The sequence below is a fragment of the Papaver somniferum genome, chromosome 9 (genome assembly GCF_003573695.1).
Source record: "Papaver somniferum cultivar HN1 chromosome 9, ASM357369v1, whole genome shotgun sequence".
Lineage (NCBI taxonomy): Eukaryota > Viridiplantae > Streptophyta > Magnoliopsida > Ranunculales > Papaveraceae > Papaver > Papaver somniferum.
This window is the reverse complement of record NC_039366.1, coordinates 32,122,345-32,194,433: the sequence shown is the minus strand read 5'-3', so window position 1 is coordinate 32,194,433 and position 72,089 is coordinate 32,122,345. Positions and strand designations below refer to the sequence as shown.

Genomic DNA, 72,089 nt, shown 5'->3' with positions numbered 1-72,089 from the left:
TGTCTAACTTTAATTTGAAGTTTTGGCACGGGTTGATTCTGGTTTTTGTCATCTAGGAATGTGTTGAGTTTGAAGTGGTCCTTGTACTTGCAGTTGTGGCGGATAGAGAAAGAGTTGTTGACTCTTGCCAGCAGTTTTAGTGGTACAGTTAGCCATGACCTGATCATAGCAATCCAAACCAGTAAGACCTTACCTTGGGCTGTTGATGTGGTTTCAGCTCCCCGGTAGGCCCTTTGTATTTTATGGGATCCTATAAGGAGAAAGATTGAAATCCACCAGACCTTAGTTGGCCTTTTGGGGTATGACTGTGTTTGCATATGGGTGGTAGAAGTTATCTGAGTCAGATTGAGAAAATGAGTCAGCCCTGACAGACTGGGAGGTGTATCCGAGTCGGTTTTGGTGGGTATGCTCCGTATTCGTTCATTCGTGGGTTGACCCGATGCAGTGTGGAGAAGGATCTTCTTGCCAAGTGTTGATTGCCGCTTCTCATGAGTAAATGTGTCTCATTGCTTGTACTAGGCCAAATAATGATGCCAGTAGACTTGAATATACACGTCAAGTTGCAAGACCAATCTTTAATGTTGTGAGTCTGGTTTCCCCCAGAAGATTTTGACGGTTGAGATTGTGCAACTGTTACTCTTCTTTGCCCAATTAAAACCGCTGAGAGAGTAAAACTTTTCAGTTTCTCAGTCATTCTTCTTGGAGAAAATACAGTAGTTACTGAAATTTCCCCCTGTCTAAAGAGATTTCCGTAAGAGAGTTTTCTTTGAGAGTTCAAGGTATGGACAAAGGTCAGAATTCCCAAGAGCGTGTACAAGGTGAACCACAGAAAAAAGCCCGAGTCGGAGAATCCGTGGAACAGGTTAGTTTTTCTGTACTTCAATTTGGTGTTGAGTATGGTTTGACATTTAAAGTATGTGGTCAATTTGGAGATGCTTGGAGATTCGACAATTGAAATTTGTAGGTTGCTACTGCAATTGTATGTGAAGGTTTTTCTAGGTATAATGAGAATCAATTGCACTCTCTTCCTGGTGCAATGCATGAAAGAGCAGGTTTTGGAGTTGAAAGTGCAAGCACTAAAGGTGGAAAAGAGTGTGCTGAGGGAATGGTTGTGCATGCATCCACCAGAGTTGGGAGACCACCACAGAGGCTTGAACAAGGCCGAATTGAGAATGGGGAGCTTGTGGGTGTTAAAGATGGATGGGTTATGTTTGTTGTTCATCCCACGAAGGGACGATGAGTGGTAAGGGAAGGAATTGTACTGGTGGATGATGAGAGGATCTTATGTGGTGGAACTCAGCAGGGATTCTTTACTGCACCTCTTCCTGACGCAGCCAAGGATCAAATTCGAATTAATGCTACTCGTCCTCCTACTCCTGACAAGATCTTTTTCCCAAATTTGTTCATGCTTGCACCCACACTTAGGAAGATGGCTCAGGATGTGGTCGAAGTATCCCAGACTGGAATTGGAGAAGTTACATATCCACTTGAAGTTCCTAGAGACGAGCCTGTGATCCCTGGTGTTGATTCTAGAATTTTGGGACAGATATACAGATCTGCAAAGGCCAGTGCATTGCGTGGAGAGGAGCCTCAACTTCCTGAATTGCCAGCTGAAGATACATTGCCACCAGGTGCTGATGCAAGGGCTGTAGCACAGGTGTACAGAAATGTAATGGCTCGAGCTATAAGGAATGCTGCCAGTGCAATTGGAGAATAAAAAGAGATCTAGCCAGGTGGTTTTCAAAATGATGCACATAGTGAAATTAGTAGTAACAAACAGACATGAAGTTTCATTTTTTGTTTGAGACCAAGCTTCAAGAATGGGAACCAATGAAAGAATGGGTCTTAGAATTTTTTTAATTTTGGTTAAATCAAAATGTATATTATTACTTTTAATGCTTGAAATTAATGGGCAGTGCAGATCATCTATAGGAATTAAATTGAGATAGTCAGTGTAGATCCCCCATAAGGGCAAGCCCTGAGAGATAGCCAGGTTCAGATTATGAACAAGGCTAGAAGTAAGAGCAGGACTAGTATACCTTGTGGTAAGAAAGCATATGGAATTGAGTGAAAAGAAAAACAAATGACTAGGATGGGAGAGATATATGATTAAATGACTAAAAGAGATTAGAGTTAAAATCTTACCTTCAGGCAGAGCAGCCAAATTAGAGAAAAGATACATACCAGAATTCAAGCTAACATGTTTCCAGCAGATGCTCAAAGAGTCATAGAAGGCTGGATACCTCAGCCTATGATTTTGAAAGAAGTAGTCCAATATTGAGCCTGATCTTGAGATTGACATGCCTAGCTTAAAGCTTTTGATTGGTAGTTTGAGGGAGCTTAAAATGTAGGTAAACTTCCCCAGATTGACAGAATGACATGGAGTTGGTTTAGTATGATAAAAGTACTCATAGAGAAAGATTATCCCAGGGGGAAGGAAATTTTTAATTGAAAAGTAGATTGCGGTGATGTTTTCAGTAGCAATAGATGATAAATCAGGTGAGGTTATATTGATTTGAGTGTTACTTCTTGAAAATGTGATTTGAATGACATGGGTGAGTTTTGTGATTTGAGTGAGATGAGAGAGTCTTGTAATTTGTGTGGTTTGAGCGATTCCTGTGATTTGAGTAATGCAATTGCAGTTGTAGTCGTGATTTCTGTGAGTAGTGTTCATAATTGAGTATTGAAATTAAGAGTAGAGACCATTAAACAGTTTAGAGATGGATACACCGTTGGGTAGAAGGTTTCCGGCGGCGAGAACTAGCCGTTGCAAGAGACGTTGAGAGAAAAAGAGAGAAAGAAACTGGCCAGAACTAGCCGTTATAGGGAAGAGGGAGGAAATTTGAGGAGAAGGGTGGTGAGGAGAGAAGGGAGAGCATTTTTAACGATTAGAGATTAGGGCTTCTGCCTTTTAAAGGAGGTATTATTTACTTTTCTTATAAAAAAATAACTCTATTATTGGGTCTTAAAAATGGTGGGTTTTTCGGGGTTTAATGGGGCCATGAAATAACAACCCATATAACCCCATATCTATCTTTTTTTGTAATGTATGATCTACCCTTAATTTGATTAGTGTTAATTAAACTAATTAAGATAACTAATCAGTATTAGTGAATCAATTAGACTAATCAAATCATTAATCTTTTGCAAATCAAAACTTGACTTTTTTGAGTTTTGAAGAAGAAAAAATCACCATTTTGGTGAATATTTTGGAAAACTTTGAAGAAAAATGATGAAACCCTTCATCACAAAACTCAAGATAACCTTATAATCAACTCCCGACATCAATTTTATCAATTCAAATCCGTCAAAAATCTGGAAAAAAATATGAAATTTTTTTCGATTACGGCTAGGTAAATGTGTCGACCCAGCCGTAATACGACTCAACGATTGGGATATTAGGGACTCCCAGTCGTGACCACATGAAACAGATGGGAAGTTAAGAAATTTTGGCCGTTATGCTTCCCAGAATAACCTGAGTCTGTATTACGTCTGGGTTTACATAATTTTCCCGTTCGTAATTCAATTTGAAAGTTGAGAAATTTTTTGTTTCAACATGAATTCTTAATACGATTGAAAATTACTAATACTTTCATTAACTAAACCACAATAAAACTCATTATATGCTTAATATATCCCCATTACAAAGTTGGTTTTAATAACATCCCTTTCGATGTATCAAGAAATTTTTGATGATGGTCATTTGAGCTTCGAAGTTGAAATTATAACTTTTCCATTTTCTCCATTCCTTGTTAACTTAAGCTACGACTTCTTCATCAGTCTCACCTCTAAGTCGAACTTGCTTGCGCATATGAAGTAAAGCCATATACTCTTCCACTTTTTTGCGCATGTTTGAGAATCGAAGATACAATTCAATCCAATCGCGGTTGTTAGTGTTACCTGTTTCACTACAAAAAATTTCAAAAATCCTACTCCAATAAAATTGACTTGGTACACCACAATTCCTTCATTCTTCTCCCTTCTTTGGATAGCATAGCACAAAATTTTGGCAAAGAGATAAGTCTTCATACAAAGTAAAGTCGGGTTTATCCTTTGAATACATTGCATTGAGTTTGTAGGAGTTTTAGTAGAGATTATTAGTGTAGAAGGTGTGATTTTGATTTGGAATGGGTGGTTATATAGAGATGGAGTTATTTCAAGTTTAAATAAGTGGTTGAACAGCTAAAACCTTCTATAGATCAGTCTTCAAACGAATCTATTTTTCAAAATTCAAAAAACTATCCGATATTATGTGGTACAAAAGGAAAATATAGGTAGCTACGTCTAGGAACTCGCTAGGTTGACCAAGCCGTAATTTTGTATAACCTGTAGATTTTGTGGTCTGTCAGATTCACAGCTGGGATTATTGGCCGTAAATAAGAGAAAATACTTTCTGTTATAATCATGGATGGGACTCCAAACCGTGAAAGCATATTACGACCTGGATATGTAGTCGTAACTAGGAGCCCTTTTTTCTTGGGTTACCAGAGTTCTATGCGGCTAGGAAATTTCCAACCGTAACAGGGTAACGGATGGGTTTCCAAACCGTTGAGTGAATTACGGTCAGGAACTAGAAAGGTCGACCAAGCCGTAAAATAGTTTACGGTTTGTATTCCTAACCGTAAGCTCGATACACGGCCAGGATATATAACCGTAAATAGGACTCATTTAATTTTGTGTGACCAGAGTTCAGAACGTCTAGGTTTTTCGTAACCGTGAAGCAATCACGGATGCTTTTCCCAACGGTTACTATATTTACGGTCGGGAGTTTCTGACCGCAAACGTGTTTACGGCTGTGAAATTTTATTTGACAAAAAATATATGCATTTTCGGCTAGATTCTGTGAAGCATCGACCTAGCCGAAAGTGCATAAAAAACTCAACAATGTTGATCTTTTCCTCGTTTTTCTTATATTAGACAAACGGAAATACTAACATTCATTCATACATATGCAAAGTTATAAAAATCCAAACTTCCAAATCCATAACCAAACAACGAAAACAGTAAATATCTAAAGTCTTATATAATAAAAAATCCACGAAATAAAATCCTTAAAATAGAGTAAATAGTCATTCATTCACTTGATTCCTCCTTCTCTGAAGATGTGCGCAAAAAAGTATCCAAATCGTCGTCCTCTTTCTCATGTTCAACAACTTGTTCTACCATTCTAGCCTTTTTACCTCCTTTTCCCCTGCCAACTTCAGTTGGAGTCTTTTTACCTCCACCACGTCCACCTCGAGCACTTGTTCCACCTCGAGCACTTTTTTCACCTCGAATACTTGTTCCAACACGACTGCCATTTTCACCTCGACCATGACCAACTTTTTCTCCTCCACCTCGACTGCCTAGACTGCCTCGAGCGCCTTGACCGGAGGGAGTATCCGAGTCGTCGCTAGGAGAATGAGACCTAGCCCTCTTATCTCTCCTTGATCGGTCCTTTTCATAAGCATATAAACCTTCTTTCTCAGGAATTATTATGTCTTTAACTCGATTCCGAAGTAATCTTTGTTCAGGACCGTCAACTTCTCACCCGAATTAACCACACGGGTGATGTCCTTGACTACCCAATTAACTCGTTCAACCTATTTTTTCATATCAAATACACACATTGTAATTATTCATAGATAATTAACAGAAACAAACATATACAGACATAATTAGTCGTATACGTACCACCATATTCTCCCAATCATCTTCTTCATTCATTGACTCCTTTGATTTTAAACTCTCTTTCTCTGCCTTCTTCAAATGTCTTTGCTCCTACAGATCCAAATTTTCCACATAAGGATGAGCCCATTCTTGATACCATTCCATGTAATTCGCATCCGCTTCAGATGTCCCATGAGAAGCTTCAAGCGCTCTTCTACTCATTTTGTTTGTTGCATTGGAATGATCATTCTAATCATCGATCGACGATGCTGGTACATAGTTCAATTTGACATTGTTGTCCTTAAACATGGAGTTGGCTACGCTCAGTATAAAACGAGACTCTTCAGGTATAATTTTCTGGAATACCAATTTGGCGGAGAGTTCTACGAGGATCCAGATTGACGAACCCGGTTGAATGAAACTAAGGTCCCACATAAGTCGCCACATTAGAAATTTCTCTACCACCAACTTCCTCATCTCCATCCTCATCATTTTTCAAATATGGATCAAACACCACATCATCAATTGTCAAAGCATCCAACGTTTTCCTCATTTCGACCATTTTCATCTCTTTAGCCTTGTATTGGGTCCCTCTAAAGGGGTATCTTCCTCCTATAGGTTTCTCTAGAGGCCATTTTGTATCCTGAGTAGGCCTCAAGGAAAATGGTCGTAAACCCATGACTACGAAAAGAAAATATCGATTATAAATAAGATATTAAACACAAACCAATATATAAAAGTAAAATAAATAAACATTTGTTAAATTAACACAAAAAGATACCTAGATAAGAGCAACACATCCCGTAATTTGTGTTTCGTTCCACCTAGTAGCTTTGCAAAAACTTTCCATCACACTAGTAAGGAGGGCGGTGCCCCACGAGTACCTAAGTACCTCGTTTGTTTGCGGATCGAGACTGAGAGTCTTCAACCACTGCAAATAACAAGTGTTTACCTTATTTCCTGAGAAATCCGAAAAGAAGACGGTACCAAGAGCATGCAACAAGTAAGCTATAGCCGTATGTCTAGCTCTTTCTGCGTCCATCACGATCTTGCGAGTACATTCCTGAAACTTACCCCTTATATGACCAAGGTTAATCTTCCTTGACATATTAACTATTTCACGACATTCACTCGGTATAGTAAATTCCCTTTTATCTCTGGGAGGGGCTCCGTACCCTATCTCAAACTCTTCTTCCGCTTCATCTTTGCCCCACCCAAGACAGTCTTTAGCCGGGATATAAAGCTCATCAAAAGGAAGAAAATTGTTGAAACCCTCAAACACAACCTTTCCTTCCAAAGAAAGACCGGTGATTTTCTTTGCATCATCAGGAATCACAGTCATCTCGCTGAACGGGAGTAGAAAAGTCATGGTTTCGGGCCAGAATCTTTCTCTAAAACCACAAACTGTCTCAATATCGTATGTTATGCAAAGCCTTGATTCCAGACCATAACCCCGAAGCTTTTGCCAAAGCTACCACATCTAGATGCTTATCGTCTAACGGCCAAAACTTTCCTTGTTGGTGCTTTAGTTTAGGGACCGCTTTATCTGGGAACTACAAAAAAAATAAAAAAAATTGGTTGTTACCATTAATAATCCATAATAAAATGAAAATAACATATATATATATAATTTGATTTATTACCTTTGTGCCACAAACCCTAGCAGCCCATGAATACGGGTAACCAATCAAGACATAACGATCTCTTGGCGCACCCCAAGGTCTCCCATTCCTCTTGGGAGGTAAAGGCACCATAGCATCAATTATTTGTCTTGCCGTTTCTTTTGGTGGATACTTATTCTTTCCCTCCTTCTTGTCCTCCTCAACTAAAGATTTACCTTTATGAATAGCAATACCACCAAAAGTGTCAACTTCAGTTCCTCCAGTAACAGCAAGTACACCTCCACTTCCTCCAGCAACTCCACCTTCATTTCCGCCAGTAACAAGTACACCTTCACTTCCTCCATCAACTCCACCTTCATTTCCTCCAGTAACAAATCCACCTTCACTCCTCCAGCAACTCCAACTTCATTTCCTCTAGTAACAACTACACTTTCACTCCCCCCCACCAACTCCGACTTTACTTGTATTAACTTCACTTGTATTCCTTGCATTTGCATCTAATGGTTTTGTGTGACGAGGTTGCAGAGTGGGATCACTAGAAGGTGTTACTTTTATTGATCTTTACTTCCTCTTTTCTTTTCTGTTCAAAGACAAACAATACCAAAAACCAAAAGAAGATAAGTAAACAACGGCTAGGAAATCTTGACACAATCTAGCCGTGACAACGAAAACGGCTAGGAAATATGGGTAGTCCCAGACACAAACAATATTAAGGATGGGATATCTAGTAACCGTCCGAGACGTAAAAACAGTAACGTCTAGGAAATATGGAAAGTTCCGACGCAACAAAGATAACGGATGGGATTTTGAGTTATTGACCGAGACGTGAAAAGAATAACGGCTGAAAAAATAATTTGTGCATTGGTTACTCATATTACGGATAGGAACACCTAGACGTCGTATAAAATCGGCTAGGTTACTAAGTATTACGGTTTGGAAAACGAATTACAGATAGAAAAAACCAAGACGTAACTGTTAGAGCATTGCTCGGTCGGACTCACATGCGTTGCTATCTCAAGCATGTTTGTCAATGTTAGTGATCAAAACTATAAGTCTTGATTTCTGGTCTACTATAGCTAAGTCTCGGACTAGGATAGTAAGTGTAGTTGAGCTCAAGGAATCCAGGCGATTCATCATACAAGACGAAGATCTACTCAAGGAATCGGTGGAACTTCTCGACAAAAAGGTATGTGGAAACTTGAATTATCCGTCACTCAGAAGTCTATTTATTCTATCTCCTATCTTTGAGACAAAAAGTCGTATGCTATATATATATAGATTATGATTATACACATTTAGTATTTCGATCCGAGTATACCTCGCCTATCTATATCTCGAAATATGTGTTGGTAAGCTTTTCGCTTCGACCAAGTTTATCTTTACCTAGTGACGAAAGTCATGATATGTTTCAATCACTTTAAAAATTTCTTTGACGAAAAATGGTGTAACAACTATATAACATCCTCTAAGAATGTTTCAATGATTGGAATGGGAGTTTAGATTACATAACCAATGGTGGACATAAGCATTCTTGTGGAAACACAATTATGTATAAGTCATATTCCTTGAACCAAGGTTTTCGAACTTTTTTGATCAAGAGAACTGGAAGAATGGCAAGAGCCAAGTCCGCGAACTGCCGAAGTTCTCAAACCCGACAATTTCTGCTGGAGTTGACAAACTACTTACGTGAATCCCAGTCCGCGAAACGGCGAAGTTCTTATCCCGAGAATTTCTGTTGGAGTTTGTAAACTCTGGCCGGTATCCTAAGTCCACGAACCTAGTTGCGAACTTGAGAAGGTTGTATATCTAAAGATGATTTCTGAACTTAAACTTAAAAAGACTAAGGAATGCTATTTGCAAAACGTGGATATAAAAGTTCATGAATTGATTCGAGTGAATCAAATCATCTTTGCTTCAATTGTGTCTTGTGTAGTTACATAAGATTTCCTTGCAATTGAACAACTCTCTAACTAGTTCAATTGAGTCATTTGAACCAGTTATGGTGAAGAAGAACATGTTTGATATGAAATTCTCATATGGCTAACCTTTTGGTTGACTATTGTTGAGCCAACAATGTACACGTTTGGGTACGGTTAACAAACCTAGAAGCGTGCATTTTATTTGTGTATAACAAGATAAGTTTTTCGATCTAACGGTTGAGAAATATTAGCTTGAATCTAAATCAGGTTTTCATCTAACGGTGGATATTGATTGCTTTGTTACCAAGGCAAAACCCTGATTTGAAAGACTATATAAAGGGACATCTAGCAACTCTGCAAAACTAATCCCCAAACCTTACGTGTGATACTAGTTTGCGTGCTAGAGTCGGTTCTCCTTTAACCCTTTGGTTTTCTTCTTCTAAAACCAGGTTAAACGACTTAAAGACTTCATTGGGATTGTGAAGCCAGACCGATACTACTTTTATCGTAGATGTGTGATCTGATCTTGCATCTTCTATCGTACGATTACAATCATACTGATTGGCTTGAGATTGATATCTCCGATAGGCAAGATATAAAAAGTAATCACAAACATCTTCGTCTCATCGTTTGTGATTCCATAACATCTTGTTTCGCTACCATAGGATTAAGATTGTTGTGAGGTGATTGATAACTCTAGGCTATTCTTTGGGAATATAAGACCGGATTATCAATTGGTTCCTGTTCACCTTGATTAGTATCAAAAGGCGGAACAAAAACTTTAGGGTTTTTCTGTGGGAGACAGATTGATCCTTTGATAGACTTGTCTGTGTGGGACATATTTGTTTATTGTCAAATCCTGCGATTTTGGGTCGTAGCAACTCTTAGTTGTGGGTGAGATCATCTAAGAGAATCAAGTGCGCAGTATCCTGCTGGGATCAGAAACGTAGGGATTACAACTGTACCTTGGATCAGTGGGAGACTGATTGGGGTTCAAATATAATCTAGTCCGAAGTTAGCTTGGAGTAGGCTAGTGTCTGTAGCGGCTTAATACAGTGTGTATTCAATCTGGACTAGGTCCCGGGGTTTTTCTGCATTTGCGGTTTCCTCGTTAACAAAATTTCTGGTGTCTGTGTTATTTCAGTTTCCGCATTATATTGTTTTATCTTTATAATTGAAATAATACAGGTTGTGCATTTAGATCATCAATTGGTATAATCCAACCTTTGGTTGTCGATTGTCATTGATTAATCCTTGGACATTGGTCTTTGGTACCGTCCAACTTATTCCTTGTATTTGATTAGTACTCGCAGTTTCTGATTGAGGAAATCAAATCAAGAGAGAGATATAAACTCGTTGATATACTTTTAATTGATTGAGTCTTGTTGATTCTCTTAAAAATATATTCGAGTTTGTCCATACAGATTGTTAATCCAAATATTGGGTGGTGTTGTTAGACCCCCGCTTTTTCAATTGGTATCAGAGCAGGCAAACATGTTTAAGACCTTACAAGTATGTGTTTGTAGCAATCTGACTCTATGGACAGTAGTGTTATATATCTCAATAAAGGAACCACCAGATCCAGGGATTTCAGATCTCTCTTCCATGACTGATTTAATAAAATCAGTAGAGGAAATTCTATCTAAACCTCCACCAGGTTTAAAATCCCTTGAAGTATTTTCAGGGCTTGAAAAGGAGCTTGGGAGCTTATTTCTTGATGTTGAGTTATACCTCCAGAAAGAGCAAGAATCTTTTAACATGCTAAATCAAGTTATGATGAATAATATTCATGTTGAGGCTGATATTGATTTATTAATTGATGTATTTTCAAATAGTGATTGTAGTAATAGTGGTAAAACTGGGTTCTTTTCAGACTTGTGAAGGAAATAATTTTTAGACTTAATAAAAATAAAGATAAAACAAATTAAATTCAAAGGTGATGTAAATATTGTGGAAAGACCAGGGTTTAGGATTTCACCATTCACCAAAATTCATGTGATTCAATAATAATTATTATCATGCAATTCTAGACATTATAATTCAAATCAAAAACAATTGTGATTCTAATCATTGCCTAAATCAGATTTTCAAAACATCCATTGTTAATCGCAAGCATGAAATATCAAAAGCAATAAACCAAGCATATTTCATCAAGAGAAAACACAATTAATTAATAAAAATCATTTATTCAATTTTCATTCGGTGCAATTAATCATAAAAGGATTGCATAATTAAATTTAAATGAATTTTACCACATAACTTTTGGAAGAATGGCTTCCTCCATCACCCCTGGGATTGGGTTTAGCTCCTCATCCCAAAAACACACTCACAAGATAAATTCATGGCTAAAATAGGTGTTTTTATTAATGAATATAAGATGAAACAGGAATTTGTAACGCTGTAATGGTGTTACAGCGCCACTGTTACAAAGGGGAAAGGGCTGAAAATCAACGATACAACTCAAGTGCTGTAAAACAACGACACTGGGTTCCACTTTTAAGACTGTTGAAGAACGACTGTCTTAGCTAGTCTGTTCTTCGTCTTCTTCTTCCTCCTCGAGCAGCAGCAGCAGCACTGTAACTCTCTGTAACTCGATTCTCCCTTCTCTGCAGACCTCTAAAATCTCTCCTAATGGTTTCTAACCCTTCTATGATGAAAACACAACTATTTATAGCTATCCAACTCCCTAGAAACTCGATCAAATCCAAGAATAATCTCATTATTCTTCTCGGGCAGTTTGGAGAAAAATCACTTTCCTGTTGATTCACGTGGTTCTGTTGGCTATTCTCTCGTATCCAAACTATTCTCTGACTTGAACAAGAGTAGGTACATCTTTATCCAGCGTAAAACTCTCCCAAAATTCTTCACAAAATCTTTGAAAATAAACAGAAAGAATACGTATCCCTGTTGAACTTTGATTCACTTCTCCTGGACATTCTAGCCCAATATGTTCGACCCAAACGCACACACAAACCCTGTTTTGCTCTAGTAAGTCCAGCCCAATCGAATTCCACAATTGAATCTTTTTAAAACTGCCCAAAGATTCTCACACAAAAATTGCTCCTCGCTGCTGCCAGTTTCCCGCCAAAAATTGTATTTGAATTATGTAGATGAGCTTCCCTTATCCATTTCGAGAGTCCCTTTAGTACATGCCCTGAAATGGGGTGCCCCTTATCCAACTTAGGGGTGCCTTTAGCAATTCTTCTAGGATGTTTTCCGCACTTTTTCGGGGTTCCTCCGGGGTATTTCTGGGTGTCTCCAACATACTTCTGGGGTGCTTCTGGTAGTTCCTCTCGGGGTGTAAATACCACTTTTCGAGCCCATTTCGCCGCAAAAGCTTATTTCTCCAAAAACACCTACAAAAGCACAAAATAACCAAATAAGTACAAAAACGAGCACTAACAATACATGTAAATGAGAACAAATAGACACATAAATGTGTTTATCATTAATCAGTGAGAGCAACGCTCCTCCTCTGCGCAATCCAATTAGTTGTGATAAACTAAATGAATTACAAGAGGAGTCTAAATCTCAGTCATCTGAGTATATCACCTCACAGCATGAACTGAGTGGTTGCTCAATTCCTGATACTTCCTATCAAGATAGTAGTATTGTCTTCTTTCATGAAGAATCTATGACGTCTCTTTTTAAAAGAGTTTCCCTTCGCAGTACTAAAAACTATCTGCAGGAACTGTTTTTTATAAGATGGAAAACAAGAAATCAGAAACAAAAATCCTTTTGGGTTCTCTTAAAATTCTTTGATAGACTTATAAAAACAGTTCCTTGGGTGTTTCACAATATTACAAGATTTAAGATTTGTTGGAAAGAAACTCTCTCCTGGTGTCATGGAGTGTGAGGTTCAGTTGTTCTTGACTTGTCTTGTGATCTATTGCTCCAAACTCGCGCCAAACAAGCCCTTCCCTGACACACGTGTGGTTCACGTACGTTGAACTTAACCCGCTTCACAAACAAGTGGAGTTCTGAAACGTGTCAAAATGGTTCCTTGACACACAAAAAGTGAAAGACCTTCTCCTCGCTCACTTCAGCTTCTTCCATAGCTCCTTCAGTTCAAAAACGAAAGAAGAAACTCAATTGTTCTTGCTCGTTCCTTCCTCCTTCAAGTTTATGTTTCTGAACCAAATCAAAATCAGTGTGTACCCTTGAACTCAGAAGAAGATCGTGAACATTGGGTCAAAGGATGTTTATGCGATTCACAATTGTTTCGAGACCTTCCATTAAACGTGTTCTTGAACCAAGTAAGTTCATAATTTGCTCTATTTTCTTGCAATCATGAATAGAAGAAGAACTAGACATGTAGGGAGTTCAAGCCAACAAACTAGGAATGAACCTTTCTTTGACCCTAGTCTCGGTGCAAGTTTCAAAAACAAAACACCCATATGTGAACGATATTATGATGCGTCTAAATTAGATGTCCCTGGATTGGTCGGGTTCTTCAATAAGCATGATTGGGGAATTATCATAGACCCTTGGGAAGTATTCGTGTAGAAATGGTCGCACAATTTTATGCTAATATTCATGATGAAGACACTTCTCACTGTTCCTTCAATACCATGGTAGGAGGTACCATTTTTACTGCAAATCGTTATTTTATCTCCGAACTACTTAATGTGCCTCTTGGTGGTAATATATTTCCTCCACCTGAGCTTGGTAGACTTTCTCTAGATGTTTTGTCAAACATGCTATTCGATAAAGACCTCTCTCGTAATGATGGCAAAGTTTATGTAAGAGGAGCAGATTTGTTTCTTAAAGTTGCAGCTAAACTCATTGTGGAAAATATGATGCCTAGCACTTGTGACAGCAACTCTTGGACCAGAGGACTTACTGAGTTCATCTACTACATAGTAGAAGGGAGAAATATTGACTTCTGTGGAATTATCATTGATCAACTGATAAGTGTCAGACACAACACAGCTGCTGAAGAACTGTCTCGCCTTAGAATCGAACTTGCTGATCAAAAAGAAGAGAATGAGTGTTAGAGCATAGCTCGATCGACCTCGCATGCGTTGCTATCTCAAGCATGTTTGTCACTGTTAGTGATCAAAACTATGAGCCTTGATTTCTGGCCTACATAGCTAAGTCTCAGACTAGGATAGAAAATTGTAGTTGAGCTCAAGGACTTCATGGAGATTCATCATACAATAACGAATATCTACTCAAGAAACCGTGGAACTTCATCAACAAAAAGGTATGTGGAGACTTGAACTTATCTATCGCTCAAAAGTCTATCTCTTCTATCTCCTACTTCGTACGAGGCAAAATTCGTATGCTATATAGACTGGATCATACACATTTGACATTTCGAGCTGAGTATTCGCTACTTATCTTTTTCTCGAAATCGTGTGTTGGTAAAGAGTTTCGCTTTGATCAAGTTTATCTTCACCTAGTGACGAAAGTCATGAAAAGTTTCAATTACTTTGAGAATTGCTCTGACATGAAACGGTATGTGAATAACGGCTATATAACGTCCTCTGAGAATGTCTCAATGATTGGAATGAGAGTTTATATTACATAACCATGTATTCCTTAATCCGAAGTTTTCGAACTTTGTTGATTGAGAGAAACCGGAGGAATTGGCTTTGCCAAGTCCGCGAACTCAGTCCACCAACTGACGGAAGTTCTCTTACCGATAATTTCTGATGGGATTTTCCAAAAACTCGTTTGCGTGTTTAGTCTGCGAACTCAGTCCGCGAACCTAGTCCGCGAACTGGCGGAAGTCTCTTTGCCGAGATTTTCTGCTGAGTTTGGAAAACTCTGCCGGTTGCCTTAAGTCCGCGATCTTGTTTGTGAGTTTAAGTGGTTATGATCTAAATATGTGCTCTGAACATGAAACTTGAATTACTAAGGAATGCTTTATGCAAACCGTGGATATAAAGTTCATGAGCCGATTCATCGAATCGAATCATCTTTGTTTCAATTGTGTCTTGTGTAGTTACATAAGATCTCATAGCAATTAAATGACTCTCTAACTAGTTCATTTGACTCAATTGGACTAGTTATGGTGAAGATGAACAAGGTTAATATGAAACGCTCATATGGTTAACCTTTTGTTTGCTATGTTGAACCAACATACACGTACACGTTTGGGAACGGTTTTCACAAACCCAGTAAACGTCTTCCCAAGTGTGTGTGACAAGCTAAGTCTCCGATCTAACGGTTGAGAAATATTAGCTTGAATCTAAATCAGGTTTTCATCTAACGGTGAATATGGATTGCTTTGTAACTAAGGCAAAACCCTGATCTGAAGGCTATATAAAGGAGACATCTAGCATTGTGCAAAACTAATACCCACACGTATGTGTGATACTAGTGCGCTCGCTAGAGTCAATTCTCCTTTAACCTTTGGTTTTCTTCTTTAAAACCAGATTAACGACTTAAAGACTTCATTGGGATTGTGAAGCCAGACCGATACTAATTTTATCGTAGTTGTGTGATCTGATCTTGCATCTTATATCGTACGAGTACAATCTATTGATTGGCTTGAGATCGTGAGAGTTCTCCGATAGGCAAGATAAAGAAGTCACAAACATCTTCGTCTCACTGTTTGTGATTCCTCGACAAACCGCCTGTGTAGTCAAGAAGGATTGTAGAGAGGTGATTGATTAATCTAGGCTGTTCTTTGGGAATATAAGACCGGATTATCAATTGGTTCCTGTTCACCTTGATTTTATATCTTAAGACGGAACGAAAACCTAGAGTTTTTTTGTGGGAGACAGATTTATCCTTTGATAGACTTTTCTGTGTGAGACATATTTGTTTATTATCAAGTCTGCGATTTTGGGTTGCAGCAACTCTTGGTTGTGGGTGAGATCAGCTAAGGGAATCAAGTGCGCAGTATCCTGCTGGGATCAGAGGCGTAGGAGTACAACTGTACCTTGAATTAGTGGGAGACTGATTGGGGTTCAACTATAGTCCAGTCCGAAGTTAGCTTGCAGTAGTCTAGTGTCTGTAGCGGCTTAATACAATGTGTATTCAATATGGACTAGGTCCCAGGGTTTTTCTGCATTTACGGTTTCCTCGTTAACAAAACTTCTGGTGTCTGTGTTATTTCTTTTCCACATTATATTTGTTATATAATTGAAATAATACAGGTTGTGCGTTCGTGATCATCAATTGGAAATCCGACCTTTGGTTGTTGATTGATACTGATTGATCCTTGGACATTGGTCTTTGGTACCGTCCAAGTATTCCTTGTGTTTGATTAGGACTCGCTGATTTCTATTAGCTTGAGTAATATCAAAAACAAGAGAGAGATATTAACTCCTTTAGATACTTTTATCTAGATTGATTCTGACTGTCTAGTTGATTCTCCAGCAAAGTATTTCGGAGTTCGTCCATACAGATTGCTAAGCGAAATATTGGGTGGTGTTGTTAGACCCCACTTTTTTAATTGGTATCAGAGTAGGGAAACACGTTAAAGACCTTATAAGTCTGTGTTTTTGGTATTCTGAGTCTGTGGAAAGAACCTTAGACGTATACCAAAATGCCTCCTAAAGCTGTCAATCTTGCCAAGTGTCTCGGAAATACCTCAAAGGATCACTCCTTAGTTGATTCTTCTGAATCCCAAGGTAGGAAGACTGTCTCATCTTGTGCCAGCCACTCTTCCTCCAATGAGACATTGGACTTAATGGCTAAAGCTGAAATGGAGCTCACCAGAATTACAAAAAATTCTACAGAGTTTGTTGATCTCAAGGATCATGTAAAGCTCATTGATGAATTCGAGAAGTATATTGATCGTGAACAGGCACTCTACAACATTATAGGACCATTCTCTAAGGAAATTGAGAAAATTCTTCAAGAAAACAATATACAGCGTGAAAAGATTTGTGATCCTGAAAACCTGTTAAAGAAGGCTCAATTAGAGAAAAATGTTTGATCAAGACGCATTCATCTGATCTAGATAGACTTCGTGTTGAGAAAGAGAAACTTGAAGCCTCACTTGTTCTAGCCCATAAACAGTGCAAATTCTTGGAAAAGGAAAACTCTGTCTTAATGAAAAGTTCTTCTACACAAACTAATTCTCATGAGTTACTGTACAGAATGAAATTTTCTCCAAATGAAGATTGTGTCAAGAAAAGTTTTCATAACTTACAATCTTCTTCGGTGGCTATGAAGTTCAAACAAGTGCCTGTTTTTACTTCTCCTCCACGAACCTGTACCTTCTGTGGAAAAGGAAATCACTATGCTATCCATTGTTTTTCCAGCAAGAAACAAGTTTCTAAACTTAACAAATTGCTTCTTTCTATTGTCAACGGAGTAAATAGTCGGACGACTGCTGCAGTAAATCTCCCTATCACAAGAAACCAGGCATCTTATAAAAGTGATCTCTCTCCTAGAAATCATTATAGGACATTGGTAAATTCTAGTGGTATAAATCATACTACCTATGAAAGCATGTCCTGTGCTTATAAGAACAACTCTGGTAAATCTAAGTCTAGTGTTTGGAGACCAATCTCGATAAATCCCCTAGAACCTATTTTTAGAGGTCCTAGACTTTGTTATCAGAAAGATTCCTCACCTGTGATTCCCAGAAAGACCGTGAGACGTTCTCCCGTATCTGGAAACTGCCAAGGAAGGACAAAAAATGCTAAGTTCAGATATCCTAAAGGAAATAAATGCTATTCTCTCAGAACCTATGGTGAGACTATGTCTCCCTCTGCTACCTAGTAGTAGAAAGTCTATTCTTGTGTCTAATTTGAGAGATACAAGAATGAGGATTTGTGAGATGCTCAAGTATTGTGCTATTTTTTTTCCAGTTTGTATATCTTATGATGTAATGTTGTTAGTACTTTCTTCTTTTGTCACTGTGATCTTTTGGAGATAGAGTATCTTTGAAAGCAACATGGTATGCAGTTTTCTTATTTTGGGCCATTTGTACTTTAACTGGCCCACGAACGTCCGTATCTCCTCAAGAAACTTTAGGGTGTCCAGTTAGGGTACTCACGAACATATATAAGTCTTATATGTGTTTATTTATTCTTCAGAAAGGAATTCTATGGAATCTGTTCCCAAAGAAGAAGTTAACCCTATGGTTGATGATGATCTTAAAGGATGTGTTTCTGATCAAGAATGTATTTTAAAGAAGATGGCTAAAAGAAAAGAGTATAAATCTTGGATTGGAGAATCTTTCAAGGATCTGTTTTGTGTTCAAAATGAAGTCAAGAATGAACTTGCTAACGTTCATCTGCAGATAAACCAGCTTATTGATGGACATGCAAAAATCCTTGGTACTCAGAATATCTTGATTAGGAATCATAAGAAAGTTATCCTTGACTGCGCAAAGGCTCGCCATTTTGCTCGCACTATTGATCGAAAAGTCAACATTTTAACTTTTGAACATGGTGTTTCTACAGTCAACATGATCAAGGATATCAGCGACTCCTATTTTGATGGACCATTTCAGAGGTATGAAATTATCAAGGAAAATTGAGTCTTTTTAGTTTCCTAGTATGTCTTCTTTTTGGTTTAGTTGGAAGAATAACTAGTGCTTTCAATAGCGATGATTGTGACTACACATAGCTATTTTTGTTTTCATCTTCTTGTGTTATTTTTTTAGGTTTATTGGTTTAAAATTCTAAAATATTTATAGGATGATGTTATTGCAGTATTGATCTTTATGATTTTGTGATATTGCAATTTGATTATGGGATATGTATTGTTTGCGTCCGTGAACTTGAAGGTCCCATATGCTTTCAAAAGTAAAGTCGTTCATTAATTGGTATTTGTATTGATGAAAGGACGAATGGACTTTTGAAACTTACAATAGTTATGCCTATGCAGTCATGTATTTGATGGAAAATAGGATAAAATATTTTGTGTGACAAGGATAAAGTCTATTATATCGTTATGCGATGGAAAATAGAATAGATCCTTGTATGTTATCCACGGTATTTGATATTCGTTGATCCTTTTTTTATGTATTACCGTGAAGGCTCCATTGTGTGTCCTATGTTGAGCACGATACAACTAAGTCAATTTCTTATTGGCTTTCTTGGTTGTTCCATAAGATGCTATATGTTGAGCATTATGAACTAAATTAATCATCTTGGTTGATTATTTAGTTATTTGCTCCAAAAGTCTTCTTTTGTCGAGCAAAACTTTTGACGGTTAAATTGATTACTTTCGTGATTAGTTTGGTTGTTTGTATTCCAACTAGATTAATTATGGGTTCTCTTGCAATTAATCTAGTTGAGTTTTCATATATTTCACAAGTTCTTGTGTTGAGTATATGAACGGATATACTAATCATGTTCTATTGGTTAATGTAGTCGTATATTCCGTAAGGTTTTCCTTATGTTGAGTATGTGAACGATTAAGTTAGTCATCTCCGTATGATTAGCTTAGTCGTAGCTCTGTAAGTTTACTTATGTTAAGCACTTTCAATTAAAATTGATCACTTTTGTGGTTGGTTTTAGTTGCGTATTCCAATTAAATTAATCATGGGTTTACTTGTGATTAATTTGATTGAGTTTTGGATATAGAAAATCATTCCTATGGTTTTTGGTTTCCAATTAAAAATTCCTTCTTTTCTTTCGAAATTAAGGTCGCTCTTGTTGTTCTTTCGGGAATGACATTAAATGGGGGAGAGTTCTTTTGAACTTGTGTTTAATGGTAATATCTTGCGGGGTGTGCGGCTGTGGAATGTTATAGGGGTTATCTTGTATCTTAAAACTCCTTGGTGAATGCATTTAGCTTCGGCTTTATGATTGCATCTAAATTAAGTTGGTATGTATTTTTATTTTAGTCTATGAAATGTCTCTTGTGTAAATTTCATTATGATCCCATTCTTTTACCTTTGCCAATTTTATTGACAAAAAGGTGGAGAAATAATGTAGTTCACACTACAAATACATATGGTTTTCGGATCATTATGTAAGAGGGAGTGGTTTCCATAATCGAGATGGAGTATTGACTAAGGGGGAATGATACATATCACCGTAGTATTATTGTTAAAGTCGTGATACAATTGGACTTTGATGTTACATAATAATACTATGTCACTGTATAATGATGATCGAGAATCTCGATTTCTCTCATTGTTATAGCTACAGATCTTCAACAACGGTGATGCTAAACTTACAACCTTTGGGATCATTGGAGTACTTGGAAGGACGAAGATTTCAGGGAACGTTGAATATTAGACTATGGAATAGGAGGCACTAAAGCTTATCTTTTTTGTATTCCATATGTATTAATAGTTTTGTCGCTAAAATTGACAAAGGGGGAGATTGTTAGAGCATATCTCGGTCGACCTCGCATGTGTTTCTATCTCAAGCATGTTTGTCAATGTTAGTGATCAAAACTATGGGTCTTGATTTCTAGCCTACATAGATAAGTCTCAGACTGGGATAGAAAAGTGTAGTTGAGATCAAGGACTTCATGCCGATTCATCATACAACGACGAATATCTAATCAAGGAACCATGGAACTTCATCAACAAAAAGGTATGTGGAGACTTGAACTTATCTATCACTCAAAAGTCTATCTCTTCTATCTCCTACTTCTTATGAGACAAAAGTTGTATGCTATATAGACTGGATCATACACGTTTGACATTTCGAGATGAGTATTCACTACTTATCTTTTTCTCGAAATCGTGTGTTGGTAAAGCGTTTCGCTTTGATCAAGTTTATCTTCACCTAGTGACGAAAGTCATGAAAAGTTTCAATTACTTTGAGAATTGCTCTGACATGAAACGGTCTGTGAATAACGGCTATATAACGCCCTCTAAGAATGTCTCAATGATTGGAATGAGAGTTTAGATTACATAACCATGTATTCCTTAATCCGAAGTTTTCGAACTTTGTTGATTGAGAGAAACCGGAGGAATTGGCTTTGCCAAGTCCGCGAACCCAGTCCGCGAACTGACGGAAGTTATCTTACCGAGAATTTCTGCTGGGATTTTCCAAAAACTCGTTTGCGTGTTAAGTCCGCGAACCTAGTCCGCGAACTGGCGGAAGTCTCTTTGCCGAGATTTTCTGCTGAGTTTGAAAAACTCTGCCGGTTGCCTTAAGTATGCGAACTTGTTTGTGAGCTTAAGTGGTTATGATCTAAAGATGTGCTCTGAACATGAAACTTAAATTATTAAGGAATGCTTTATGCAAACCGTGGCTATAAAGTTCATGAGCCGATTCATCTAATTGAATCATCTTTGTTTCAATTGTGTCTTATGTAGTTACATAAGATCTCATAGAAATTGAACGACTCTCTAACTAGTTCATTTGAGTCAATTGATATAGTTATGGTGAAGAAGAACAAGGTTAATATGAAATGCTCATATGGTTAACCTTTTGGGTTACTTTGTTGAACTAACATACACGTACACGTTTGGGAACGGTTTTCACAAACCCAATAAAAGTCTACCCAAGTGTGTGTGACAAGCTAAGTTTTCGATCTAACGGTTGAGAAATAATAGCTTGAATCTAAATCAGGTTTTCATCTAACGGTGAATATAGATTGCTTTGTAACTAAAGAAAAATCCTGATTTGAAGGCTATATAAAGGAGACATCTAGCATTGTGCAAAACTAATCCCCACACGTCTGTGAGATACTAGTGCGCTTGCTAGAGTCGATTCTCCTTTAACCTTTGGTTTTCTTCTCTAAAAACAGGTTAACGACTTAAAGACTTCATTGGGATTGTGAATCCAGACCGATACTACTTTTATCGTAGTTATGTGATCTGATCTTGCATCTACTATCGTACGAGTACAATCTATTGATTGGATTGAGATCGTGCGAGTTCTCCGATAGGCAAGATAAAGAAGTCACAAACATCTTCGTCTCACTGTTTGTGATTCCTCGACAAACCTCCTGTGTAGTCAGGAATGATTGTAGAGAGATGATTGATTAATCTAGGTTGTTCTTCGGGAATATAAGACCGGATTATCAATTGGTTCATGTTCACCTTGATTTTATATCTTAAGACGGAACAACAACCTAGGGTTTTTCTGTGGGAGACTGATTTATCCTTTGATAGACTTTTCTGTGTGAGACAGTTTTGTTTATTATCAAGTCTGCGATTTTGGGTTGCAGCAACTCTTGGTCGTGGGTAAGATCAGCTAAGGTAATCAAGTGCGCAGTATCCTGCTGGGATCAGAGGCGTAGGAGTACAACTGTACCTTGAATTAGTGGGAGACTGATTGGGGTTCAACTATAGTTCAGTCCGAAGTTAGCTTGGAGTAGGCTAGTGTCTGTAGCGGCTTAATACAGTGTGTATTCAATCTGGACTAGCAACCGTGGTTTTTCTGCATTTTTGGTTTCCTTGTTAACAAAACTTCTGGTGTCTGTGTTATTTATTTTTCGCATTATATTTGTTATATAATTGAAATAATACAGGTTGTGCGTTCGTGATCATCAATTGAAAATCCGACCTTTGGTTGTTGATTGATATTGATTGATCCTTGGACATTGGTCTTTGGTACCGTCCAAGTATTCCTTGTGTTTGATTAAGACTCGTTGATTTCTATTAGCTTGAGTAATATCAAAAACAAGAGAGAGATATTAACTCCTTGAGATACTTTTATCTAGATTGAGTCTGACTGTCTAGTTGATTCTCTAGAAAAGCATTTCGGAGTTCGTCCATACAGATTACTAAGCGAAATATTGGGTGGTGTTGTTAGACCCCTGCTTTTTCAATGAGGTTCTCAGAGAGCAAGTAGACTTTGCTGGAAATGATGTTCCAGAGCTGATAGAAAATTTCTATGAGATTGAAAGAGATCACTATGGATTAAGCGACTGATATCTCATATTTTATCTTTCTTTGGCATTATCTGTTCAAACTTATGGTGTTGGATTTAAAGTTTATGACTCTAAGGTGTAATAACTTTTATGTCACAATGGTTTGGATAATTATGTCTTTAAAATCAAATGCTCGTATTAAATCTGCAAGGAATGCAGATTATATTGTCAAAAGTAAAGTCTTTCATAAATCGATATTTTAATGTTGATTAAAGAATGAATGGATTTTTGACATATACAAAAGTTAAGCCTATATTGTCAATCTTTGATGGAAGATAGGTTAAAATCTTTTGTGTCCAAGGATTATTGTTATTGTATATGCTTGTGCAAATGAATGAATCCTTGTCTATTCCACAGTATTGATCTTCACTGATCCATATTTTATATAATACTGTGAGGCTCCGTAATGTGTCTTATGTTGAGCACGATACAACCAAGTTGATTAATTTTTTTGATTAGCTTTGTTGGTTGTTCCGTAAGATACTTTATGTTGAACATTTAGAACTAAATTGATCATCTTGTTGGTTATTTAGTTATTACTCCATAAGTTTCTCTTGTGTTGAGTATATGAACGATTAAGTCAATCATTCTCTTGTATGGTTAACTTAGTCGTTGCTCTGTAAGTTTACTTATGTTGAGCACAATCAATTAAATTGATCACTCTTGTGTTAATTTGATTGCGTATTCCGATTAAATTAATCATGGGTTTTACTTATGATTAATTTGATTGAGTTTTTGGATATAAAAATCATTCATATGGTTTTGGTGTCCAATAAAAATCCTTCCTTTCTCTTGAAATTAAGGTCGCTCGTTGTTGTTCTTTCGGGAATGACATCAAATAGGGGAGAGTTCTTTTGAACTTGTGCTTAATGGTCATATTTTGAGGGGTGTGCGGCTGCGGAATTTTAGAGGGGTTACCTTGTATCTTTAAACTACTTGATGAATGTTGTTAGCTTCGGCTATATGATTGCATCTAAATAAGATGATGTGTGTTTCTTTCTCACAGTCATGAAATGTCTCTTACGAAAATTTCATTATGATCCCGTTCTTGTACCTTTGCCAATTTTATTGACAAAAAGGGGGAGAATTAATATGTAGTTCACACTACAAATACATATGGTTTTCGGATCATTGTGTAAGGGGGAGTGGTTTCCATGTGAGATGGAGTATTGACTAAGGGGGAGTGATATATATCACCATAGTATTATTGTTGAAGTTGTGATACAATTGAACTTTGACACTGTGTAATAATACTATGACACTGTATAACAATACTATGACACTGTATAACAATGATCGAGAATTATGTTTTCTCATTGTTATAGCTACGGATCTTCAACAACAGTGATGCTAAACTTACAACCTTTGGGATCATTGGAGGACTTGGAAGTGACGAAGATTTCGAGGAATGTTGAAGATTAGACATGTGGAATAGGATCTACTAAAGTTTCATTATGTTTTTTGTATTCCATATGTATTGATAGTTTTGTCACTAAAATTAACAAAGGGGGAGATTGTTAGAGCATTGCTCGGTCGAACTTGCATGCGTTGCTATCTCAAGTATGTTTGTCAATGTTAGTGATCAAAACTATAAGTCTTGATTTCTAGTCTACTATAGCTAAGTCTCGGACTAGGATAGTAAGTGTAGTTGAGCTCAAGGACTCCATGGCGATTCATCATACAAGACGAAGATCTACTCAAGAAACCGGTGGAACTTCTCGACAAAAAGGTATGTGGAGACTTGAATTATCCGTCACTCAAAAGTCTATTTATTCTATCTCTTATCTTTGAGACAAAAAGTCGTATGCTATATATATAGACTATGATTATACACATTTAGTATTTCGAGTCGAGTATACCTCGCATATCTATATCTCGAAATATGTGTTGGTAAGCTTTTCGCTTCGACCAAGTTTATCTTTACCTAGTGACGAAAGTCATGATATGTTTCAACCACTTTGAAAATTGCTTTGACGAAAAATGGTGTAACAACTGTATAACGTCCTCTAAGAATGTTTCAATGATTGAAATGAGAGTTTAGATTACATAACTAACGGTGGACATAAGCATTGTTGTGGAAAAAAAGTTATGTATAAGCCCTATTCCTTGAACCAAAGTTTTCGAACTTTGTTGATCAAGAGAACCGGAAGAATGGAAAGAGCCAAGTCCCCGAACTCAGTCCGCGAACTGCCGAAGTTCTCAAACCCGAGAATTTCTGCTGGAGTTGACAAACTACTTGCGTGAAGCTAAGTCCGCGAACCGGCGAAGTTCTCATCCCGAGAATTTCTGCCGGAGTTTGTAAACTCTGTCCGGTATCTTAAGTCCGCGAACCTAGTCTGCGAACTTGAGAAGGTTATATATCTAAAGATGATTTCTGAACTTAAAGTTAAAAAGACTAAGGAATGATATTTGCAAACCGTGGCTATAAAAGTTCATGAATGGATTCGAGTGAATCAAATCATCTTTGCTTCAATTGTGTCTTGTGTAGTTACATAAGATTTCCTTGCAATTGAACAACCCTCTAACTAGTTCAATTGAGTCATTTGAACTAGTTATGGTGAAGAAGAACATGGTTGATATGAAATGCTCATATGGCTAACCCTTTGGTTCACTATTCTTGAACCAACAATGTACACGTTTGGGTACGGTTAACAAACCTAGAAGCGTGCATTTCATTTGTGTATAACAAGCTAAGTTTTCGATCTAACGGTTGAGAAATATTAGATTGAATCTAAATCAGGTTTTCATCTAACGGTGGATATTGATTGCTTTGTTACCAAGGCAAAACCCTGATTTGAAAGACTATATAAGGGGACATCTAGCAACTCTGCAAAACTAATCATCACACCTTATGTGTGATACTAGTTTGCGTGCTAGAGTCGGTTCTCCTTTAACCTTTGGTTTTCTTCTTCTAAAACCAGGTTAAACGACTTAAAGACTTCATTGGATTGTGAAGCCAGACCGATACTACTTTTATCGTAGTTGTGTGATCTGATCTTGCATCTTCTATCATACGATTACAATCATATTGATTGGCTTGAGATTGATATCTCTGATAGGAAAGATATAAAAAGTAATCACAAACATCTTCGTCTCATCGTTTGTGATTCCATAACATCTTGTTTCGCTACCATACGATTAAGATTGTTGTGAGGTGATTGATAACTCTGGGATGTTCTTCGGGAATATAAGACCGGATTATCAATTGGTTCCTGTTCACCTTGATTATTATCAAAAGACGGAACAAAAACTTTAGGATTTTTCTGTGGGAGACAGATTGATCCTTTGATAGACTTGTCTGTGTGGGACATATTTGTTTATTGTCAAAGCCTACGATTTTGGGTCGTAGCAACTCTTAGTTGTGGGTGAGATCAGCTAAGGGAATCAAGTGCACAGTATCCTGTTGGGATCAGAGGCGTAGGGAGTACAATTGTACCTTGGATCAGTGGGAGACTGATTGGGGTTCAACTATAATCCAGTCCGAAGTTAGCTTGGAGTGGGCTAGTGTCTGTAACGGCTTAATACAGTGTGTATTCAATCTGGACTAGGTCCCGTGGTTTTTCTGCATTTGCGGTTTCCTCGTTAACAAAATTTCTGGTGTCTGTGTTATTTCAGTTTCCGCATTATATTGTTTTATCTTTATGATTGAAATAATACAGGTTGTGCGTTTAGATCATCAATTGGTATAATCCAACCTTTGGTTTTCGATTGTCATTGATTGATCCTTGGACATTGGTCTTTGGTACCGTCTAAGTTATTCCTTGTATTTGATTAGTACTCACAGTTTCTGTTTGAGGAAATCAAATCAAGAGAGAGATATATAAACTCGTTGATATACTTTTAATTGATTGAGTCTTGTTGATTCTCTTAAAAGTATATTCGAGTTTGTCCATATAGATTGCTAAGCGAAATATTGGGTGGTGTTGTTAGACCCTCGCTTTTTCAGTAACCACTACCGCTAAAAAAGAATTCGAACACAGGACAATATACGACTAGGAAAAATCCAGCCGTAAATAACCTGTTGCGGATATGATTTATCAATCTCGTATGCATCGACTATTTAACGGCTGAGAGTTCTAAAATATCCCAACCTTAACACTTATAAACGGATGGGAGTTCTTAAATATCCCAACCGTGATACATATACACGGCTGGGAAACCAATAGATCCCAACCGTAAGACTTATTTATGGCTGGGAATACAAGAACTCCCAGCCGTAAGCATTTTCAGAAACTGTTTTTTCAGACCTAAAATTCTCGAAACCAACTGAATAATCAATAAAACGTTTAAATAAAGAGTGAGTATTTCAATTCATACCTTATTTGTTGTCATATCAGGAGTATCGGCGGCTTGTGCATCTCCTTCATTCACTTCCTCTTCATATTCACATTCTACTTCATTTGTTGAAGTTGGTTTCTCTGCTTCTGGAGGAGGTTGATTCGACGAAGATTGACATAGATTTTCCATTGCTTTCATGGTTTTATAGAATGAGTTTAACGACGACGATTTTTTTTTCCAATCGACAATTAATCATTTCAAACAAAGAATAAAAGAAGAAGGAGGAAAAGAGAAAGAAGACAGTGAAGCAAGAAGAAGAAGAAATAGGAGAGTGGTGGGACGGTTTTTTTTTTCTTTTAATGATTTTCCAGTTTTTTCTTCTTTTAATGATTTTTCAGTTTATTTTATTTTTATTAGATTAATTAGCTACTGGAAGGGTAGAAGTGTATTAAGTGAAAATGATTGAGGGTGTTTTTGAACTTTTACATAAATCTGATCTTCCCCTATACCGTTTAGCTTCCACTTAGTACTTTAAGCCCCCAAAATCCCAGCCCTACAACCCCAATAATAGAGTTCTAAAAAAACTTAAATGAGTTTAATCTCGAGGATTAATGAAAAATGAAAAATCATAGTAGATCTAAACTATTACAATTTAATTTCCAATTGTGAATTAACTTTTATCCCAAAATTAAAAATTATCGTAATCTTTTATATTTATTCGCGAATGTTTAATCCCGAGGATTAATCTATAGGTTTTGCCATGGACTGTTTTGTGTTTGATGTAAATTTTGACTTTGATTGCTTACTCACAGATTTCAATGATATGGTTCATTTCAAGTAACATCAGTAGTTCCATACCCGGCTATGCTCATCCCACAAGTTCTGGTTTCACTTAGTTGATTATCATTCACAACGAAAGAAGTCAGAGTAGACACATATATCTCAGTATAGAACTCCGCAGAGGTGTAAAATGAGCTTGACAGGAACTCATGCCATTGCTCGAAGGCTCGAACCACTTCATGCACATAAATAAACTAAAAAACACATATTAAATGTTTGGTATGTTGCTGGATTCAGATGGAAGTATCAATATTTGTATGCATTAAAATCATTTATCCACAAATGATTTTGGTTTTGAAATCAATTACTTGGTCACGCTACACCCTCTTCTTTATTTAGTATGGATGAGTATTATGTTTGTAATTGTCTAAATCAATTACTTGATTCATAATGAAGTAAACCAATAGGAAATCTCAAATCTACCGATAAAAAAATAAATAATCTCAATAGCCCAATGAATCAAACATCCCTGCTTCAAAAAAAAATTAAAGTAAAATCAAACACCCCAACAAATGTCGTGCTGCATAGTTGACCGCCGAGTATATATGATTAAAAATTTGTTGACGCCCTATAGATGACCGTCTAAACATAACGGTGCAAGTGGAAGTTTATATGCTGGATTCACCTCCCTGATGCGACACCATTTGTGCATTACTATGGGTAGGAAATACCATTAGGTCCTAAGAATAATATATTAGAAAGAGTCTAGTCCAATTGATCCAGTCAAATGTCTGTTTGGTCCTATTTGGTACTATAAATTATAGTTTGGTCCTAAAAATTATTGCTTGGTCCTGGGCTGATGTCATGGATGAAGTAAATGTCACCTTGTAGTGGCACAAACACCCTTTTGGATAAACACCATATATATAGTCAAAATGTAAGACAGAATAAATCATTCTCATATTTACTTTCTCTCTCATCTTTCCAGATCTAATCTCTCTCTTTTTCTTTCTTCTTCTTTTTCCTCCTGTTAATGGCGTCTCCATTTTTTTTCTTCTCTTTTTCTTCCTGCTGCTGTAAACGATGGTGATGAAGGTGAAAATCGATTTATATATTTAGATCGGTAGTTGTAGACGATGAATACGATGATGTTGGTACTGTTGAATACGATTTTTTAGGATTTTTTTTTTCTTTTTTCTGCTGCTGTTGACGATGAAGGTGATGAAGATATGTTGTTGTTGTTGTTGTTGTTGTTGTTGTTGTCGACGATGAAGACGATGGTGTTAATCTTGATTTTGATGATGATGATGAAGATCTGCTACTGCCGTTGATGATGAAGACGGTGGTGCTTTTGAAGACGAAGATGTTGCTGTTGTTGTTGAAGACGACGAAGATGATGAAGATGTTGATGCTGCAGTTCATTCCAGAAATGAACTCTGCTTTTACATGGAGTTCATTCCAGAAATGAAGTCTGTTTTTATAAGGAGTTCATTTCTGGAATGAAGTCGGTTTTGTTTAGGTTGTTATATGGACTTCATTTCTGGGACGAACTCTGTTTTTTAGGTTTTTGTATGGACTTCATTTCTGGAATGAAGTCTGTTTTTTTAGGTTTTTGTATAGACTTCATTTCTGGAATGAAGTCTGTTTATTTAGGTTGTTATATGGAGTTCATTTCTGGAATGAAGTCTGTTTATTTAGGTTGTTATATGGACTTCATTTCTGGAATGAACTCTGTTTTCTGAGGTTTTTATATGGACTTTATTTTTGGAATGAACTCTGTTTTCTTAGGTTTTTATATGGACTTCATTTCTGAAATGAACTCTGCTTTTTTAGGTTTTTGTATGGAGTTTATTTCTGGAATGAAGTCTGTTTTTTTTTAGGTTTTTGTATGGACTTCATTTCTGGAATGAACCACTACAAGAAAATAAATAAAAATTAACACGAAAGGATATTTTTGTCAGTTTAATATTTTTAAATAATTATGGACCAAACAGTAAAGGCGTTTGACCGAAGGACCAAATAAACATGAGCCCACCTAAAAAAGGACCAAACGATATCGTGATGTGTCTAGCATCATCTAATTGGTGCGGCCATCCTCCCCTTCATAATGAAGTAAACCAATAGGAAATCTCAAATCTACCGATAAAAAGATAAATAATCTCAATAGCCCAATGAATCAAGAGCTATCGTCATGGAAATCCAAGGTTTGAGTCAACCATTATTGACGGACAGAGTCAACTGGGTGTTCTTGGTTGGCACGAAATCGGTGTGAAATAACATTCTAGTCCCTTAGAGCAACTGCAGTGGTGCGATCAAAACCAAAGATCAAAGATCAAAAAAAAAGACCAAAATTTGGGTTTAGTCCGTGTTGTGACGCAACGGTACATGATTAAAATTTCATCAGGCGGACTTTAAAAGTCCGCCCCATTTTTTTTTTTGTAAAATTTCATCAGGCGGACTTTAAAAGTCCGCCCCATTTTTTGTAAATTTCATCAGGCGGACTTTAAAAGTCCGCCCCATTAAAATTTCATCAGGCGGACTTTAAAAGTCCGCCCCATTCTTTGCAACTTTCATCAGGCGGACTTTAAAAGTCCGCCTCATTCTTTTTTTTTATTTATTTAATTAAAATTTCATCGGGCGTAATTTAAATCTCCGCCCGTTAACAAGCGTACTTTAAATTTACGCCCAGCAACAAGCGTACTTTAAATTTACGCCCGACTATATTAGAATTTGGGATTCGATCGCGACCATATTTGGTCTGGAATTTGATCTTTGGTTGGGATTTGATCTTTACTCCGTCCCACTGTGTTACGATCTCATCCCAAATTTTTGGTTATACTCGCCCAGTGTGGATGCTCTTAAGATGTTAACTTAACGTAACCATGTATGGGGTGGGTTAATAAGAACCCGATGACTAACTGCCTAGCACATTTTTTTTTTTTTGTTTTCTTTTTCCTTCTTTCCCCCTCATTTTTTTTTTCTTCTTCTTCGTCGGATGAAACCTATTAGAAAGTTTCAGGCTTATTTTATTAACCAGATCTCTACGGTAACTTCCGATACAACTCTATGTTACTGCGGAATTTTTCTTCATAAGTTGTGAGAAATCCAAATACAGTTCTTTCTAGTTTATATTGAAATTTTCATACTGTAATCATCTCTAAAGTAGGATTAAGTTCATGTTGCATATGGTTCTTTATTTGATGTCAAATAACAACTAGAGGAATAACAAGTTATGTATCAATGCATCATCTCGCATTTTCTTCGTTATATTAATCTGGGTGTCAATTCTTCATGCCAAGGGTTTGTCTTTCAATGAGACATCTGGGGCCATACCATTTTCACTATCAAAGAATTGGAGACATTGTAAGCTTCTATTTCCATTGGGTGGTTCAAATTTATCGGCCGGATTTAGGAGGCCTTCTATACGGTGAGTTTAAAAGTTTTCATATTAATACTGATTTAGCTTGAAAACGTTTTTGATAGAATGGAGGAGTAATTGACAAGCGGGTATGTGAGGTAGGGAGCAATTGAACTTGCTCAGATGTTGTTTGATAAAAAGCCTGAGAAGGATTTTTATCTCGCACTGTTCTAATTGATGGGTACTAAGTGTGGAAAGGTTGAGATTGCTCTTGAAGATTTTGATAACATGCCAGGCCGGAATTCGGTCTCTTAGGATGCAAAGACTAATACATGTCGTTGGTAAAGATGGTGTTACTTTGTTGTAGGGTTTGGCTAAAAAATAGCAGGGTAAGAAATTGTATTCACATGATACAGGTAGTATTGTCCATGCTTTGTGTTTTAGTCCAAATATTTTAGTGGGAACGTACAAGGAAGAGTGGAACTGATTGTTTACAGAAATCATTTGAAGTGCATACCTTGTGGATTGTATTATCCAGCTATGCGTATGTGAGGGAAAGCTGCAATTAAGCTCTTCGAGGCAATGCAGAAACTTATAATGATTAGCACCGGATCGGACCACGTTTGCAGTTTTGCTTAGTGCATGTCGTCTGAAAGGTCCGTTAAGAAGTAAGTTGTAACCTTAAAACTTATTTGTTTTCTTCTAATCCAGGTGGCTTATTATGTTGCTGCCTTGAACTTAGAACAATAGAATTAATATGCAACCAATTTGATTGAATGAGAAAGTTATTTCAGCGGAGAATTTTAGTGAACTCAATTTCTTATTTTGAAAAAGTAAAAGAAGCTGTGTAATCAATTCAGGTTAGAGTGGGGTGTAGCTGAAAGCTTGAAGTAGGATCCAACCAAATGAAAACTACTCTTACAGCAGTACTGGGGAAGTGTTGCAGGATCTGTGGCGTTGGCAGGGTTTTACTGTTTTGTGGTTATGTTTATTTCCTAACAAGACTATTTCAAGAGTTGCCAAATCGATGTATTTTGATAGTAGTTTTGCTGTTATGTCTTTTGGTTTCCGTTAGTCCCGTAATGGACGTGTTGTTCTTGTGTTTTTAACTGCACAGTCCGTGTACTATAACTTTCAATGATGTGAGAATTAGCCCTGTAGCTTTGACGGAATTTCTTAGCATTGGACGAACATTTTAAGACACTTGCTTCATATGCGCTTTTTTACTAGACTTCAAAAGTGATGGATTACTGCTTCTTGATATGTAGGTTATCTAGATGTCTCTTGCTTACTTTTGGGGCCTAATGGCTTATATAGCAGGCATGACGACATGAAGACTTTTTGTTTGGCTATTAGCATACAAGCTGTCACAAGTAGTTTTCTGTTGTATCTTACAGACTTTTACTGCTTTATACCATGATAGTGACATTACATACAAAAGCCAAACACACACACCGTGCAAGCGGTCATCTAGTAGTCTATTCTTCTGTGATTTTATCTATCGGTGAAATTCTTTCGCATGTTGAAAAGCAATCAGCTAATTGCCTAATTGGATTGATACCTTCAACTTTGTCACAGATTCCAAACTTGAAAATCTTAAGTTTCACCAAGTTTTCATTTCTTGGCAATTTAATATTCTCTATGTTTTTTACCGAAATGCAAATTGTCTGGACCTAGACTTATCTTGAATGAAGTTATACAATATTTGTAAGTACTCATCTCATTTTTTGACTTATTGTAAAATTCTTGGTTTGTTGCCAGTATTTTTTGGTTGGTGTATATAGTTTACCCTTTTTTTTTAACCTTACTGCCTACCGCAAGTACCTGTTTTAATTTATACAACTGCCAAAGTCAGTAGCCCATTATATTTTACAACTGCCAAAGTCAGTAAAGGGTGAGAAACACTCAACTGCAACACTCTATTCTGAACTTTCATTTCCATTTCCTCCAAACTTTTTTACAGAGAAAATAACTTTGATAAAGAAGAAACGATCTCAAATTTCAATTTGTGGGTAGCAAAAATTGGTTTAACACCTAGATGATTAATTCAATACTAATTCCTCACCGTAACATGTCCATATCTAATAGTATTAACAGTTGCAGCTTGAATAAACTCTTTTAAAATGTTCAAATACCAAGTCCAAGTAACTTACGAGCAAACATTTACTATAAAGCTAATATTTGGTCATCACAATCGGGGTGTACGAATTCATGCTCATCTATTTACTATAAATTTAACTCACTAAGACATGTCCATAAAGCAGTGGCAAGCTGCAGTTAAAGAACAAAAGAGAACTGGTTTTGAAATGGGAGGGACACAATATACGAAACAACTTGGAATCACTAGAATACCAGAATCATCGATAGACTCTGTCATGGAGTAGTTTCTATGCTAACCAGGCCCTCTTCAATGGCACACAAGCCTCCCATATACTTGCATTATCCACATGATGTTACTGTCATGAGTTTAGGAGTCAAAATGATGGGTTTGAAGAGTCAGGTAATGGTTTATTTGTAGTTGGAATCTGAATCGAAGATGATGAAAGGTTTGGGTTTTGTTTTTCTATGAGAATCGAGGATGATTGAATTGGATGGATGGAATGATTTTGTGAATGTTTGAATGATGATGGGTTTCTACTACTAGGTCTTAATACATTAATAATCATGATCAAAATTATACTACCGCAACAGAAGATTAAGGAGTAACTATGGTTGAGTTATCACCTATAGTCCAGGGGTAATATTGGAAGGAAAAAATGAAACTTAAGAAATAACAACTTTGGTTGATTCAAACGTTGTCTTTCCATGACCCTTGACCCAATACTTTGGATTTCCATGAGGATTGCTGAATCAAACATCCCTGCTTCAAAAAAAATTTAAGTAAAATCAAACACCCCAACGAAGGTCGTGCTGCATAGTTGATCGCCTATATATACGAGTATATATAATATGATTAAAAATTTGTTGACGCCCTATAGATGACCGTCTAAACATAACGGTGCAAGTGGAAGTTTATATGCTGGATTCACCTCCCTGATGCGACCCCATCTCTGCATTAGCATCATCTAATTGGTAACGGCCACCCTACCCTTCATATTGGCATTAGAATTTTACATTTTCTTATCAGTTTGAAGTAATTATGATTCAAATATTTTGTTTGAATTAGAATTTCTGTTTCAAAAACTACCAGCTGTTTTGAGGAGGAATCGGTTACATTGCCCTCCTCCCCTCATTTTGCTGCCTACATTGAAAATAAAACACCACATATACTTAAGGTATTGGTATTAAAAATACGTAAGTATGAAGAAGAAGAGACTGTTAACTTATTCAGAGAGCCAATTGAGATATTGCATTAACCTATCAGACCAGTGTTTAGTCTCTAATCCTGGATAATTCTTCAACCACAACCCGTTTTCCTGTGCAAATGGTCAAATATATCTATTGAACTACTGGTATGCAAGTCATAGCAATGGATATGAACACCGTACCTGCATGTCTTCATGTTTTATGTAGGATGGTTTCCGTATTAGTGAGACAGTTTACTGCATCTAATTGCAGTTGAATATGTTGGAAAACGATTAATAAAAAAATAATTTTTTTAAATTTTAATAAAAACTTATAATTTATTGTTTTATTCTGTGAATGAAACTTTTTAGTCCCACATTGTGGAGTTTTCAATTTTTAATAGTTTTAAGAAACTATATAAACTTTTTAGTCCCACATCGGGGAGTTTTTCTTCTTAAGTTGTATTTGTCAATTATATAAACAAATTCACTATTTTTGTAAAATCTATGGGAAATGGGTTGTTCTATATTTGGAGGGACCCCTAAGGGAAAAAACATTTTATATTGTCAAGCTCAAATTGAGCATCTACTACATATGCTAGTAGTAGGTGTAGTTGTAGTAGGGTGTTTTATCCTGGAGATATCCGTCTTGTGAGGGCTATAGCATCACTCTTGAGTGTAGCCGGGCGCTAATGTCTTAAGGGCAACGTGTTGAACACGTGACTCACTCTGTTTTTCCAAAATTTTTCCTTGTTGCTGTTACGGAGATATGGGGAGCTCGTCCGTTTCATCAAATCGATCACTTTCATTATAAAAGAGCTAAATATCAATAACTTTTACTTATTTGATTTTTCCTTGTTTTTGATTATTGCACCCAACAGAATATTGGAACAAAATTGTCTTTCCTATTCTAGTACTAAAGCAATTAGAAAGAATATCAGTCGAAATAGATGCATGATTTCTCACTAATCATAGCCACACTAAAATCAGTTGCTATCTGCTGCCTTATTTTATATCATGATCGGCCATCTTATAGTATAGATTCAGAAACATGTTGCCTTCCCTGCCCCCATTCCTACAAACTGTTCTTTTTTTCCTTCTTTTTTCTTTTTTGCTATTTTAGTCTGAACATGGCATATATGTACATTATCTTTCTGATAGGACTAGAAGCCCAACCTGATGCGTAGCAAGGGTTACTATCTAGTTTTGATGGAATGTGCAGGGGAAACAAGAATAAAATAAAGTGGAAGACGGTTATTCGACGGTAAAATGGGGTCCTCAGTTTTGATGCTTCCACCTAGGGCGGAACATGGTTTCGATTTTTCACTGGAATAGGACCGAACCAGACCAATTAGGAAGAAACCAAACCGAATCATTTACTAATGGAATTGGTTATGGTGTAGAAAGTGGAAAACCGATAGTGTTGGTTTTGGTTTGGTTTGGTTTGACCTCTAAAACCAAACCAAAAACCATTGGAAACCGATTAATTTTTAAACCTAGTTTCTACAGTTGATTTAGTATTAGATTCTACCCACTGATTTAGAGGATAAATAGAAATCCTAAATCTAATATTTCATTATGATACTCTCCCTCTTTCTCTTTCTCATTCTCTCAGTCGTCTCCCTTCTCCACCCACAACTACAGCGGCCACTGCTGCTATTCGACTTTCTTCTTCCCGTCTTCCTTCTTTTTTGTTTGTCATTAACTAAATTAAGATATATTATGTATCTTCTTTTGATCTCTGGATTTAGAGTAAGCTTTAACTATTCTTGATATTATTTTTATTTATTTTTTGTCTGTAAATTTTTGTAAACCAATACTCTCTGCAGCAGCTATGATTTTTTTTTTTTCTGTAAATTTGTGTAATTTTTTTTTTGTTTGACATGATTATTGGTTAACCAAAAATCACGGGGACAAACCGAAATCGGCTGGAACCATTTGGAAACCGAACCAATTGTTATTGGATTGGTTTGGTTTAGATTTTTAGAAATCGATAATATTGATTTCGGTTTTGGTTTGGCTAAAAACCGAACCAAAACCGATCATGAACAACCACCCGTTTTCACCAAAAGTCAACGTCTTAGACCCAAAAGTATGTTACTTCATGTCTATTTTGATTGTCTCAGAACACGCTTCATGAATGTTTTAACTATGAGTTGGAAAACAACTAACAGACTTGCGTCTTTTATATGCATATAAATGGCCCAATAATATTTTCTTTTTTCAAGTTCTTTTTCTTGAAAGATATTGATGAGAGTTTGTATTTCTAAGAAGAAAGTTATAATACTAATAGGATGTTGGAGTAAACTACTGTTGTGCATAGTGCTGTTACCCTTGCTGTTGAAAAACAAAACAAAACAAAAAAGTGCCTTAAGAATAAAACAGTAAGCCATAATAAGACGAGTAATAAAAATTATAAGAAATTGGAGTGATTTTTTTTTTTAAATAGTTTTGTATGGTTGAAGATGCTGAACAGACGAATGAGCAAAACCTAAGCGTACACTGCAAATATCATAATTGGGAACGTTCCTTCTTTGTCAGATGAGTCCTCTAATATGCCAAGCTCTACCGTAAGAGCATTTCTATTTCATCTCCATAAATCCTCCATCAGCACTGCAGGATGTACACATCTACTCAATTAGTAAGGACTGACGGCAAGTTGTGAAGTAAAGTTGTGAAGTTCACGAAACAAACTTATATTATATTGTATGAAACATAAAATAAACATATTGTTGTCCGAATAATGCACCGGTAGTTAAATCCCTTTTTCATAAATCATAATTTCAGTGTGACGTTTTACATCTTCTAGATACACAAGTATGGATGCACATCTTCCAACAGCTGAACCATTTTGTCGGACGTCCTAGTTACTTCCTTCTCCAACATCATGTACTGGTCCATTGTGGCTTGAGTTGGCAGATGATTGACGAATTTGGAGTATTGATAACTATCGTGGTACTGGGAAATATCAACTCTTAGCCTTTGGAGTTTAGCAAGTGCGCTACGTTTTTCTCTTTTGACACCTTGTAGGCGTTTGTCGTCATCATCATCACTTAGTAATTTTTGCAGCATCCGGTTCTTAATATCCTCTGGGAGGGCGTCAGGAGATTTTATTAAAAAATCTGACATTTCGGTTTTCATCTGTTTCAAGCAACGAACAAACAAATGTCAATAGAAAAATGGTTTATGCTTTTCAACGGCATTGATAACATATGATCAGCTATAAGAATTACAAGCGGCTTTTCAGCTGAAACAACCTAATATGTTATATATGATGATCACAAGGCACCAAAAATAGTTTAAAAGAAACAATAGGAAGTATTTCTAACCTGCAGTAGTGGTATTTTTGCTCTCAATTTCTTGTAAGAGGCATTCAGATAAATTCGTCGAGTCTCATTATCGAGACCAACCAGTCGTCTCAAATTCCTGGAAAAAAGAAAGACAAGATATCATCAAAGCACTACCAAATTCTAAAACTTCAAATTGAGATATCTCAAAAATTATAATATTTATCTAAAAATCTATATCACGAGTTCTTTATGAATAGCGTGTTTATCTTATCATCCTGGGAAAAAATTGTCGGATTCTTCAAAATATCTCTCATACGATCCCTGGAAAACAATTGAATCAAATTAGGGTACGGAAAATCAAATTGAAAAACACTAATTAATCAAAAGGTATTAAAATTAACCCTAGCAAGATTCAAGATATACCTGTGAGCTTCAGAATATTTATAGTCTTCACGGCGACCGTTCTTGAACAATTAATCGAAAGACATCCTAAAATACGGAGTAATATGTTAGAAGAAAGAATCAATTAATCTATAACGAGATATCTTGAACATAAATCGATCAAGATTCATACCTATTAGCTTTCTGGTGAAACTTTTCCGTAGAACTCTTGTTAGCTTTCTGGTTGGCACTCATCGTTGGTTGGTTTCGTTAGTTTTCTCAGGGTTCTCTCTCCAAAAGATAAACGCTGGCAATAAGGAGACTCATACTATGCCAGGCAGAATCCATTGCTTTTGTGATATCTCAAGAGAAAAAAACGCAATATATGTCTTTTCCACGCCAACAAGCTGTCACAGCAGCCGACTTAGCTCAGTGGTAGAGCGCGTGACTTTTAATCCCGTGGTCAAGGGTTCGATCCCCTTAGTCGGCGATGATTTCTTTTTTTTTGAAGCGTTCAATGAATTTTATTTTTGTGCACTGGACCATTCCCAGTTACGAGACAAGTTTCTTTTGAGTTTAGTAATTTACACACCGAGTTGATTCATCCCCATCATATAACTGAGTTTTCAAGAATCCGATCAGAAATAAATAAAATCCTAATTCCATTGGAGTATTACACTGCTGTTTTGGTATTCTGTCATACTTCCCCGATCAAAATTGACTACATCCAGTATACATTCCCTAAATTCTAGTCTCAAGTTACTGGAGCAGCCCTCAACTATATACAGTTCAAGTAAGTTAAGTTAGCTACGGGAGCATACTATGCCAGCAACATCTGTCACCTTGTGATATCTCGATGCCAGTTAACTGCATGCTGGAACAGCACTTGGGTGTGAATCATTAGAAGACCCTTCCATACCGGTCACATCCCAGGTTCAGGATTCTGGTGAGGATCATATATAAACCCGGTTTGGGTCCTCACGAGCTACTGCTGCCCAATAAGCAGAACTATGCGATGTTGCAGGAACATAAGCTTGACATAAAGGATCATATGATAATGGGGGAGGAGTGCGATGTAATGGAGGAAGAGCATGAACTGATGCATCATACAGTGAACTGTGTGGAGTATGATGCGGCGGAGGAAGAGCACGAAATGATGCATCATTGACTAATCTTGGAGGATATTGTAGTGGTATGTATGATGACCCAGAGTTTTGTGTTTCAGGAAGACCATGAGATGGCTCAATGGCATATGTTGTTGCTGCTGCATGTGATGGATGCGTAGAGTAATAACTTGCACCACCAAATTGTTGAGTGAGTTGTTTTTCCTGCTCTCTTTTCCTCTCCACTGGTAGTAATTGAGGATTGTACTCATTTTCGCCAACTTTTGCTCCCTGACTTTCCACATCTGGTGCAGCTCTGTGCCTATCATAGAATGGTGAAAGGAGCGTCAGATATTAAGGTTCCAATTGGCAAAAGAGCTGAAAATAAAGCAGAAACTCAGATTAACACGTGTTGTGTATCATATGCAGGATACCTGGTGTAAGGATTATGAGCAGGTATCAATGCATTTTCACGCGAGTATGTGCGGCGCCCTTCCATGCCAAAATATGGGTTAGTCCAATGTTTTTGAGCAGCTGAATGAATATATCCAGACATGGGAGGTGGTGGAGTACCATGACCTCGGTGAAATGCTGGTGAAGCATATGGATCATTTGGTGGTGGCAACCTTGATGGTTGTCGATTCTGATAGACTTCAATTGGCGGTGATTGTCGAGGTGGAGCCCCAAGCACAGACACTGTTGGACAACCAATGGGATGAAATAGAGCAAAAAGTTTCTTTGCCTGCATTTAAATAGCAGAATCCGTCAAAAAAGAAACCCAAAGTTTCAATATAACCAACCAAATCCAATGAATGACGAACAACCAATTAAGTGACAGCACCATACCTGACAGTTACTGAGCTTTTGTTGGAACTTTGTACCACCATGGTAGTTTTCTTTGATAGCGTGTTTGAAAACACTCTCAGGCAAAGGTAAGCATTCCCTGAAAATGTTGAATCTCACCTACAAAAATAAAGCAATCCTAAGATTTACAGTTTAAAGTATGGAAATTGGAAATGCACCGATTTTCCATATCTCACATCTATAAAGTAGCTACTATATCTACATTTATTCTATCATTTATGATTCAGTTGGAAATTATAAAAATCCAGGGAACCCATGAGTCAGATAGTTACCTGTGCCGGAAATCTTCCTCCAAAAGCAGCTGGCTCCAAGTCACGCTCTCCTCTAGATGTAGCTTTATATACACCATAAAGAAGCTTTAGGTTAACATCAAAGAGGAAAAGCATTGCACCCGGATTTATGTTCTCTACGACATAAATTTTCCCAAGAGGGAGTCCAAAAACACTGTACTTAAAGATTTCCGGTTTTGTCTTGGCATTGCATAAAAATATGAAACCCGGTTCATGCTCATCATTATAATGATCTCTCTCTTCTATGTGCTGGTCTGTTGCTTCTTGTTCTTTTCCTACTCCATGGCATTTATTTTCACTCTTCTTTTCAATTGCTACACCTTCTGCAGCAGCAGTGACACTGGTGGTAGAAGTAGAAAACGAGTCTGGAACAATAAGAGCAGGAGTAGCATGAAGAGTCTTCATCTTGTTCACATCTGTAGATCTTTTTACTAAACTTCTGCTCACAGCCAGGTGGTTGCTAGATGTGCCAGTAGTTGTAGAATTATCACCCCCACCAGTCATCTCTTTTCTCCGGACCATCTTCAGAACTATCAAAAGAAAAATGGAGAATTATTTACAGAGTGAAACTTGAAGAAACAAAGGGAACTTACAAAGAAATCCCCCACCATAAAGAAAAACAGGATATTGCAAACATGCAGAGTAGAAAATGGCAGAGAAAGCTATTTTGGCAGGAGATGAATAGCACTACCAAATGCAACTACAGTCAATGACAGGGAGTGCTGAAATAAGGCAAGTGCTAGTCTAAAATGAGTGACCATGGCCAAAACAAGGAGCGAGAGTGATTGAGCAACAACAAGAATTTTTATTTGTTTTTACTCTTTTTTTGTTTTTTTGAGGTTTGGTCGAATGCGTCCCTTCTTTTCGTTTCCTCTCTTCTTTGATTAATAAATTCCCTGCTTGGGTTTGCCATAAAAATAGAAGAAGAAAAACGAAAGCAGACTGAGCAATAACATAAGTCGGTCAAGTAGACGTCACTCTGCCATTGAACACCACAGGAGTACAAGGAGGTTCAGTACAAGTAGAAAATCATAGGTCACACAGGGTTGGAACTTGTCGAGGTTTGTTTGAGTTAGAAGTTAACCAGACCCCAACTCCCGCCGAGGTTTCTAGAGACCCATTGATGAGACCAAAATTGAACACCACGTATTACTATGTACGTAGGTCGACCAAGTAGACGTCACTCTGCCATTGAACACCACAGGAGTACAAGGAGGCTCAGTACAAGTAGAAAATCATAGGTCACACACACAGGGTTGGAACTTGTCGGAGGTTGGTTTGAGTTAGAAGTTAGCCAGACCCCAAGTCCTAACCGAGGTTTCTAGAGACCCATTGCTGAGACCGAAATAGAACACCACGCATCACTATGTACGTATGAACCTTTCTGCAATCTGCAATATGACTCTAGTCCCTCGTAAACAATACAGAATCCCTGTTGTCATCTTAACCGATTTGAAGAGGGCTAGATGGTGAATCATTACCTTCATCTGCAACAACAGCCACTGCTGTCTCCTTGGTTTTCTTCTGCCGACCTCTTTTGCTTGGTTCAGGCTTTGGCAAGCAATCACCTCCACTACCACGTTTAGGTTTGGGCTTAGCGGTAAAAGTTCTTGAAGTTTTAACCACTTCCTTTACTGCGTCTTTTGTCACAACATTGCCTTCATCTGCAACATCAAGTTTCATTTTATCCACAGATTCAATCTTCTTACACTCAGATTTTTCTGCATTTCCTGAAAAGTCTGAACCTTTCGTCTTCAAGCGTTTGTTCATCTGCTTAAACTCCCCCTCAATTTCTAAAACGTCATCCAACATGTCAGAATTGTCAGTCCCATCTTTAGCGACTTCAATCATGTTTTTGGGCATATCAAAACCCTCAATCTCTTCACTTGGGTCCTCATCATTCTCCTTCCCAGCCTGGAATTGGATATCTTCTTCAACATCAAGTTTCATTTTATCCACAGATTCAATACTCTTACACTCAGATTTTTCTGCATTTCCTGAAAAGTCTGAACCTTTCGTCTTCATGTGTTTGTTCATCTGCTTAAACTCCCCCTCAATTTTTAAAACGTCATCCAACATGTCAGAATTGTCACTCCCATCTTTAGCGACTCCAATCATGTTTTCGGGCTTATCAAAACCCTCAATCTCTTCACTTGGGTCCTCATCATTCTCCTTCCCAGCCTGGAATTGGAGATCTTCTGCAACATCAAGTTTCATCTCCTCCAAAGATTCATTACTCTTAAACTCAGATTTTTCTGCATTTGCTGATAAGACTGAACCTTTCGTCTTCAAGCGTTTGTTCATCTGCTTAGGCTCCCCCTCGATTTCTAAAATGTCATCCAACATGTCAGAATTGTCACTCCCATCTTTAGCGACTCCAATCATGTTTACGGGCTTATTAAAAACCCCGGTCTCTTCACTTGCGTCCTCATCATTCTCCTCCTCAGCCTGGCGTTGGAGATCTTCTATGACAGCCATCAGCTCTCTGTTAACCTGTCACAAACTCATGGTTAAACCCCAAGCTCACCAAAGCAAATTCCAGCATATCAAGGCTTTAATTTCTTAACAAAGCAGAAGTCCAACCACATACATAATTTTTTACTCTAGTCAGAACTTTCAGGTCCCACACCTGTTTCCGCAAATCGGTCTACATCTGATTAAAAGGATTTCGAAATTTCCAAGCTACTAGAGAGAAAAGACAAATTCGAAGAGCGGGGTCTATCTAATACTAAGATTCTTAATAACAGCCTGGAAGCCATCAAGGCCAGTGATGGAGCAGCATGATAGTTCTTAACAGTTTTAAAATGTTCATCATAAGAAAGCAGAAAATTAATCAGTAATTAATAGGATTATGAAACATATCGATATCTCTAAAAAGGAGAACAAGTAGAACTAACAATTTATAGCGGTTCGGAAGAAGACTAGTTAAGCTGATTTCTACCTTCAATCAAAATAGCATCTTTGAGGAACAAAAAGAGTAATCCCGAACTTAGCTACTCTATGATCACCAATGGAGATCATGTTACAAATTAATATTTTCATACCTGAGGGTTTTGAAGGAACTCAGATAGGTCCATTGGGCAAGATGGGCACTTCATTATTGACTTTTGTGCTCGAAGTGATCTTCCCTGACAAAAGTACCTCTTTCTGACAGAACTTTTACCAGCAAAAACACTCTCTAAACAAGGCTTGCAAAAGTTGTGAGCACATGGAGTTGTCAGAGGACTATTCATCACTTCCCGACAAAGTTGACATTTCAATGCTGCATGATTGAGAAACAGGAAAGACCTTAGAAAGAAGGTATGATAAGAACAAAAACCTTATGAAGACCAGTCACCTTGGATCCGGCATTTTGTTCACAATAGAGAAAGAGAAAAAGAGAGATCAAACCGTTCAGAAGCTGATTCCTGTCGGACTTATTCTGCGCCTTTTTTTGTGCTCTCTCTAAATCTTCAAAAGTTTCTGTCTGCACAGGTTTGTTACTATTATCATCATCTTGATTCTCTAAAACCTGCGTCATTATCATTGTTATCATTATTCCCTATGCAGGAGCTCGATCGTGATAACCAGATAATCAAGAACTGGAAGAAACAAAATAGAACCCATAACTTATTTTACTAAATTATCATGAACCCAAGAATTTCACTCTTTATTACTAACTCTAAAAACCCCCATAAATGAAAAACCAAAACAAATAAGATCTGTAGAAATGAAAAGGATTAACTAACCATAAAATCTTTATCTGGGTTGTAATCTTCAATTGAAATGACATCCCATGATGACATATTTACCTTACAAACAGCAATTTCCACTGTTGTCTGTAAATTATTCCCACGCTCACTTTCTGTTATAGTTGTACATGATGCAGCAGCAGCAGTATTAGGTGGAGGTTTTTTCCATTTCCAACAGCAATCTTCCTCCTAAAAGTCATTGAAATTCTCAGTTTCTCTTCTATTTTAACATTCATAGAATACTTCAAAATAGAATGGAGAGACCCACTTGAACGGATTCAAAATACTTCCACCATAGGAGCTTGGATCCAGGTACAATAAGTTTCTCCGTAGCATCATGTTATTCTCATCTTCTCGAAACATGTTATTCCATTGAAGGTTTGTTTCTTAGTTTGGCAAGTGAGGTATAGCTGCAATTAGTAACTTAGGGAAAAGAGGACAAGCTGTGTCACTAATTGTTATTTTTGCTAGTCTGTAAATCATTTGTTTTTGCCAGTGGAATAGCATAAGAGGATATAAAGCTATTTTCCATTTGCCATTATGTGAAAATGTGACAAGAAGACAATAACATTATATTCAAATACAAGAGTAATTCGTTCCAAGAAATTGTGAGAAAAGTCAAATCTATTTTGTTCTATTGGGCTTCAAAAGGAAATGTGTTTTGAGTACTGTTTCTCATAACCATTGGGACTCTTTAACTGTAACTTCTATGTAAGTTGAATGGAACTGTTGGAGACAGTCTACTTTATATTGCTAAGTGAGTTTCTTGTTCTTTTTTTGGTGTTTTTGTGGGGTGATGTTGAGTTCTCAGAGTTTACCTGTTCTTCAGCATGTTATGAGACGTTTCTAATTTTAAGATCTTGCCTTATCCAAAAAAAAAAAAGTGCTCAAATATAACAGCTATTCTAATGTAAAAATATCTAAGAGAGGATTGAAAATTAAGGAAATTGAGAGTACAAGATAATGTTTATATGCTAAAATGATTGTATATCTGAAACTAAAACAGCAATATCTAGAGGGAAAGCAATTCTAGATGAGGAGAATACTCAGTTGAGAAATAGTTGTATAAACAACAATGTAACTCACATCATAATCCCAAGATGGACTGTCCTTTCTATCTGTAATATTGGTTGCTCTTTTAAGCTCCTTAATAACAGGCAGAGGTCTAGGAAGGTCCCCACGTCCGTCACTACAGTTGATGTTGCAGTAATAAAGTTAGAAATATTACTTGACAGCCCTAAATTGCTTTTATCAGGGAGAGAGAAGGAAATGAAACATGACGAGAAGAAAAACGGAGTACCTTGACCAAGGAGCAGGTTCATTGTCACACCGAACAAAGAGATACCTACAGACTTTATGGCCCTGTAAAATGACACTTTTTCATTAGATCTACCTAAATTGGCAAGAAAGAAAAAGACATGTGCTCAGGGAATAAGGTTAGAAGACAAAAAGAAACTGCCACAACTTGAATCCCAATTTTTCGCCAACATTTTTCTATTCTGTAAACTCCGCATCTCAGCCCATTTAGTGGAGCATATGACGAGCGCTTCTCCTTGTGAGACCTGAAAGTTTAAACTTGTGATCGTGAAAGCTTAACATATATAAATCAAGAAACAAGTTCAATTAAAAGAGAATTTAAGTGGATGTACAGCACACAGTAATCTCAAACATAAATATTATTGATTAAAATGAACTATTGTTGCAGTACCCATGTTTCATGGCAGGCTAACTAAAAATTCAAAACATAATCACCAATTTCCATGCCAACTTTTGTTTCAGCATCTTTATGCCTGTCGAAATCTTTTGATAACTCTTGGCCACAGTATTAATTTGGTCTAATTCCCATTTGTTAGAAAGAGCAAGAAATAATCTTTATGGAAAAAAGAAGAAGAAGTGACATCTCGATAAAAAGCCGTAATAAGCAAATATTGAGTGCCCATTTAAGAAGGATGCACATGTAGGCTGTCTGATATAATCTGCTAGCACGACTTAGTGGAAAAGTTATTAATGTAACATAAGCAGTACAAGGGTAGAATCAGCATAAAATGGCACTCAGAGTCCTAGCATTGGTAAATTGACTGGTAAATTTCTAGGCACGATATTACCAATTATAACTGCTTCACTTTTAACAGCTAATGCTGAATGAGTCAACTTGCCAAGAAATGAAAAGGAAGAATAAGAAAGAATCAATCACATACCGCACCACACGGACTGGGTATCCTCTCAGGAAACTGACACGCAGAGCTTCATTAGATTTCTCATACGACTGGTTATTGCCATCGAGATCCCTTCCCCCACTGTTTACAAGATAAAGTAATAAATCAAATTAGGCAATGAATCTCGGCAATTCAACGGTAACATGAGAGTGCAACTGACCAAGACTAAGACATAAAGCACGTATGTACAATATCAGGACAAGAGATTTAAAGATTAACCTTCCGGTGTAAAGGAACCAGTCTCCATGGTTGTCATTGTCTTCATAGTCCCCTGATAGAGCCACAGATTTTGCACCATACTCCCCTACCATTACAATACCCTGATTCATAGGATCCTTTTCAACAGGTATTCGTCCCAAGTGGCGGTGAGAACCTGAACCACTATTCTCTCCTCCCTTTGCCATACGAATTGCAGTCACAAGGGCTGCGTTAATCCTTGGTTGATTCACCATACTGTCAGGAATCTTACTGCGACACTCTGGGCAATTTTGTTTTCGTGGTTGCTGGTTTACCCATTTCTCGAAACATTTTAAACAGAAATTGTGACCACAAGGAGTCTGCAACCGATCAATTAACAACAAACTCACAAATTGAGTCCTACATCATCATAAATCCTTTCTTCTTTCATCAAATGAGGGTTTGAAAATTCCTAGAAAATCAATCAAACAATATACTATCAAAGAAAATGAAGTAATAAACATTTACTTACAGTAACAGGTTTATGAGGCAATTGCATGCAAATGAGACACATAAGCTTATCATGCAAAATATCCTTGACATCACTCTCCTTCTTCTTCATCTTCTTCTTGTTTTTTTCATCTTCATTTTCACAAGGATCCGAGACTTTAATCCCACTAATTAGTTCCTGCCGTTTCTTTGCTTTTTGCTGATCAGTTAGTGTAGTATCACTCTCAATAGCACAAATCACACTCACAAGTTGATTCAAAGAAGAATTGGTTGATGATGATGATGCACCAGCACTGAAATTGGGATTATGAATGAGTACATTGGAACAGTCAGGGCAATCCCATTGAAGAGTTGATGATAATGATTCTGGTGGTTTTGATAGACAATTGACATGCCATGGAGTAATACAAGTTTTACATTCTAGGGTTTCTACTTCTGGTGGTGTTGATTTGCAGAACATACAAATTCCATCTCCGTCGCATGGGAGTTGCGCAGTCATGGCGGTGGTGGTGGTGGTGGCGAGGGGATTTTATAAAGAGAAAATGTGGAAGGGCTTTGGATTTTCTCCCTATTTTGTTTTGCTTTTTGGGGAAAATATTACTACTACTTTTGGAAGGAAATATCTGCTGCAGTGCAGAAGGACTAAACATTTGACTTCATTAATGGACTGGTTGATGTTCTTTGATTTTCTGGTTCTGCTATCCCTGTCATTGTATTTGTATTTTATTCATATTTTTTTTTTTTATGTTCCTTCTTCCTATGCCACCTATTGGGAAATGGGGAATTAAGCATGCTTTTGCTCCTTCATCCTCACTGTTTTTTGTTCTATTTTTTTTTCAATTTCAAGATTTATTAGGGAGCAGTGGGAGGGCAGTGGACTAATTAACCCGGCTAGGGTCCAATAACATAGCTCAGTGGTATCCCATCAACTCCAGTAAGGAGGAAGTCAGTGGTTTGATCCCGCCGTCATAAAGGTTTGTAATAGATTAGTTGTATAGTGGGTTTAGTTGTGTTGGGTCTGACAGTGGGACCAGTCCAACTAGCTGGGTTCAGGTAGGAGTTGAGTCTGGCTTTCGCGTATCAAAAAAAAAAATAACCTGCCCAGTTTGAGACCTATCACTACGTGACAAAATAAGACATTTAAAAGAAAAAGGGAAAATCTCTTACCCAACTATTTTTTTTTTATTATTGGTAAATTTATTCCTGATTAATTAGTGTCAATTCTGGTGATTTGTAGATGTTTAATCAATTTAATCTATAAATCAACTAACGATAATTCATCATTGAAATATGAAATTTTTTTTGATTTCTTTTGACAAAAATCAATCCAGAATTGGTAGATGTTCATGCAGTCACAGGTCGATTCTGGGTTGATGTTTGTATTTGAAGATTAACACCTAGAATCGGTTCTTATTACTAACCACATAAACCGATTATTGGAATCGGAGGTTATAAATGTAAACATAGACTGATTATGTGATACTTTGATAAACAAAATATTTACCCATAGGCACATTACATAGTTCAGAAAATTAGCGCATTACATATGACGATTTAGTATTCGAATTTTTGAATCTTGCCCATCCATACATCGTGAATGAACCACCGTGCACGACAGTACAACACTGCATATTCCTTGTGGTGAATGAACTTCTTTTTCCCATTACGAATGCGTCGTAGGCCATTGAATTGTTTCAACTGTAATTAAATGAACTATTACATGTTATTATGTGAACATTAAACGGCGAGATACGTATAAAAATATGGGATTACTCACATTTTCACTAAGAGGATCATGTGGATGATGGTTGTACACCATTTTTATAAATCTAAGATACTCTCGCATTGCATTTTTTATGTATGTGAATCGAAACGCTGAGTCTCTCCATCTACTGTTTTTTGTATTCGTGGTGCGCTCATAATAGCTCATAATAGAACTCTTTGACTCTCTTCTGAAACATTGCGTATCTTATTCCGGATCCCAATCCATTTTCCAACCTCTATTTGAGAAGTCTGTGAAGTAGAAGTACCTCTAAGTTACAAGTTTGGGGGAAAATGTGTTTGGAAAAAGGGGTGTCCTTATATAGATTAACACTACACGCTAGTTTTTTGAAATCAACCCACAGAACCGGCAGTTAATTATGTCCACATAGACATATTTGTTTCTTGCAAAATCATCTAAAATCTTCCTCGCAACAATCGGTTATAAGGAATCTTATGTAATCCGATTATTGTAAAAAAAAAACATACATGAAAAGTGTAATTTTTTCTTACAAAAATCGGACTATGTACATGTTTCACCATATAGACCAATTCTGTTAGGTGGTCAAAATTCTGAATTTTTTTCGTTTCAGAATCGGTCTGTAACTATATCTATATATACCGATTCTGAACCCTAGAAAAACAAGAGAATGAAATTCTCATAATCGGTCTTTGTTGCAAATAATATAGACCGATTCTGAAATTGTAATGCTGGAGAAAATGAACAATCGGTTTTTATCTAGTAACACGTATACCAATTATAGATAAATAAACAGGGAAAATACCATCATTTTTGGCCCAAATTGTAGTCATTTTGTCGCGTCTTAGGCAAACACAACAATTTTAAAACCAACTAAATTCATCAATTCATAAACTAACGAAACAAAATAACATAATTCGAATAAATATAAGTTTAATATATAGGAATCTTCTTTGCTCCTTGATTGCATAACTGCGAGAGTAAGTGGTAAACTTTAATATCTACATGCGTGTTAGAGCATTGCTCATTTGAACCCACCAAGCATTGGTATATCAAGGTTGGTTGTCATATTTTAGTATCAAAACTCAAAGTTGTTTGATTAGATACTAGAATCAACTTCGTTAGGCTAGACTAGGAAGTCTAGAAATGTTTAGACATATAAGTATTACTCTGAATTCAAGACCTGAAGATTCTGAAGATGTATCGACATCAACGAAGACATCATCCTTCTACTTAGAGTTAGTAATACAAGACTTGACTTGTTTCCATTATACATACATTATTTTCAGGTCGTTTAGATTGAAAATATAACATGCGAAGTTATATATATGAAACTCTATTATTAGAGACTTGATCATTTTATTTTGATCAAAGTATCAAAGAAGAATATCCAAGTTTTTTCACGACTTAGGTATATTGAACTACAAAGTAAAGCGTCTATCTTTTGAACTTCGTAACTGGGACAATGACATAATCTTTGTAAGTTATTACTGGATTATGTAATTAACTTAGAATTGATTTCATGCCTAAAAGACTTAGGATTGAACAATCGTCTATCGTGATTGTTTACTGTCTAAGATTATGAGTTTGTTGGTCGGGACCATATATGCTGCGATTGGGTGTTGCAAAGGATTAATGGAAGATCTCGTTAACACGTCTGGAGTTTGTTGGTCGGAAAATAAGATTTTAGAAGAAAAATTATTAAGAATAATAGAAATGGGCTAAGACCGGAGTACCAGTTTCATGTCACTTGGACACAAGGCCGAGGTTGGCAAAATAAACCTTCTCTTACGGAAATAGAAAATCTATTAGCGGACCAAGAGATGATTTAGCAGTATCTCTATTAGGGATGAAGAAGAGGCACTCTTCAGTAATGAAAGTAGGGGAAACTTTAGAAAGAAAGATAAGGGAGGCAGACCTAAAAATCCGCGTGAGAAGAAATCTCGTACAGGGGGAGCTCATACGAGTGAGTATTCACCGGATTCTTCGAATGAATCTGATAGATGACAAGACCGTAGATGTTATCCAGCCACCCGCGGCCAACCTGTAGATAAGCGAGTGGATGATCAAATTTAATTTGTATGGAATTGATGGACATTTAATCTAAGTTATGGTTCCGTCACTTCCCAAAAGATTGTCGGTTTAAGAAATAGAAGCCAATGGAAGGAAATTTGGTGATGGTAGATGGTTGTCAATATGATACTGGAGAAGAACGGGATATGCAAGCACCAGTAGCCCTAACTGAATTGGCTGAACCAGAAGTAGACTTCGATAAATCCTGGAAGTGAATAATCACTAGCTGCAGTTTTTGACAGTGGAGGAGTGAACTACTAGTACGACTGGATCGACGATTCCGAATTACCAATAGATCAGATTGGTAAAACGGCGATTTTCCCTCGTCAAAGCAGCCGGAGAAGGTACATCAGGTGCCCGCTGATAAAACAAGGCCGGGAAAATATGTGACAGTGGACACCACAAAAGAGTATGTTGGGTATGCTCCGGCCAAAGATGTAACTACATATGGAATTAAGCTGATAAGTGTGCAGTGTGCGCTTGTTCTGTAACTTCAGTTTGATGGCTACCCAAAAAACGTGCATTCAAACTTGGGTACAAAATGCACTCGAACTTGGGTACAATACAAACCAAATTCATATGCTAGATACCAGAAAGCATTTTGTACAAAATACACTGGGTACAAATGCCAGAAAAAAATACATTCAAACTTGGGCACAAACCAAATTCAAATGACAGAAACCAAAACACACTGCCACATGCAGTCATAGGGAACAATAAAATGATGATTTCTCAAAATCATCTATTCTTCTCCAATTTTCTTCACATGTTCTTCCTAGTTGCACAAATCTTTCAGTACCAGGAAACTGTCGACGTGTAAAATCCCAACATGAATCAGGGGAAAAAATGCTCTGTGAAAAGTGATTACAACTTCTGAATCCCTGCTATAAACACAGATATCTCCATTTGAACAGAAGCATATGAGTTCATCGGTATTACTAAGGGCTAAAAACGTGAAACGATGACCATGACCAGCAATATGAAATTGCCTACTCCAGGTTGCCCCTTTTCCTTCTTTCTTAAGTGACCATTATAAGTTTTAAGTTTATAGATACGTGATTATAGAATTGTGAACTTCATGATAATCACACGATAAATATGCAAGTAGATATTATTAAAAATACATGGTAGCGCTAGTCCGTAGTACGACAAGATCATTTTTGTAGCAGCAGATTTACCTTGTGGAGGTCATTGTGTCTCTCTCTTCATCTTAGTCGTAATGAGTAATTTCTTAGACACAACATTGATAGTTATTGTGTCTCTTTCATATGTAGAGAGAGGACCAAGTTCCCAAAGTTGTAGCAATAAGCTTTAGATCTTGACTGTCCATCAAGGAAGAGATAATTAGGAAATAACCCCTTATAGAAACCTAAGATGTTTAGCAATATCCAGATTACCACATGGGAAAATGAGACAATTCGACCTAATGGAAATTATCTTACATTCTCTTACTGGTCCATGAGATAATTTAAATAATGGTTAAACATCGAAAACATAAGGCGCACATAATTGCTAAACAAAATTTAATGGTTAACATAATACCTTGATCAAGTACATTGTCCTGTTATCAACATGTTCCCTTCCATGTACCACAATATATGTACCTCGGTCAACTAGGCCTTAAATAGGAGTATCATAATGGTCCAGTGATGTCTTTAAGAAAGACGATTTCTGTTAACAATCATCCACTCACATAAATGTATATTAAACATGGATAAATAAATATATCTAGAATAACATCGATAAGAGCTCAATAAGTGTTCAAAAATAAGCACATGAACTAGTTGAATTCAATAATCAGTTACTCCCACTGACCTAAAATTTCAATCTTTTCTTAAAAAGGTAATTGTTTAATAAGTTCATATGTGGATGCAGTTGTGCTTAAATGGTAATTAAACAACTATTGTTTCTGAATTACTTGATTCACATATAGATACTCAAGGTTCATGTGTTTTGTTCCTTTTGTATCATATAATACTTTAACGCTACGAAGCTAAGACGATAAATTTCAGCGGTGTAGGGACAAACTTAAATCTCAAAGTCTCGTAGTCAAAAATATTCAAACTCAATTGTGAAACTAAAATTAATGGATTCTTCCTTTATAGAATCCTTACATCCACCAAAATTGAAGTTTGAAAATCCAATCAACTCTAATTAGATTGGTTAAATAATTGTAGGGCATAATTCAACATTATCATCTCAGGATTCTTGATGACTTTCCCGTAAATTGTTCTTTCGATTCATTAGGCATTTAACTAACGCACCAACATCTCGTTATGTGTTCCATACTAGAATTAAGACATAATGAAGATTAAATTTATATCTTCTATTCAATATGACACAAAATTTGCTAGATATGTTGAAATCTCAAAAATTCTTCAAAAATTTGATATGTGCTTTATATGATAGCTTTAATAATCCACATGATATGTACTATCACATGGTAAGCTTCATTGATATCCTTTATTTCAAAATAAATAAATAAATGAGATTTGCATAAAGTCAAGACCACTACTCGTAAGTAGTATGTCTTAACATACAAGACCAAGAGTATGAATTTCTCCCATTGATCTTGAGGTATATGCATAAATCTTGTAATAATTTCATCCAAAACTGGAAACATTTATAGTTTTATTGAATTCATATACCATTAAGGAAAGCTGCTTAAATTTCATACTTTGATTTCTAAAATTTATAGACTAAAATTTATCATTAATAAAGGCTATTTTCACATTTAGTTAATGTAACTCTTAGGTCATACTGAGCAATAATACTATAATAAGTCTTTTTTTTGACACGAGAGAAATATTTATTTATAATTTAAGCATCATTTTAGAGTAAAATCTTTGGATACAACTCTTGCTTTATATCGTTTATAATTGCTATTACATTCGTATTAGGTTAGAAAGACCCACTTTAATACAACTGACTTGTGTCCTTCGAACAATATTTGAGACTTGACTTTCAACCATTGATTTTCGCTCACATAGCATCAATTTATTAATAAAAATTATTACACATAATATTCGTGAATCGGAAACCGAGTCTTTACCATTCCATATCAAAATAAAATAAATTCATATAAGCAAATCACTGAAACAACATGAATAACTTTCTTTCCATCTCTTTTGAGACCTTCTTAATGCTGGTTCATGTTGTTATCAAAAAATTTCTTTATTGGCAGTAGTTTTATTATAGAGTATTGGATCAGTAATTTGTAGTCTTTCATTATCTAACATTCCGATAATGAGAAGATTCATAATATCTGTAGAGATCGTAAATAAAGAGAACGTTATGATGACTTCTTGAACAAATATATCCACCTACTCCCAATGATTATGCCATCACTAATGAACTTACTCGGTTTCAATAAATCTAATACTACAGTTAGAACATTAAAGAGTATCATTTGGATTATTTAGGAAAACCAATGAACGGGTAATAGTTTTCAAATCCAATTTTAATTCTTGGAAAATGTAAGCCCTCGCCTCCAACTGAAAACCATAAATTAAAGGTGGTTTAAACTAGGTTTCCAGCCTTTCTACAGTCCAAAGTATGTCTCTGAAGCTGCTGCTCGGAAATCTATTTACATCACACAGTTGTAGGAAGAACATACACTCAAAAATGTATGGCCATTATACATGACTCATCATGCTTCTAACCATTTTCATAAGAGTATGGTTTAGCATTTTGACATACGCTATTATGCCAAGGATAAATTGTCCTTGTGTATTGGGCAACAATTCCAAGCTTTTGGAGATACTGCGTAAAAGATATAGGATATCATCATATTTTGTCATACCTTTCACAATATTCACCTCTTTTATCAGAATTTATGATTTCCACTTTCTATATAATTTCCTCTCAATTTCAGTAATGAATGTTTGAGAAAACGTTCATAATTTGAGATTCATAATGCAATTCATTGTTGTACAGAGTAACACGAAAAATCACCAGGTAAAAACTTATTCTCCAAAAATTGGACGGTAAAAAGTCTACGAAATAAGCCCACAATCAATAATTTAAGAACAAAGGATAAAAATTATAATAAAGATATATGACAATTAAGCTTACAATAGTTTCATACCTTCGATAAGATTCTCCTGTGGGTAAAACCTTAGCAAGGAACAATGTGAGACATGAAAAACATATGCAAATATTTTACCTTCTCATACACACAACATTATGTTTGTTTAACACTACAACTAGAATCACCTATGGACAAATCTCGTTTTAAAATGTATTAACAAACTCAAATAATTATAAATATGTTCAACCTACTATAATGTGAATTGTAGTCACCTTTGGGTGGCGGCTATTATTTCACATGTATATGAAACATTTAGATAAATTTAGTGTTTAAATAAAAGTGTGAACCAAAACTACTTGTGAGTAGCATTTTTCTAATCGTTAAGTCAATACTAATAAGAGGACTCAAGATATACAGTACTTACAAGATAAGAATTTAGTATCACTACGGTAATAACTAAATAATCCATCAAACATGTACAATTGCAAATATCACTCTAGCTTTTCTTGTGACATTGCATGGTCCCACTCAATTAGATGGACATAATTGATCTGATCATAAAATTATTCGATTATAAATAATTATGAGTAACCATAAAGCATTAAACATTTATCCAAAAACATGTCATACATAAATTGTGAAAATACCAACACCCTTTAATTGAAAAATACCCAAACATAGCGAACCTTTCTTAACCCAAAATCGAGCATTAAGCAAGTCTATAAGTATGTTTCAATAATAAATTTCATTGAAGAAAAATTATTTGATGCATCACTAGTTTAATGTGACGCAAGTTTGAATAATCGTGATGAATAAGGGATATAATATGGATTAAAATGAAGGATGTTTAGAATAGGCAATGAATATCATTTTCACAAACATTTGAGAATGTATCCAAAAAAAAAATGTATCCAAAAACTGAACCTCAATTTCTTTAGAGGATGCAATAAATTTTGGATATAAAACAACAATTTTCATGAAAATATGTAACAGTTTACTCAACTTGATAATGATTTGATTTAAGTAAATTTTCTTTTATGAATTTTATACGAAATAATGAAAAATTATTTCGCATTTTCTTAATCATGATCTTTATTTATTTATTTTTATGTCAAAACTGACACTCAAGTTAGAAAATCAAGAGAGAGGATGATGTTATATTTCAATGATGTTGTAGTAAGATGATTCTTTCACTCAGACTTGTTGAAATTGTTTTTAGGATTAACAAAGGAAAAACACTAAAAATATACAAATTATGGCATAAGATGAAGAGGCACTGAGACGCAGGATTTCACTATTTTTCATATTCTTGTGGTTCAATCATTAACTCTAGAAAATGTAGCTCAAACAAAAGACGTTGTGACTCTAATTCTTTGCTAACAATAGATTTCATAAAACATTATTTGTAAGTCGTAAGCATGACGCATCAAAAGTAATTTAAACCAAGCATGCGACATCAGACAAAATAACAAGTAATTAATAGAAATCATAAAGCAATTAAATCTATGCAAAAAGTCAATAAAAGAATTAATTCATTTACCACAATCATGAAAAGTTGCTTCCTCCGTCGTCCCAGTGATGGGTTCTAGCTCCGCATGGTGAAAACACACTCAAATGAATTTTTCATTGCTCAAAAAGGTGTTTGCAAGGAGAAAAGGTATAAAGCAGTGTGTTTGTAACAGTTATAATTGTTACTGAACCCACTGTTACAGAGAAACACTAACAGACTGTTGCGATTTCGAAATAATTATTACAGAAACTGTTACAAAGATATTGAATTTGAAACCATAGGCAACGGTTTCTGCGACTGTTCTTGACTGTTGTTCTGTGTTCTTCTTCTTCTTTAATGGCAGCAGCAGAGACCAGCTCTGCAACTCCCGATTCTCACCTCTATTCCGTCCCCTAACTCTCCATTCTTAAATGTGCTCTCTAGCTCTTTATTTATACACACAAATACACATTACTCAAATATATTCTTCCATAACTCCAAAATCTTCTTCTTTTTAATTAAAAATATCTTCAGGAATTTTTCCTTCTCTTTATTCTCCATATTTCTTTATTAAACTCATATCTTCTTTAATTCGCAGAATAAAATCCAAGATAAAATCTTCCAAGGATATCTCTCTTGTTTAATACAAAATAACTTCTTTTTTCTTCAAATTCTTCCTGTTTATAAGGCAAGAAGATATTCTTATCTTAAAGATAATAAATCCTTTACCGGTGGGACCAAATTTCCCGCAAATATTCTTTTTGAATGTTGAAGATGAAGGGTGCCTCTTATCCTTCTTTTAGGGTGCCGATAGTAATTTGGGTTCTGAGAACAAATTTGGGATGCACATAACCGCGGGTTCCCCTTAGCCAAATCTGAGGTCCGCTTAGCAAATGTCCTCCGGGGGTGCTTTTAGCAGTTTTTGGAGCCGATTCTTCCAAAATTAGGCCTGTCAATGGAAGAATATCCTTCGGATATTTAGAAATCCGATATCCGACATGTTAAGCACTACCGGATATTCGATATCCGATAATATCCTATAGGATATCAAAATCAGATATCGATTCCGATAGGCTAAGTTGTCGGATATTCGATAAATATCCGATAGTATCCGGTTATAACAAAAAAGCTTAAAAACCCTTGTAAAACATTTTCATAATTGACACTTATGGGATATTTATCCGACAATATCCGATAATATCCGATACTAGACTCGAAATTAGGATAAATTATAAATAAGTTCCTATACTATCGGATATCAACATTTCGGATGGGGTCTAATCCGTTTCCGATATGTTAAGGAAGAAATATCCGATAAAATATCCGATCTGATATCCGATATCCGATAAAACGGATAAAATCCTATAGGATTTCGAATACTCGGAAACGGATACCGGATATCGGACAAATATTGACAGGCCTATCCAAAATCGTTTATTTTCCAAAAATACCTACAAACACACAAAACACCAAAATAAGTACAAAATCGAGTACCAACATAGAGAAAATTGAGGACAATTTAGACACAAAAATGTGTCTATCAAATACCCCTAAACTTATTATTTGCTAGTCCTCGAGCAAATTTATTCTAGAAAATAAAGTCTACACTTAGCATGTGCAGCAAGCCGTTAAACCGCTAGGTGGCCCTAGCGGCGGAGTGTTGTCTCTGGGGGGTTTACCAGAGGTGTACCAACAAAACCTTTACTCCAGACCCTAGCTATCTACACAGAACCTTGGAAGGCACTAAAGAATCTCCTTGGTTGGCATACTTATTGACTACAGGAGGAAGTATCCTGATGCGAAATTCCAATTGATGTACACGAGTTTGCACTCAAGCATACTAAAATTCATATAAAGTGACAGAGCTCTACTCAGATAGTTTCTGGACATCGTAAACCGGAGTCAACCAATCACATGGATAGATTAAGAAGATGGATGTAGAGAAAAACGTAGATGATGTTGACTAAGGTGAACCTATCCTAATGGACTGAGATATTGGTCTGGACTACTATCAACACACTGACAAATACAAGGGAACCAGTGGTCGATAATCCTAACTCTAGGTCAACTCACTGGAAAATACAAGGGTACCAGTGGTCGACTTTATTGTATTTATTCTGGTTGGTCTGGTGGTCTGGTCTCAATTTTTTTTTGTCTCAGTCACTCTATTTCACCCTAGTACTAGTAAAAAGAAAAAAAAAAGTGATCAGGATTCTTTCGATGTTTCCATCACGAGGATATGGCGAAACTACCATGTTTTCTTTTCTAACACCTGATCTCTGTGCTTTTATGAATAGACTCTTCTAGATGTTTCCATCTAATTAGATTGGTTCCTCAACTCCTACAACCAAAATGTTCCCATCCAGTTAGATTGGTTAGTGAAATCCTTAATAGGCATAAATTTCTAGGCTCTGGAGTTTATTTATTGCAACTAAAATTTTTCTCCCATACCCCCAAAATTAAATCTAACATTGTCCTCAATGTTCTAAAGATAAAATTAAAATCATATGAACAAGGAGAACTGTTACCATTTGAAGCAAAAGAGTTAAGGAAAGATATTACCGTGTTGCATGAGATTGGGTTACCTCCCAAGAAGTGTTAAGTTTAAAGTCTTCAGCCAGACTAAGAAAGGATTAGTCACCACGAAGATTCATATAGCAGCATCCGGAATAATTGCGGGTCATATGAATCAAAAAGTGTTACCCAAAAGAAGAGAAAATCGTAACAGACCATGAAGATACCGAACATACCCTTATTTAACTTTAAGACAACAATATCTAGTTGTGGTTCAGGTTCAGGCTCTATAAAAGGGTCTAGATAAAAGGTTTTCATTGGCTGGACTTCCTCAAAGGAAGGATCCTGAAGGTCAGGTTGTAGAGTCTGAAAATACTCAACTAAGAATTTAGAAGCACATAAAAGTAACCTGAATAACTGGGGATCCTCTAAGTCAATCAAATTTGACTTACACAGCTGACCATAATGAACGTGGTGGTCTTCCTTAAACAAATGTGTCGACCCTAATCTCTTAAAGTAATTAGGTTTAGTCTCAAAACTCAATAACCGACACATCTGAAATTCAAACGTTCCCACAATTGGAATAAAATTTTTTGGTGGGAAAAAAAATTAATCTGGGTATCATAGCCTGGGTAAACCATATCAACCAGAGGATGGGTTTCTAATAACTGAACTTCTTCCTGGACATTATTAGGTTCGGGAGAGCTAGTATGAAGGTAATCTGGCACAATGGATGAGGCACATATATCAAGTCCCAAGTGAGGGATCTCTGTAAGAGATAAAGGTAAGGCACAAGGAGAATGATAATCACCCCCAAACTTAGAGTTTTGGGTGTCTCTAGATAGACTAGCTACAATTTCCCTAATTTCTAGATCATCGGAATCCTGAAAATGGTCAATTGCTTCGTGTAGATTATACTCAGTTGATGCATCCTCACTCATATTGAAAATCTCTACGAGTTCGTCTTCTTCATATAATACTAATGTTTCAAAATTGCTAGACTCTAAAACAATATTCTCAGAATAAACTCGTTCCTCTAAATTATCGTTGGCTTCGTAATCATAAGGAAATACTACATCGTCTAAAACAGGAGTATCTCTAGTCAAATCCTCGTCCTTTTGAATAGGTGAATAATTATTAAAATTATTTGGATTTGAACAAGAAACATTATCATTATTAAGTTCAATTGGAGTAACAAATTTCTGATCACTATGCCTACTTATTTCAAATTCTTCATCAACACTATCCTCATCATAATCATTATAATAACATGAAAATGGTTGGACCTCATCTAAACAAGTAGTGTTACCAATTTTATCCTTGTCATCTTGATTATGTGAATAACTATCTTCATTCTCAAAGGTATTATTGGATACACTATTCTCAAGTCTACGTGTCGAATCAGCTATCCTCTCAAGGGTCTCCTCCAAAGAAAGATCCCTTAGTGTTGGATCTAAGTTTGAGTTAATCTATTGAGGATATATTCTAAAGATTCAGTCGTTGTTGAAGTGCTTTCGTCCATAACTACGTTATTCACCTCAGCTAACTTACATGTCGATTCAGCTAACTTTCGTGTCGACTCAGCTAAACTCCTGAGAGACTCTTCTAGAGAAGGAATAGGAACTGAAGGATCATAAAAAGGACTACTTTTCAAAAGTTTGATTGTATCCTCTAAATACGAAGAACTAGTATTATAATCTTCTTTCTCGTAAGACTGATGTGCATGCGGATAGTAATTGGGCTCACCATGGTATGACCCAAAATATTGAAAAGGTTGGCGTTCCCAACCACTATTCACACTATGATCATAAAAAGAGTAATGTCCATGTTGCTCGGTTGGATGATCATTGTATTGGCTATACCAGTTCGACATCCTAACTGCAAGGGGATTCTAAACAGGCACAAAGAAGGCTGACTCGACCACAACAAGCCTATTTTATCTAGAAAACAAAAAGCATGATGACTCCACTTAGATTGTTTCTAGACCAGCTTCTAATCCTTCGAAAGGGAATTCGTTAAAATTTAAGCAAACCCCTCTGTAATCAATCCGAGTCAAAGTAAGTTGAATAGAGGCGAGGGAAGCTGCATGGAACTTTGATACCCAAGGCCTCACCGCATTACAAGGCGGCTCAGTCACGCATTCAACTCATAGAAACCATCATGAACTTCGAAGTATGCTTAAAAGAGTAACCAATATTTTTCGAATGACTTTCCTATTAAGCTCGTTACCCTATCGGTCTCGTTCTAGTCAAAATTTTAGGCTTAGGTTCGCGTTTGGTTTCGTTTTCCTAAGGCGGGCAAGAAGAGAACGGCGATGAAATCCGAACCCTTATCTTGTATGGCCAGGCCTTGCCCTTTACTAGGAAATTAAAACAGCCGTATTCGATTCCTCAACATATATTCATACAAAATCATCCAGTAAACCCGCTGACAGGGGATTCGCGAGCGTTTAGAATTCTTACCTCCCGTTCCAGACGGGGGATGAACCGTTGGATTCGACTCGGGCCACGACTCCTATGCCATGTACGAACCCGAGGGTCCGAGGCGATATCGTAATCGCCGTCTTTCCTTGTGCAGTTTATATTTGAAACTACCCTTCCGTAGGGTTTAAAAAAAAATTAATGTCCAATGTCCAAAAATAAAGTCCAAAAAGAAAAAAAAAGGTCCAAAAATAAAAATATTACAAAAATATAACCCTAATTACAATTTCTAAAAAAATAAAATAATATATAAAATATTCTTCTTCTTCACTCCTTTTGGATTTCTCTTTTCTTTCCTTTTTGGGATTTTCTTTTCAGCACTTTTTTTTTCTTTATCTTAGCTCCAAATCTGAAAGCAAACAAAAATACCAAAACGCGTAAAATAGAACAAATAAAACCTAAAAGCAATTCCGCGTCGGCGGCGCCAAAAATTGATTTTATTTTTCAATGATGTTGTAGTAAGATGATTCGTTCACTTAGACTTGTTGAAATTGTTTTTAGGATTAACAAAGGAAAAACACTAAAAATATACAAATTATGTCACAAGATGAAGAGGCACTGAGACGCAGGATTTCACTACTTTTCATATTCTTGTGGTTCAATCATTAACTCTAGACAATGTAGCTCAAACAAAAGACATTGTGACTCTAATTCTTTGCCAACAATAGATTTCATAAAACATTATTTGTAAGTCGCAAGCATGACGTATCAAAAGTAATTTAAACCAAGCATGCGACATCAGAAAAAATAACAAGTAATTAATAGAAATCATAAAACAATTAAATCTATGCAAAAAGTCAATAAAAGAATTAATTCATTTACCACATTCATGAAAAGTTGCTTCCTCCGTCGTCCCAGTGATGGGTTCTAGCTCTGCATGGTGAAAACACACTCAAATGAATTTTTCATTGCTCAAAAAGGTGTTTGCAAGGAGAAAAGGTATAAAGCAGTGTGTTTGTAACAGTTATAATTGTTACAGAACCCACTGTTACAGAGAAACACTTACAGACTGTTGCGATTTCGAAATAATTGTTACAAAAACTGTTACAAAGATATTGAATTTGAAACTATAGGCAACGGTTTCTGCGACTGTTCTTGACTGCTGTTCTGTGTTCTTCTTCTTTAATGGAAGCAGCAGAGACCAGCTTTTCAACTCCCGATTCTCACCTCTATTCCGTCCCCTAACTCTCCATTCTTAAATGTGCTCTCCAGCTCTCTATTTATACACACAAATACACATTACTCAAATATATTCTTCCATAACTCCAAAATCTTCTTCTTTTTAATTAAAAATATCTTCAGGAATTTTTCCTTCTCTTTATTCTCCATATTTCTTTACTAAACTCATATCTTCTTTAATTCGCAGAATAAAATCCAAGATAAAATCTTCCAAGGATATCTCTCTCGTTTATACAAGATAACTTCCTTTTTCTTCAAATTCTTCCTGTTTATAAAGAAAGAATATATTCTTATCTTAAAGATAATAAATCCTTTACCGGTGGAACCAAATTTCCCGCAAATATTCTTTTTGAATGTTGAAGATGAAGGGTGCCTCTTATCCTTCTTTTGGGGTGCCGATAGTAATTTGGGTGCTGAGAACAAATTTGGGTTGCACATAACCGCGGGTTCCCCTTAGCCAAATCTGAGGTCCGCTTAGCAAATGTCATCCGGGGGTGCCTTTAGCAGTTTTTCGAGCCGATTCTTCCAAAAACGTTTATTTTCCAAAAATACCTACAAGCACACAAAACACTAAAATAAGTACAAAATCGAGTACCAACATAGAGAAAATTGAGGACAATTTAGACACAAAAATGTGTCTATCAGATGACATTAGACACACATTAAAACATAAATCGATTCAGATCCATATTGTATGATCAAATAAAGATCACATCTTTCAATATTTTTCTTAAACATGTGACCTCAAATCACCTGTGGGTAATTGTTGTTCTAACATATTTAAGAAAAATAATTTTATAAGCACTTGACAGTATAACAATTATGACTGGAAATTATTTGAAATCACTGTGGTAATTGCCAAAGAACTCAGTAATAATGTTAATATTACTATAACTCAATAATTGTTGAACCTTGCTTTATGGTTTGGCATGTTCGTGCTGACCATAAATCTTTTATTACTGCTAAGATAAAACACTCTAGTATCATTGTGGTGATAACTAAAAAATCTCGACATAATGATCTTAAGGATAATAATCTCATATGATAAAAAAAATCAACATTGGGAGAAAGAACTCATACCATAATTCACACACACATAAACTATATCGTAATGCACACCCAACTTTGATAGTGCCAAAAATGGTTTTGATTGTAAAATTTACAATAAATTAAAATTCGATCGATAAGAAAATGTTTTTAGGTTTCATCAAATAGAAGCGTAAGTTAATTTACAATAAAAATTGGTTTCATTAATTGTAAACTTAATAATGTCTCATTATCTTAACATTAACTAACATGATACATTCCCAAAAGAAAATATTAATGTTTCCATTTTTTAATGTCTTAATAGCCATTATGTTTATCTTCGTTTGATTTGGAGCACTTGTTGATTCATGCCATAAATATTAATGCCTAATAAATATTTCTTCATTTATATCATATCTCCGATTTACCTCGCTTTCACGTACAAGCTAAGTAGAATATGGAATTTCTATGAGTGAAACAATTATGCATGTTTATGACTATATGATGTTGACATTCTTTCATATCATTTACCATTTTTTTACGTTCATTATTACCTCATATGATCATTAATATTCTTAAAATTTTCTCATATTATTAGGGAATAAATTACACAAAGCTTTTTGTTGTCATCCTAGCAACAAGCTGGGCTCCAACACCTTTTTGAATAGCTATCCCTAATCTATGAAAAATAAAACTACCAAAACCACTACTGGCGTCATTACTAACTAAACAGTTCTTCGGACGCTTGAAAAACACAAAGTGTCCTCACCGAGTTCCCCCAAAGTGGAGAAAGCTAAGACTCCCAAACCATGGCCATGTGAAACACGCTTGTCCAAGTATTTAGTGTGTTTGCGTGAAACATCAGTAGCTATAGATTTACCTGGAACGAATGAGCGAATTCCTTCTCTAGTGAAGGGCGAAACACCTGTGACATCCATACAAACATCATGTTTGTTTTCCCAGTTGAACACAAGAATATCAGCAGGTTTCAAATCTTTGTCTCCATTCGTCAGAAAACCGAGAAAAGCTTCCTTACGTGCAGGCACACCAGCTTTGTAACAAATTTCAGCAATTATATCACGAACAACATCATGTCGAAACTTAGGGCCAATATCCTTAGAAAAATGAAGAGCATGATCTCCAAAAATGTCCATGGATTTGTTACAACTTGGACATAAGCCATTCTCAACAAAAAGTGGGATGCCAAGACGATATCAAAGCACGACTCTAAACTGTCTCGACCAATACACTGATTGAGCCCACTGATAGGTATAGCCAATAAATAGTCCTGAGCATGCTTAACACGATTACACTGCCACAAGATGGAATCTTTTGCAGACATAGAAAATTGGCTTGGGATTTGCTTCTTAACCGCATCAAAATAAGTGACTGCCAGGGAGTGCATGGAAGGGGGGCAGTATCATTGACACAGTAGGTACAAGGTAATCCACGTACCTGGATAAATCTCTGAAGTGCAAACTGATAAGCAGTACCTTTGTCTGTTGATAATGAGTTACCAAGAATCACCTTCTGCACCGAAGTAGTCTGGCTCTGAGAAGCAAGGTAGTAGTAGGAGCTGGTTTCCGCCATGGTGTAAATGCCTAATCCACCATCTTTGATAGGCAAGGTAGCTAGACGCTGTTGCAAATGACCAAACCCCGCACCATCACCAGTGATTAGTAATCTCAAGTACTTAAGTAAATGATCATCAAAAAGATCAATGGCCGGTTGCAGGTTAGCAGGACTGGTAGTGCGCATTGCAAAATATAATCTAGACACACCAGTGCAATTGCGAAGTAACAACATCTCGCTTTGGGGATATTTGAGCTTCTTGATTGCATACATTAATTTAACAGTTTTATTCACCTGCTCAACATCATATTACTGATAAAGTTCACATCTAAACTCACCGGGCCACCCAAAAGTTTGACGTCATTAGAGGGTCTACCAATATCAACAGGGAAAACCCCATCAACTGTGCTCCTAAGATCAATGGAAGGCCAAAAGACTTTCGTCTTCTTTAAAATGATTTTTATATTATTTACATGCCAAAAATAAACTCATTAGGCCAAAAATAAACTCATTACGCAAGAAATGTTAATTTATTTTAATGAAATAAAGGATAGAACATTAGTATTAAATTAAAATTTATTTTCCTTCAAAACTAAGTAGGTCATTAATGGTGAATTATATTTTTTTCTAAAATTAAGAGAACGAATATAAAAAATTATGCATACGATAAAGGACGATCATGAATTCTAAACACAAGCCATAGATGCCATCTATACGATAAGATGTTTGGATGATGTTGCCGACATTATTGCACCTTCCCTTATGTATCAATCCAATGAACATCCCAAGTTAAACCACTTTTTGATCCTGATTCTATTCTATCTAGAATGACTCTAGCAATCCGCCACCCAACACTACCACCTAGAGTATAAACCTGAACAATCGAAGGGTGTCTAGCATCATGATCCATAAAATATCTCCCATATCTCAAATATATAGTTCTTACCGCTTTATAGACATCACAGTCAACAATATGCCAGAATCCGTACGCTATATAATCCACGGGAAACCCCTCTAACTCAAATCCCTCTAACTCTGACATGTCTTAACACATCTGAGGAGTAACTAGGAAGGCTAAGGAACTCTCTTATTAATGGATTAAAAATATAGGTGTACTCATTCGGCTTTGAAAGCATACCATTGCACGAACCGACCAAACCGAAGAGTCTAGATACACCAATATTAAACATTGGATGATCGATTCTTCTGGCTTCCATCTCTCGAATCCCACGGTAGTGACTATGTTCCATGTAAAACAAGGAGAAACAGAAGGGGGGTCGAAATATTCTATACCGGTACCAAGAACAGTAACTACGCATCCAATTCTGGTTTGCTCTTGAAAAAGAGATTGTTGATACTGGATGAGCTTATAATACAAATGTCTCTTTACAAAGGAAGGAGAATAATATTTGACCAAGTTTCATGTACCATTTCTAGGGGTGCACATACCCTACCCATACCCGCCAATCCTACTCTACCCGCCAGTTTTTTAACCGTATCCTACCCTATCCACTATTTGGCGGGTAGGATGGCAGGTAAAGATTTTCTTAACCGCCAGTAAACGGGTAGGGTGGTGGGTGTAGGCCATATCCTACCCACCCTACCTAGGGATGCACATACCCTACTCATACCCGCCAATCCTACCCTACCCGCCAGTTTTTTAACCGTATCCTACCCTATCCATTATTTGGCGGATAGGGTGGCGGGTAAAGATTTTCTTGACCGCCAGTAAACAGGTAGGGTGGCGGGTATAGGCCATATCCTACCCACCCTACCCGTTGTGCAGCCCTAACCATTTCACAGTTTCCAACATTCGAGCTCCTAATTATGACATCCTCTAACATATCATCAGGTAAAAAGAACGCGCGATGAGGTGAACCCAGAGCCCTCAGGTTCCCAAGAATCTCACATATTTGTATGAAATATCTTTGAAGATATACTTGAATATATGATCACCCTTGAACAAATTGTCGCAAAATATATCAAAGGTCATTGTAGATACATATAAAAAAACAAATAAATGATTCGTATAATCTGTTAACAAGGAGAAAACATCTAAATGACAAAAACTATATTCCATTGATAATTATATTGGAAAAAATAAAACCTAAAATCACTTATACAACGATGGTTCTTTATTTTATTTATAATCCACATTAGAAGTTATCTGATATGCCCGGCAGATCTAAAATATCAGATTGTACCAAACAAATCAAAAACAACCAATATTTTCCTATTTTGGGAAATCAATCAGATTAGGAATTTCTTCAAACATTTTATCCTCTTGTTCTACCGCTACATATGCAAGTATCTTCTATCTAGTTACATCTCCATCTATATCCTGGAACATTTTACAAAAAATCGAATTGATCAAAAAAAAAAATCAAACAGTTACACTAACATATAAAAAGTTATAAGAAACAGAAAAATCAAAATTATCTGAGAAAGTAGAGTGGATCTATTGAATCCAACTAGAAATAACAGAGCAGGATAATGAAACTACAGGTGATCTCAGCTGAGTTCAAGTAATTTTCCCAACTTATTCTTCATCGAAATTATATTTTCTGATTTTTTTTCTTCTTGTTGTTGTTTGATGGATGAGTCCAGGTGAAATTGAGATTTTTTTTTTTTTTTTTTTAATGATTGTGCCATAAAATCACAAATGCGGTAGCTATTATTGTCCGTTTCCCTAAAGACTGAACCATAAATTGTCAAAAAGAAAATTTACGTCTTCATTTAAGTTTTAACTTAACTTAGGATTAGGGGAAGCAAAGTTAGTAGTTTTTTGTAAAAAATAAAAGAAAACAGTTAAGCCTATAAGCTATCTTAACTTTTTAAACATTCAGTCTCGGTACAACGACGTAATGGTCTATCATAATTTTCCATTTGTAAATTATGTTTCGTTTTTATCAATAAAATGACTGTTCCTTCTTTTTATTTCACTGCGGTTTTATTAATGGTAAAGTAGGAAAATTACACACTTATAATTAGTTTGAATCTTTCTTTTATGATTTGGAGACTAATCAAGTGGTTGATGTAAGAAACTCAAGCAGGGACTGCCAATATATGACAAAAATGAGATTGAAAGTGAGAACAAAAAATAAATAAAGCAAGATGAATCAAAGATACTTTTTCCATATTGAAAAAACATATCAATTAAATAAAACTTATAAATTATTATTCAATCAGGAAAAAGGAACTTGTATGAATGGCTCAATAAATTTCTAAGCAATAAGTAAAGAGACGGAAAACAAGTGGGATGGGCAGAATTCTGCAACATTATTTCCTGGCACATCTTAAAAGCCATATATTGCATGTTCCTCGAAAATAAACCAACATAGTTGGGCTACAACTATCTCAACAATGAAATATATCAGTGTAACCATACATGTTGATAATACAATCTATGAGACTCACTTTGGTATGTGTGCATTCCGATTTTTGAAAAAATTAACCCATTTTACATTAATCGAAACTCAATAAAATTTTGAAGAAAAGTATAAAAACTGTTTGAGCACTGCTCGGTCGAACTCGCAAGCGTTGCTATCTCAAACTTGTTTGACAAGTTTAGTTGATCAAAACTATATACTTGATTTCTAGTCTACCTATAGCTATGTCTCGAATTAGGATATAATGTGTAGTTGAGATTTATACTTTATGACGTTTACCACTTGAAGAAGAAGATCTATTGAAGAGATTGGAGGAACTTCATCAACAAAAGGTATGTGGGGACTAAAACTTATCTATCACTCAGAAGTCTATTCTATTCTATATGCTAATAATACTAAGTCGTAGCTATATAGACTTTGTGTTAGATCATTGATCGATTGGTGTGTCAAGTTAGTTGTCAAATTTAGTTTCAAAAACGCATTCTTGATTTAGTATACTAAGGTTAGTGTCGGACTAGATTAGGTCTAGGTGAAAAAGCGGGAGTCTAACAACCACACCCAATATTTCATTTAGGCAATCTGTATGGACTAACTCCATTACAATTCCAAGAGAATCAACTAGACAGCCAGACTCAATCAAGAAAAATATATCCAAGAGTTATATCTCAGTTTCTCAAATCAATTTGCAATCGAACAAATAGAAATATGTGAGCCGGATTAATATGAGGAACAACTTGAACGGTATCAAAGACCAATGTTCAAGTGCCAATCAATTTATATCAACAACCAAAGGTTTGATTATCTAATTGATTGAACTACGCACAACCTGTGATATTCAATTATATAAAAAATATAATGCGGAAAAGAAATAACACAAACACCAGAAATTTTGTGGACGAGGAAACCGCAAATGCAGAAAACCCTGCTACAGACTCTAGTATACTACCAATTAACTTCAGACTGGAATTTAGTTGATCCCTAACCAATCTCACACTGATTAAGGAACAGTCACGTTCCTTATGCCTCTAAAACCACGCCGGATTCTGCGTACTTGATTCCCTTAGCTGATCTCACCCACAACCAAGAGTTGCTATGACCCAAAGTCGAAGACTTGATAAACAAATCTGTCTCACACAGAAAAGTCTATTGAATAGATAAATCTGCCTCCCACAGAAATACCTACGAGTTTTTGTTCCGTCTTTAGATAAATCAAGGTAAACAGGAACCAATTAATACACCAGTCTTATATTCCTGAAGAACAACCTAGTAATATCAATCACCTCACAACAATATTAATCGCATGGAAGTGAAACAAGATATTTTGGAATCACAAAGAATGAGACGAAGAGTTTTGTGATTAATTTTTATCTTACCTATCGGAGATTAAATCTTGAGAAAATATTAGAGAAGATAGTACTCAATACGATAGAACAAGGTAAGATCAGAACACGCAACTACAGAGAAAATAGTTGGGTATGGCTTCAGAATCCCAATGAAGTCTTTAGAGCATCCACAATGGACGACTAAAATCAAATTTTTGATCCAGAAACCACACGCAGTGGGACGTACTAAAGATTAAAATTCAGACTATAACCAAATATCATACTATATTTGGTCTCAAACCTGGACCAAAACCAAATTTGGTCGAGCGAACTTAAAAAGTTCGTTTGTTAATAGGCGATGGTATAATTTACGTTTGTTAAATGGCGGATATATATTCCACGCCCGGTTGATGAGGCGTGCATATAATGTGATCTTTTGTTAGGCGTGCATATAATGTGATCTTTTGTTAGGCGTGTATATAATGTGATCTTTTGCAAAAATCTTTGCGAACTTTATAACTTCGCTCCACAGCAGACGAAGGAAATACTACCGCTCGACTAAATATACTCCAGTACCGTAGCGTGACACCACGGACTAAACTCAAATTTGGTCGTTTTTTTTAGTCTTTTCTCTTTGGTTTTGATCGCACCATTGCAGTTGCTCTTAAGTCGTTAACCTATAATAGTTTTAGGAAAACCCAAGGCTAAAGGAGAGTCGACTCTAGTCACAACTAGTATCACACAGGAGGTGTGTGGATTAGGTTTCCCAGTTTCTAGAGTTCCCCTTTATATAGTCTTCAAATCATGGTATCAATGTTACCTTGGTAACAAAGCGTTCAATATTCATTGTTGGATGAAAACCTGATTAGATTCAAGCTAATATCTTTCAACCGCTAGATTGTCTTAGCTTGTTACACACATGTGAAATGTACCTTCATTTAGATATGGGTAACCGTACCTAAACGTGTACACTTAGTTGGCTCAACAATAGTTAACCGAAGTTAGCCATATGAACACTTTCATATCAACCTTGTTCATCTTAATCACAACTAGTTCAAATGACTCAAATGATACTAGTTATGGAGTTGTTCAATGGTTTATATTCTGATAGAAGTATACAAGACACAATTGAAGCAAAATCGGTATTGATTCACTTGAATCGATTCATGAACATTATAGCCACGGTTTGTAAATATGCACTCCTTAATATATAAATGTATTTGTTCATGAGTATGTATACATACATAACCGATTTTAGAACTTAACCCACTCAGGTATGCAAACGGGTACGCATACCTAAGTTCCCGGATTTGGTCTTGTTCGCCAGTATGCAAACGGGTACGCATACTGTCGTTCACGACCGAACTCTGTTGAAATCAGTATGCATACATGTATGCATACTATAGTTCTCGGGCTTCAACTGTTGAACCGGTACGCATACGGATATGCATACTATAGTTCCGGACTTGGAGTATATTTGCAACATTACACATACTGTGCTATATCCAATCAAAGGTTAATTGTCCTAAACTCCATTTTAATCATTGAAACATTCTTGGAAGACGAGAATAGTTGTCTCACACAAACTATTAGCTTCAAAGCAATTTTCAAGTGATCAAATACTCAGTACGAAACATTCTGAGTCTATATCAAATGACTGTCTCACACAAATCATATAAGATGTTACCATGCGATTTTCACATAATCATCTTTTGACTTTAGTCAAAAATAAAAGATGAACTTGGTTAAAGTGAAAGCTTACCAACACATATTTCGAGAAGTATGTAAGCGAGTTAAACTCAGCTCGATATATCAAATGTGCATAATGTAAAGTCTATATAGCTATACGACTTTTGTCTCAATATGAGATAGAATACAAATAGACTTCTGAGTGATAGATGAGTTCAAGTCTCCACATACTTTTTGTTGATGAAGTGCCACAAGCTCCCCTTAGTAGTTCTTCGTCTTCAATCGATGAACTTCGTGAAGTCTAGAGCTCAACTACACATTCTATCCTAATCCGAGACATAGTTATAAGTAGACTAGAAATCAAGACTTATAGTTTTG

The 72,089-nt window shown here is 36.2% G+C and overlaps 1 protein-coding gene, 2 long non-coding RNA genes and 1 other non-coding gene across 4 annotated transcripts; 2 read left to right on the top strand and 2 right to left on the bottom strand.

The window, feature by feature from the left end:
- Nucleotides 1-31,060: 31,060 nt before the first annotated feature.
- LOC113307874 lies at nt 31,061-32,527 on the top strand. The gene is made up of 3 exons (XR_003339361.1): nt 31,061-31,366; nt 31,487-32,029; nt 32,222-32,527. It is a non-coding gene; the product is annotated as an uncharacterized LOC113307874 (long non-coding RNA).
- A 4,793-nt stretch (nt 32,528-37,320) lies between these two features.
- Nucleotides 37,321-38,654, bottom strand: LOC113313815. The gene is made up of 4 exons (XR_003342056.1): nt 38,510-38,654; nt 38,359-38,424; nt 37,975-38,256; nt 37,321-37,786 (listed from the first exon to the last, which is right to left on the bottom strand). It is a non-coding gene; the product is annotated as an uncharacterized LOC113313815 (long non-coding RNA).
- An 80-nt stretch (nt 38,655-38,734) lies between these two features.
- TRNAK-UUU lies at nt 38,735-38,806 on the top strand. Its single transcript has one exon. It is a non-coding gene; the product is annotated as a tRNA-Lys (tRNA).
- A 194-nt stretch (nt 38,807-39,000) lies between these two features.
- Nucleotides 39,001-47,866, bottom strand: LOC113308475. The gene is made up of 14 exons (XM_026556944.1): nt 47,230-47,866; nt 46,740-47,077; nt 46,503-46,601; nt 45,770-45,866; nt 45,605-45,666; nt 45,391-45,493; nt 44,302-44,493; nt 43,964-44,084; nt 43,618-43,835; nt 42,055-43,066; nt 40,556-41,103; nt 40,266-40,382; nt 39,854-40,161; nt 39,001-39,741 (listed from the first exon to the last, which is right to left on the bottom strand). The coding sequence occupies exons 1-14, from the start codon at nt 47,704-47,706 to the stop codon at nt 39,270-39,272; spliced, it is 4,164 nt and encodes a 1,387-aa protein (XP_026412729.1). The 5' UTR covers nt 47,707-47,866; the 3' UTR covers nt 39,001-39,269.
- Nucleotides 47,867-72,089: the final 24,223 nt, after the last annotated feature.

Excerpts from the sequence above, each read along its gene's own strand:
- LOC113308475 (XM_026556944.1), bottom strand. The coding sequence starts at position 47,706 with ATGACTGCGCAACTCCCATGCGACGGAGATGGAATTTGTATGTTCTGC. Across the intron at positions 44,494-45,390 it reads GTCCATCTTGGGATTATGAT|GAGGAAGATTGCTGTTGGAA; the intron begins GTGAGTTACATT and ends AATGACTTTTAG. Across the intron at positions 43,836-43,963 it reads CAGGAATCAGCTTCTGAACG|CATTGAAATGTCAACTTTGT; the intron begins GTTTGATCTCTC and ends TCAATCATGCAG.